Source organism: Pagrus pagrus, assembly GCF_965226575.1.
Source record: "Pagrus pagrus genome assembly, chromosome: 10".
Lineage (NCBI taxonomy): Eukaryota > Metazoa > Chordata > Actinopteri > Spariformes > Sparidae > Pagrus > Pagrus pagrus.
In genome coordinates, this window is record NC_140194.1 from 945043 (window position 1) to 1005990 (window position 60948).

General features: G+C 43.1%; 5 protein-coding genes across 11 annotated transcripts in view; 3 read left to right on the forward strand and 2 right to left on the reverse strand.

The window, feature by feature from the left end:
• The window catches only part of LOC311263509 (small ribosomal subunit protein eS17), a 5541-nt gene extending 619 nt beyond the window's left edge, over nucleotides 1–4922 (forward strand). Inside the window, exons 2-5 of the mRNA XM_084363617.1 lie at nucleotides 344–495; nucleotides 1244–1349; nucleotides 2512–2577; nucleotides 4629–4922. Of these exons, the coding sequence (XP_084219743.1) occupies nucleotides 344–495; nucleotides 1244–1349; nucleotides 2512–2577; nucleotides 4629–4706 (402 nt within the window). The 3' untranslated portion in view covers nucleotides 4707–4922. The remainder of the gene's footprint in view (nucleotides 1–343; nucleotides 496–1243; nucleotides 1350–2511; nucleotides 2578–4628) is intronic.
• A 1327-nt stretch (nucleotides 4923–6249) lies between these two features.
• Nucleotides 6250–9121, reverse strand: cart2 (cocaine- and amphetamine-regulated transcript 2). Its single transcript, XM_084363619.1, has 3 exons — nucleotides 8916–9121; nucleotides 7544–7627; nucleotides 6250–6523 (listed from the first exon to the last, which is right to left on the reverse strand). Exons 1-3 carry the CDS (start codon nucleotides 9036–9038, stop codon nucleotides 6416–6418), a joined length of 315 nt encoding a protein of 104 aa, XP_084219745.1. The 5' UTR covers nucleotides 9039–9121; the 3' UTR covers nucleotides 6250–6415.
• Nucleotides 9122–19366: 10245 nt separating this feature from the next.
• On the reverse strand, nucleotides 19367–21025 carry cUnh15orf40 (chromosome Un C15orf40 homolog; the record flags this gene model as incomplete). Of its 2 annotated transcripts, none has more annotated exons than XM_084363613.1 (4): nucleotides 19367–19569; nucleotides 19772–19899; nucleotides 19991–20120; nucleotides 20822–21025. In XM_084363613.1, 4 exons carry the CDS (start codon nucleotides 21023–21025, stop codon nucleotides 19480–19482), a joined length of 552 nt encoding a protein of 183 aa, XP_084219739.1. In that variant the 3' UTR covers nucleotides 19367–19479. The 2 variants fall into 2 exon arrangements, with proteins under 2 accessions (XP_084219739.1, XP_084219738.1); XM_084363612.1 differs by having other exon boundaries at nucleotides 19371–19569; nucleotides 19991–20123.
• Nucleotides 21026–22082: 1057 nt separating this feature from the next.
• On the forward strand, nucleotides 22083–34738 carry glsl (glutaminase like). Its single transcript, XM_084363585.1, has 21 exons — nucleotides 22083–22286; nucleotides 23397–23497; nucleotides 24549–24598; nucleotides 24861–24969; nucleotides 25447–25579; nucleotides 25653–25719; nucleotides 26218–26330; nucleotides 26631–26760; nucleotides 27021–27082; nucleotides 27439–27602; nucleotides 28097–28155; nucleotides 29075–29119; nucleotides 29196–29254; nucleotides 29511–29577; nucleotides 29652–29702; nucleotides 30594–30770; nucleotides 31494–31625; nucleotides 31886–31978; nucleotides 32060–32121; nucleotides 32575–32715; nucleotides 33898–34738. The coding sequence occupies exons 1-21, from the start codon at nucleotides 22240–22242 to the stop codon at nucleotides 33974–33976; spliced, it is 1941 nt and encodes a 646-aa protein (XP_084219711.1). The 5' UTR covers nucleotides 22083–22239; the 3' UTR covers nucleotides 33977–34738.
• A 2093-nt stretch (nucleotides 34739–36831) lies between these two features.
• prr5l (proline rich 5 like) lies at nucleotides 36832–60172 on the forward strand. Of its 6 annotated transcripts, none has more exons than XM_084363598.1 (9): nucleotides 36832–37348; nucleotides 45833–45966; nucleotides 48673–48753; nucleotides 49117–49165; nucleotides 52928–52985; nucleotides 54846–54937; nucleotides 56058–56195; nucleotides 57042–57159; nucleotides 59049–60172. In XM_084363598.1, the coding sequence occupies exons 2-9, from the start codon at nucleotides 45845–45847 to the stop codon at nucleotides 59408–59410; spliced, it is 1020 nt and encodes a 339-aa protein (XP_084219724.1). In that variant the 5' UTR covers nucleotides 36832–37348; nucleotides 45833–45844; the 3' UTR covers nucleotides 59411–60172. The 6 variants fall into 6 exon arrangements, with proteins under 6 accessions (XP_084219724.1, XP_084219725.1, XP_084219728.1 ...); XM_084363599.1 differs by having other exon boundaries at nucleotides 45836–45966; XM_084363602.1 differs by lacking the exon at nucleotides 36832–37348 and adding an exon at nucleotides 43607–43722.
• Nucleotides 60173–60948: the final 776 nt, after the last annotated feature.

Consider the following 60948-nt stretch of genomic DNA (forward strand, 5'->3'; position numbering starts at 1 on the left):
ATTATCTTTAACCACAATCCAGTAGGTTTAGTTCAGATTCAGTGGTCTCTTTACCTCAATTTATACATTTAATGTGAGCATTGTTCGATTAGATCATGTTTCACCTGTCACAGATCAATATCAGCTGATCTGGCAGCCCATATGTTGACCAAGCTCCATATCGAATTAACCAAATTGGCTAAATAATAAAAACTAGTGTGAAATATGTACGCTGGTTTCATGTCCTGTTGAAAATATTGTAGCTCAGTGTCTATTACTGAAATCATTCACATTATAATCTTTGCCACCCGTGGTGACAAACCTAGCTCTCCTGAGTAACGTGTGATGTTTGGACTGCCTGCAGGGACGAGTCAGGACCAAGACGGTGAAGAAGGCCGCCAGGGTCATCATCGAGAAATACTACACCCGGTTGGGCAGCGACTTCCACACCAACAAGAGGGTGTGCGAGGAGATCGCCATCATCCCCAGCAAGAAGCTCCGCAACAAGATCGCTGGGTGAGTTTATCGCTGCGGAGGAGAGTTTCCCCTCCACCCTGTATCGAAAGTGATCATGGCGTCCTTGTAGCCAGGTCATTGATACTACAGGAAGATGAAGCTGTGAGCCTTTCCCGTGTCTGAAGGACTCTTTATTTCTCTCAGACCCTGGCGCTCCCAGACACTGGACTAACATTTATAGCTAATGTTAACTGTGTTACCTGCAGCTCTGTGTTTAAGTGCAGCCAATATAATCCATGTTGCACGTCTGTACATTTGCAGCTACAATCATAGCTGCTTCTGTAGCCCAGGATTACCTAACAGACACATTCAATCCAGGGAGTGACACACCTGCAGTTTCAAGTACACTTACACAATAACATTGAACCAATAGCCACAATATCACCAGACTCCATTAACAAATTGTCTGATTTTAAGAGTTGAGTGAGAAGAAACATAAACTTTGTGAAACGCTCTCTGACAAATCCTTCTTTATTTGGGCCTTCTTGTAAATTAAGTAAATGTTCTACATGAACTTCTTTCTGTCTTTTGTGTAAAAAAAAAATAAAAAAATCATTGTTTGTCCCCGTGATGTCTATTTGCATATAGAGCAGAAGTGAGATCTGATCATAAGTGGACACCAGGACAGACTTTAATAGCAGCTCTGATCAGGACCTTTGTGACGGTCCGCACTCTTCAGAGTTGAGCTGTGGACATGTGTGTTTATCTGTTTGTTGCTGACTGCTGTGTTCACTAACTGTTGCTGCAGGTATGTGACACATCTGATGAAGAGGATCCAGAGGGGTCCAGTCAGAGGTATCTCCATCAAACTGCAGGAGGAGGAGAGAGAGAGGAGGGACAACTACGTACCAGAGGTCAGTGAATGCACCAACATACTGTGTACTGCCTGTTGTCCTTCATCCACACAGATCTTAAAGTGGATGCAGACCTGGTGGTGGTTGTTGTCTGTTTGGAGGTTTCATCAGTAAACAGAAGTGATGTGATGAAGAGATGCTCGTTATTCTGTTGAGCGGGCAGAATAGTCTAATATGTAACCAAATCCTGTGAATCTCTGTGTAAAGAGTGAAATATGTGATGTGTCACTGGGAGTTAAAGACCAGATTAATTTTACTATTGGGATATGTTTAAAGAAAAGTCTCTATTCATGACATCATACAGACTTAAATATTCACATCAGTGTGATTGATCGACTTGTGTGTCCTGTATCGAAAGTGATCATGGCGTCCTTGTAGCCAGGTCATTGATAGTACAGGAAAAATAACCTGCGAGCCTTTCCCGTGTTCAAAGGATCCTCTGTTCCTCTTGAACCCTGGCGCTCTCAGACAGCCTTCATGTTTAATGCTAAGCTAATCTCAGAAAAATGCCAGTTTTTCTTTGGGTCTGTTTCTAATGTTGGTGACTGTTCAGTGGAGACGCTACAGGTGAAAACGAGCTCTGGTCTATTTTGCTTCCATGACGTCTTTAAGACGAGATTAAGATTCTGAAGGTTTTTACAGAGAAAATATGGATGTTTATTTTTTTCATGGCTGTTAGTATTTTCTGATCTGATGAGATATTCAGACTCCAACATGTCGACAGCACGAAACAAGAAGTTTGAACGTGACTAAATGTTCAGAGGTCTCATCTGTAAATGTATGCTAACGAGAGCATATTTGTTTATATGATGTATAATCTGCATATTTAAACATTAATTATCAGAAAACTTGCAGTACAATTTATTTGATAATTAGTATGGAACGTGTGCTGCGTTAACCTCCCAGCTCACCTGTCTAACTTCTGTTTCTAATGAGGGATTCATTTTCTTGTGAGAACAGATGAGATTAAAACCTTCTCAGTTTACTGACTCCAGTCGTAGATTATAATAGTCAGCAGAAGTGGTTTTATCTGTTGACGAGCACAAACGTGTGTTCGGCCACGCTGAGGTCAGAGGTCGTCATGTTTATGGAAGGAGAGGAGGTGTGAACGAGGTGCTGATGTGGCTGCCTGTCTAACTCCTCACTGTGTGTACCTGTCCAGGTGTCTGCTCTGGACCAGGAGCTGATTGAAGTTGATCCCGACACCAAGGAGATGCTGAAGCTGCTGGTAAGCCTCAAACCGGATCTGTGGTTCTGTTGTTTTTCTCTCCACGTGTTCTCGAGTCGCCCTGATGTAAAAAAAACACTTCAAGACGTCACCGCTAGCTTAGCATTAGCCTGCAGCTGCACTTCCAGCGTCAGACATGTTGGTTTACTTTTTTTCAGAGATCCTTTGTTTGTGAAGAGGTTTCACTCTAGACAGATTATAGAAACTGAACATTTTTACATACCAAATTTTTGTCTTACCGTTGAATCACTGAAGGCTGGTGTTTTTATATTTGGTGAATACTCTTCAAACTTGTGTAACCCTGACCTGCAGAAAGACGCCAGGATGAAGTTTGGCTGTTGTAAATGACCCCCGTCTTTGTAAGGAAGAGTTTCAGGACATAAAACTAATGATCTGATCTTTATGATCCACGTGTTTTAATCTGAAATCAGACAAACGTGAACCTTAAAATTAAAAATACCTCTACTTAATGACAGCAACATGCACTAATTCAAGTACAATGCCGAAGTAAATAGAGTACTTTTACTTCAATACTTAAAATGCATCTTGCAGATGATACTCTGGACTCAGTAATATGTAGATTGCAGGACTTGTATCAGTAGTTCTAGATTATAACTGCTACTTTTACTACTGTAAAACACCTGAGTACTTCTTCAACCTCTGATTAGTCCCGTTACAGGTTAACACCACATCGTTTCAGGAGCAAAGTGCAGTAAAAAGAGGTGTAAATGAAAGTGAAGGATTCAGAGAACATGCAGACTCTGAGGTGAAGTCGGGACTCGAAGCCTCTGATGTGGCGACACTTTGATCAGAACGACGAGCAGCTCAGACCGAAGCGCCGCTGATCTTACTAATGATGTCACGGCAGCGGGTCGAGTGTTAAAGAAAACCGAGGCTCTTTTGAGCCATAAAATCTCAAAATCACTGGAGGCGGAACATTTTCCTGCAGGTCCGAGTTCTGTGAGTTACTGTGACGCGTCAGAGCATCAAACAGGCGTCTAATGAGGCGCTTTAAGGCGCCGGCTACTGTCGGACTGTGAGAAGAAGATTAAAGGGTCAGTGTCAGTCCGAGAAACTAGTTTCCATCAAGTTAATCAGCAGAAAGTGTTTTTATTGGAACATCAGCACTTCTGAGGAGTCATCAGAACAGGTTCTGTAACGACTGTTGGTTCTGTTCAGCTCTTTTACATCTCAACTTTTAAATGTTGTAGGTAACGTAAAGCCACATTGGCACTTCCAACGATGTAACGTTTCCAGTTAAAGCGGCTGCAGTCAGTGTGTTGGGACCTGCTGCATCAGGTTATTTAAATGTGTGAGACACTTTAAAGGATCTGACTGAGAACGATTCACCATAATGTCAAACAGCTTTAACAGAACCAGCAGCTTCCCTTCAGAACCTCTGGCTGCTATATTTAAATGAACATCTGCTAATCAAACCAGACTTCGAGCCTTAATGTGCTCAGGAACAATCAGGCTTTCTGAACGGGCGACACGTCGGCACCAAGACGGCAGATTTCTCACGCATCCTGGAAACAGTTGACCAGTTTTCCAGTTGTAGAAAACGCAGGGAAAATGAGAGGAAGTCACTGACGAGCTTGTTTTGTCCTGGAGAATTATCTCCTTCATAAAAACTTAGAATATATTAATTTTAAGGCTTCTACACCGAGGATCAACACATTTACAGTGTGACGTCGGGTTTTATACACATTGATATATAACATGTTCACGTTCCCGTTCAGTCGTATCATCCTTACATGATCTCCAGAGAACAGTGGGAACCCTGAGGTGCTGCGTTGCTCTTTAAGGTGTTATCAGATGTGGCCGGCGTCGGCCTGTTTTTGTCTCCACCCTGTATCGAAAGTGATCATGGCGTCCTTGTAGCCAGGTCATTGATACTACAGGAAGATGAAGCTGAGAGCTTTTCCCGTGTTTGAAGGATCACCTGTTCCTCTCAGACCCTGTCGCTCTCAGACAGCCTTTCTCTCTAAACCCAGTTGTTTTCACACTCACGTCTGCTGTCGTGTGCTCAGACCTCTTCTTCTGTCCCACAGGACTTCGGCAGTCTGTCCAACCTGCAGGTCACCCAACCCACCGTCGGCATGAACTTCAAGCAGCCCCGAGGAGTCTAGATGTCTGTAATTATCTTCCTAATAAAACCCTTTGGGACAAAACCCTCTGCTGTGCAGGACTGTTGATTTGATGTTTAAAATGTTTGAACTATCAAAACTCTGCTGGTGTTAAATGATCTTTACCTTTCTTCACACTGGATTGAGATAAAGAAGGGGAGCGTGTCTAATGAGAATAAATGAAAATAAATGGTTCTGCCAGTTATTGGACCCAAACAAGCTGATAGTTTTTGATTCTGGTGTTTTATTGGAGCTTTTCTCTGTAGACGTCTGTCAGGAGACGTCAGCTGACGGGTTTTTAGTTGTAGACGTCATGTTGAGCGTTTTCTACCGGAGACATGTTCAGTTCGTCCACAGGAACAAACGCTTCTCGCTCCAGAAAGAAAAGTAGTTTCAGGCGACTTCTTTAGACTCGCTCACATCTGTTTAACAATTTCAGGCTCTGACGCTTTAAAGAGGCGATTTTATAAGATGTGGCCAAAACATTCAATAGATGAACAAAGATGAGCAGAGAAGAAACGGCAGTGTTGACGTTCAGCCCCGTAGCTTCAGCTGCTGATGTAAAAGCAGTCGGTTCAACGAGTCTAACAAGTCAACAAATATTTTGACTCCTATTTTCCTTCTAAACAGAAAAACCAACCGTCTGAACTCAAGTTTCTCTTTGACTGAACTCAGACGAGCTTCATCTCCTCGTTAACTTGTCGTCAAACACACTTCATTCAAACTGAACCACAGTCACCAGAACAGTGTTGGTTTGTCTCCAGTCACCTCTGGTTCGGTCCAAATAAATCCTCAGTTCACGGTAACGTGAAAATATGTGAAGTCAGATGAAGTCTCGTAGTCCACAGAACATTTCTGGAGCTTCTGTAGAGGGAACAGATGATCTGAGTTTTCATCCAGGCTGCAGACGGGTGAATCCCTGGTGTCAGTGAAGCTTCTGTCCTGAAGGTGGCGCTCGAACATCAGATCACCACAGCTGCTGCTCCAGCTGGTGGAGGTGATGCTGAGCTGTTACTGACGTCAGAGTATCAGTCAGGTTCAGTAAAAGTAAAGATCGTGTGATTTTATCATGTTAACTTAGATCCAGTAGTTTAAAACTGACTGACTGACAACATTTAATATGAATAAATGAAATAAATGTCTCGATAAGAAGGTAGAGCATTAATGCATCAAACATTACTAAAAGTAAATGTAGACATTAATTTGTTATAAGCAACATTGATTTATCTGTTAGTTTGTGTCTTTATTATTAACCTTTGTGTTAATTCCCTGATTTTCTTCATTTGTTTATTGAATTATTTAAAGTAAATTATTCATTTACATGTTTGTTATTTTACAAACTCCAAAAAAAAAAATACAGAAATGAAAACAACGTAAATGAATGTAAACATTTGGAAAGTGGATAATAAAAGGTAAATGAATACAGAAGCAAATAAAAATATAAATTAAATTATGACTTAATTTACTTGTAATACATTTGTATACTTTGAGCCGTTGATGGTTTTATTGTCAGTTTGCAGCAGTTAAACAAAGACGAGTCGGTGGAAAAGCGACATGAAAACAACTTTAATGCAACAACTGGACAAACACTTCATGAAGGATTCACAACGTCTAAACTACTTTACATCCGTTTACGTTTGTATTTATTTATATATTTATATATGTGGAAAATATACATGTTAAAATAGACTCTCGCTGTGAAATCTGTTGGCTCATAAGCACTTCAGCAGGAAGAAGTTGCAGAAAGCTCCTCGAGGGCAGTCGCACATCTTCCCGATCCGAGATCCTTTCCTGACGGCACAGTGCTCCCCCAGGTCACACTGACAACAGGAAGTACACAAGGAAGTACACACAGGAAGTACTGCGGTTACACACACACACAACTGACTCAGATATAATGCAGTGCTGCGTGTATACTGTGTACTGTGAATACTCTGTGTACTCGTGTGTTGACAGTAATATGAAGATGTGTTGTGGAAAGTTTTGTACTGCAGTTCTGAGGAACTTTTTACTGCAGTACTTTTATCTGACAGCTGTAGTTACATGTAACTTTACATTTATAAATGATCACGCAGGTTTGTTAAGTACTTTTGATACTAAAGTACACATTAATACTTGTTAAACACTGAATTCAGGACTGATGAGGTACATTTATGATCTACTGTTTAATCTTTACAGTAAGATCTGAATACTCATTAATATAATCAGTGGTGGAATGTAACTAAGTACATTTACTCAAGTAGTGTACTTCAGTAACGTTTTGAAAACTTAATTTTTTATTTTAAATTAACTCTAGTATGAAAAGTATAAGTAAGTATATATACACTGTACTGGTACTTGAGTATTTCCATTCTGTCACTTTGTAGAGGCAGATATTGTTCTTATTGTACTCGACTACATTCAGTTGATACCTTTAGTTACTTTGCAGATTCAGATTAAAGATATTTAACAGTCAACAAAAACATTATTGTGATTTAAACAAAACTTAATTGGTCCCTCAGTCAAAGTCACCAGTGATGAAATGTAACTGAGTACATTTATTCAACTACTGTACCATATTCTGTTACTTTATACTCCACTACATTTAGGAGGCAGATATTGTACTTTTTACTCAACTGCTGTTATTAGGTAACTTTAGTTACTAGTTACTTTACAGATTACTTGCTACATCAGAGCCAAAGCAGCTCATCATTAAACTGTCCATCCTCCTAATTACAGGAAAACAACGCTTACAAATAACTCCTGATCTCCAGGCTGATAAAGTATAAATATACGGTCTATGTATTAATATATGTGTGTGTGTGTGTGTGTGTGTGTGTGTGTGTGTGTGTGAGACTCACTGAGGGGACCTGTCCGTACTTCTTCTCCCACGGATTAATCCTCTTGGTCTGCAGCTTCTCCAGCACTTCATGCAGAGCGCCGAGCTGCACACACACACACACACACACACACACACACACACACTCAGATATTAATGAACATGCAAATCTCTGCATCAAATACACACACTATAACAGTAGTGGAAAGTAACGGGACATTTACTCGAGTACAACAATCAAGTACAAGTTTTGAAGTATCTTTTTTTTGCTCGATTACATTTTAGAGGGAAACAAACAGCTACTAATGAAGCACTACACAATATTACAATATATAAAAGAAACACAGTATAATAATAATAATAATAATAATTATTATTATTATTATTATTTATTATTATAATAATAATTATTATTATTGAATTTCCGGGAGAACATTCACAAGCTGCCCGGCGCTGCGCTACTTAAAGTAATTAAAATGAGCTCCATAGTTACCAGCTGCAACATGAAAGTGATGAACACATTAATGCATTACAATAATAATAATAATAATAATAATAACAATAAACACCAACACTGTCGCATAAAATGCAGCAATTTAATATTTGTGTTCTTTCACTTCAGTAATTGTTGAATGCAGGACTTTGATATGTAACTGAGTATTTCTACACTGTAGTAAAGTTACTGTTATTGAAGTTACACTGATACTGATACTAACGACCATCAACAGTTTGTTTCTCAATAAGGTACATTTATAGTACAAGTACAGATGAAACTACAAATACTGTTAATGATGATTATAATGAATACACATTATTACACTAACGTTAAGTCACTTCAGCTCAGTTTAATGATTGTGTCTGACGCTAGAGACGCTGAGCAGGAAGTTGACTGATGACAGTAACACACAGCTCAACATTATTGATCTGATCAGCTCCAGTTCTCTGCACTTTAATGATCATTGATGCACCCTCAGGTTCATCTGCTGATATTTCCTCCTGATTGATTCATGTTTTCACCATAAAATGTCTTTTATGCACAGATACATTTATAATATATTGCACGCGTCATGTACACACGAGGACAGTGACTGTATGTTGTTTGTTCTGATCGTTTTTATTATATTTTTATTCAAATTGTTTTCTATTCTTTCTCTGTCTCTTTATCATTGTCTCTAGTTTCTGAGACTCTCGTGCTGCTTCTTTAATAACGCTGATGAACTGATCACTGGCGGCAGCTTTGATGATTTATATGAAACGGATCCATAGTTTCTACCTGACTGATGTTTCAGGATCAGAGAGAAAACACTGAACAGCACCGCGACATTTATATAAAGTATTCATTGACTCAGTCACTGTCCCGTCACTGGAGTAATCAGAGTACAGCGCACACTCACCAGCCTGTTGGAGTTGGAGTAGTGGTAGTCCTGGACGTCCCTCTCGTCCCTCTCGGCTTCCGTCCTCCCCGCCGGGCACAGCGCGGACAGCAGCGCCGCGCACAGCACAGCTCGCGCCCACATGTTGCCAGAAACCGGAGAGCGAAGTTCCGCGAGCTGCTCACCTCTGTCCTCCAGGTGTCTGTCCTCCAGGTGTCTGTCACGCGCTGCCGCTGCGCGCGGCGGGATGTTTGGGGGGACCGCCCCGCCCCCCCAGACTCCGGGCGACGTCACGGGTGTGACGTAAACAGGCTCCTCATGATCTCAGACTGCTGGATGACTGGAGATAAGATGTTCCTGTGTTGATCCACAGCAGCGCAGAGGACAAGACAACAATAATAAACAATAATAAAAACTATCAGAATGAAAAATAAACATATAAACTGTGACTGTCCTCGTGTGTAGTGATGTGTGCAATATGTCATACATGTGACTGCAGGGCTGAGATATTACATAACAAATAACAACAATGTGCAAACGTGCATTTATTATTATTATCAAATTATAATAATCACTCTTAATATATGTTTACATTTAAAGCTTATTTCAAAATCAAGTTACAAAATAAGAAGACAGTTTGCATGTTCAGCTGTCAGGAGCCAAACTGACGTCAGACAGGAAACAACCGTGTGTTCAGCGTCGTCATGTGAAACTAAAGGAACGGTCTCTCAGTGCCGCTCGCCACAGAAGGTCAAAGGTCAAACCAGGACTTTTCTTTTCATTTCACTTTATCGTTTAATTCAGACGTAAATTTAGCACTTTTTTTCTCCACAACAACTATTAGAGAACTTTATTATCAGTTATTGTTTCGCCTACATTAAGATTTTTGCACACAAAACAAAGGAAGAGTTTATAAATGAATCTGCAACTATTCTGATGAAGTCGTGTTTACTGTCTGTTGCAGCTTCACAGACGTCTTTTTCTTCCTGTATTTGGTTTGAATGTGTTTGTGATGTCGAGGTTGTGACTGAACAAACATCATCGTCACCACATTTCTCACTATTTTCACCGAACAGTCAAACAATCAGTGGATTCATGGAGACGATGATAATCAGACAAACCCAGAATGAAAAGATTCGTTAGTGTCTGATTCAAAATGATCAACACGAGCTCAACAACAGTAACATCCTGTGTTTACATCGATGACTGAGTCACGACCGTCTGACGACAGATAGACGAGAACAACAGAGACACTTTACTGCACCGAGTACTTTTACTGTGGTATTTGTACTTTAACTGAAGTACTGAATACTTCCTCCAGCCCTGAATATAAACATGTTTACATATATTGAACTGATGGATGAAACTGTGCAGACGAGTCTGACGGAGACTGCGTATCTCCTGTTTCTCTCGACATTGATCCAGAGGGGAAACAAGCAGATTGCTTATGGATGAAGTGATTTACTTTGATAAATGTCTTCCTGCCTGAAAACAACCTGAATGTTTCAGAGACAAACTGTCAGAATGAATCTGCGTGAAGCCGCGGCTGCTGGAGGAGCGACGGCCGGTTTCCCAATTTCCTTTTCATATTTAACTTTAAAGAACTGGAGGGAAACAGCACGTGGGAATGTGTTTCCCTCCCTGCAGTGCTGCTATTTATATTTCATATTAGTGCGGAGGGATGAAGGCATTAATGTCCCCAAACCTCTTATAACTCAACTTAAACCCTTCTGACACACACAGACGAGCTGCATCTTCAAATCCTCCATCCCTCCGCTGTAAACAAACACACTGCGTGCAGCCTTGTTGTTCAGGTTGTAGAGGACGAACAGGTCATATTATAACTCTACATGCTGAGTGTTTACTGAACCAGACAGACGTCAGGAGAAACTCACAAGTTTACTTGTGACAGTACGTTTCATTCGGTCGCTGTAACTCCCAGGAGAGAGTCAGAGAGGAAGTCAGAGGACGAGACCAAACGTAACGTAGGAAAACTTTAAAACACCTCCTCTGTGAATACTTTGCTGTGGTCAGGCTGATAAACAGGAGTGAAGATAAATCCACTTTTTGATCCCAACAGTTAAAAAGTAATCTCAGAGCTCTCCTCCCGTCAGTGAACAGTCCGGATCAGAGCAGAATCTGATGTGACTTCAGGTGTTTATTCCTCCAGGAGGTCCGGATCTGCACCGACGCTCTCAGTGCTTCAAAAGACTTTATATCATCAGGAGGAGACGATGACTGAGCCTGACTTTATATCATCAGGAGGAGACGATGGCTGAGCCTGACTTTATATCATCAGGAGGAGACGATGACTGAGCCTGACTTTATATCGTCAGGAGGAGACGATGACTGAGCCTGACTTTATATCGTCAGGAGGAGACGATGACTGAGCCTGACTTTATATCGTCAGGAGGAGACGATGGCTGAGCCTGACTTTATATCATCAGGAGGAGACGATGACTGAGCCTGACTTTATATCGTCGGGAGGAGACGATGACTGAGCCTGACTTTATATCATCAGGAGGAGACGATGGCTGAGCCTGACTTTATATCATCAGGAGGAGACGATGGCTGAGCCTGACTTTATATCATCAGGAGGAGACGATGGCTGAGCCTGACTTCATATCATCAGGAGACGATGGCTGGGTTTTAATGTTTGGGTGAACTGTTCCTTTAGGTTAAGGATAAAGTTCTGCAGTGGTGCGTCAGGAGGTTCAGTCTTTGCTTGAAGATCTTTGCTGTTGGTCTCTTCCTCTGAGCTTTGTTCTGTCCACATGTTTTATAGGAGCTGTGATTTTATCCAGACTCGACAGAAAGATGTGAATCGACAGGAGAGCTGAGCACAGAAGTTTGATATTTGTTGATGAACTGTGCTCATTATCAAATGTTCACTTACTTATACGCTCAAAACTAAAATAGCGAACATAAGACACATCTCTGCTAAACATCAGCATGCTACCATTGTTATTCTGAGCCTGTTAGCATGCTAATGTGAGCATTTAGCTGAAGTACAGCCTCACCAGCTGCTACCGTGGCAGCGGTCTCAGTCTGATTTCAGTTGTGTGTTTAAGGAGCAACATTAACGAACACACTGATGATGTGTTGGCTTCAGAGCTTCTGAACAATCTGAGACTTAAAGGAGCCTGATGCTGTGATGATAATCTGTTTTTGTTGGTCTGGTCTTCTTTTGAGTGTTTTTTAACGATGTGATGATCCCAGACTTTTTCTCTTCTGAGCAGACTGTTGTGGGTAAACATCCGGCCTGCAGCGTCAGAGCTGCAGCTGCTAAATCCTCCTGTTGTCAGCGAGCATTAGTGTGAGAATAAGAGCATTGTGCTGATGTGAAGCAGCGCTGGTCACACAGAGAGAAGATCAGGAAAGTGGTCGCAGCATTAAAGCAGTGTGTGTCGTCAGCTCCCAGAGGGCTCGACTATAAGTAAAAGTGAGGTAAGAGGTTTAAAACCCATCGACTTGGTCTGCTCGGCTCCGGGACACGATTTGCTCTGTGATTGTCTCTTTATGGGTTCAGCGTGAAGAAATGTCCCTGTGAACAAACCATCCCGCCACCCAGAGCATGTGCTGACTCTTTGTTGTGAAAGTGAGACGAAAGCTGCCGAGAGAAGAGACTCAGCATCAGGATGCAGCTCTGCATCTTCTCTTCTTCTTCTTCTTCTTCTTCTTCTTCTTCTTCTTCTTCTTCTTCTTCTTCTTCTTCAACACTGTATCAGGCCAACAGCTACATTTCTCCTTTAAACAATGAGTTACATTAAGCAGCCATGTTTGTTAGAGGACTGCTGTTTGGGCGGTTCGCCTGTGTTAAGAGAAATCTGCATCCTTAGCAGGAAACTGTCTCAAGGCCTGAGAGCCCAAACGGGCCTAAAGGCCCGAGTTAAAGGACTACAAAGGCCCTGGAGCCCTTTTCTTAAAGGAACAGTTCACCCAAAACTGAAAATTAAGTCACAAAACAGAACATTTTTGGAGCTTCACAGTAAATCAGAGTTGCAGCATTGTGCTAAACACCTGAAGCAGCTGGAGACTTGATTAAACGTGTTGCTCCTTTTAGTAAGTTTGCTGGATTATATTGTGAACTGTAGTTATTTTGTCCGGGACAGTCGTGACATGATATTTTCATGTGGTCACAGTCGTCTCTGGTGTCCACATTCAGCTCGGTACCTGAGATGTGACTCAGCAGGTATTTCTCCTCGTCTGTGGTTCGTTCTGGGCGGTGTCAGTTACTCACTTCTACTCAAACTGAGGCTGCAAGAGCTTTTTGTAATAAAATGAAGAGTGACGACTGAGGAGAGCCGCTCACAAACACCTTCAGACACAACACTTCTGAAAGATTTGCACCGTCATCCTTCCATCTTTTCAGTTTCCTTCATCGACATGCAACAAAGCAAGAAGCGTCCTCTTCTCTCATCTGTACGGAGAAAAGATCAGGTGACATCACAATGTTCCTGTTAGTCCTTAAAACCCATGAAAGGATCTTCTGATCCAGATTAAAATGTCCATAACTGAGAGTCCACACTGTAGGTCCAGGTGCAGAAGGAAGCAGGACCATCCTCCAACAAAATATAAACATAGGAGAGAAATCATTTATGGGTCTAGTTATATTTCCATGTTTTGATCCTGGGGGTGATGAGATCCTTCAGGTGTCCTTCCAGGTGGATTCCCTCCAGACACCTGAACTCGAGGTAACATTTGATCTTACAGGGTCATAATTTCTGAGGATGTTTCAGGACTTCATTTGGCTCTAATTAAAACAAAAACAGAATTTGTTTGTTTAAGGGCCTTAAAATATTATTATTATCAGCAGACTATGTATGAAACGTGATACTTCATCGTATCGTGATGTTTCTGTCCAAAAACACAAAACAGACTTTGAGATTTTGATCAGTGATCATCAGTAATGTGGAAATAAAGACTAAGAGGGTAAAGACGAGAATCAGAACCGCTAGAACAGACTGGTTCAGAAAATCACTTCACTGTAATGAGCCTTTAAACCAGGAAACACTCGGGACACATCAACTATTGATTCATGTCTGATTATTGATCAGACACGTGACTCTCTTTCTCTAACTTTGCTTTAATCAATAACTGATCTCTTCTTTCTAAACCCTCCAGAGGAAATGATCGTCTCCTCCTGATGATATAAAGTCAGGCTCAGCCATCGTCTCCTCCTGATGATATAAAGTCAGGCTCAGTCATCGTCTCCTCCTGATGATATAAAGTCAGGCTCAGCCATCGTCTCCTCCTGATGATATAAAGTCAGGCTCAGCCATCGTCTCCTCCTGATGATATAAAGTCAGGCTCAGTCATCGTCTCCTCATGATGATATAAAGTCAGGCTCAGTCATCGTCTCCTCATGATGATATAAAGTCAGGCTCAGTCATCGTCTCCTCCTGATGATATAAAGTCAGGCTCAGCCATCGTCTCCTCCTGATGATATAAAGTCAGGCTCAGTCATCGTCTCCTCCTGATGATATAAAGTCAGGCTCAGCCATCGTCTCCTCCTGATGATATAAAGTCAGGCTCAGTCATCGTCTCCTCCTGATGATATAAAGTCAGGCTCAGCCATCGTCTCCTCCTGATGATATAAAGTCAGGCTCAGCCATCGTCTCCTCCTGATGATATAAAGTCAGGCTCAGCCATCGTCTCCTCCTGATGATATAAAGTCAGGCTCAGCCATCATCTCCTCCTGATGATATAAAGTCAGGCTCAGCCATCATCTCCTCCTGATGATATAAATTCAGGCTCAGCCATCATCTCCTCCTGATGATATAAATTCAGGCTCAGCCATCATCTCCTCCTGATGATATAGTTATAGTTAACGAGGCGATGAAGCTCGTCTGAGTTCAGGCGGTGGACGGTTGTATTTTTCTGTTTCCTGTCTTCACATTCAGTGAGTTCATGTTGTCGACTTGTTGGACTCAGCAGTGAACTGGCTGCTTTGACGTCTCCAGCTGAAGCTACAGGCTGTCAGACTGTCACCTCTAAAACTAAAATCATGGACATATGTTACAGATTCACCTTTAAAACAACAACTCTGTCGTTTGCAGTCGTCTTGTGAGTTCTTGTGTTGGAGGTTCGAGGGATCTTCTACATGTGTGTCTCAGGTGTCCACTGTCTCATCATCTGTCCATGCATACACGACTCTTGGCCTCATTTGTTGGAGTTTGCTTATTTGAATCACTTCAGCCGTTTTATTTCATTTTAATTTGTTTTGGGCGGACACTTCTGGCAGGCTGAAATCTTCACAAGCTGACCAGAAAAAAGATCTCCGAGCACCCAACATGGAGGAGAAGAGGATTTATGTTTCAGAATCCCTTAAATTTATGAGGGAAAGTGGAGGCTTAACACGTCGTCTGAACATCTGTCAGCCTGACAGCAGCTTCACTGGGACTCAGCAGCAGACGTAAAGCTGCTGATCCAGGCTCACCAGTCGAGACGCACCATGAAAAATGACTTCAGTCAGCAGCAGAAACCAACATCCAGACATGTGATTTGGTCAAACTTGAAAACGAGCTGCCTTCAGCTCACTCCGAGGTGATTCTTACATAATGTTCTCAGTCACAGTGAAATTAAACTCAACAGTCTTTGACAAGCACAAACTTTGGGAACATGAAATAAAACAGTTTGAGGACGCGGCGTCGTGAAGGCTGTGATGTTTGATAGGGAGTCATTATCTATCCAGGCTTTGATGTCGGCTCAGATGCTGATGATCCAGTGGAGCTCTCCATCTCTTTGAAGCTTTCTGGTTCTAACTCCAAGACACCGGGCTCATTACCGCTCCGCTAATTCACGCAAGTCGTCTGATTCTGTGGCTGATGACTGATGCTAATGAGGTTTTTCATCCTCGGTCTTCTCCAGAGACTTCACACGTGCTGATGAACGCCGTCCACAATCACGACTGTGAAAACGTTGGTGGGTCACACGGGGCCCTCGGGACCTGCGGGCCCCTGAGTGGACCGTTACTGACCGAAGAGTACCAAAACAAGAGACACGAGTTTAAAACCGCCTCCTAACCTCACAGACCCGATCGTCCAGCATGTTTGACAGAGTTCAACGTTGAGGATGTTGTGTTTGTGGAGCTGAAACAGTTATTTTAATAAATGTTCAGAGGACGAACAGAAAATGAATCGACATCAGTTTCAGTTTCTGATTTAGTTTCTCCAGTGAGATCATTTACTGTCATTTCAAACAGAAAGTCTCCAGTTGAATCAGAATTTGTGGAACATAAAATCAATCAACATATTTATTGATGATGAAAGTAGTTGTTGGTGGAACCAGATTTTCTACCTTCGTTATGAGTCTAAAGCTAATGATCGATTCAGTCAGTGCTGGCAGAAAAGATGTTTTCATCATGATATCTTTGTGTTTTCTAATGATGATAAAATAACTTATCACACTCACTGATCAGCATCATGTTAAAATGTGTAACATTTGTCTGAACAAGATATTTTCATGTTTTAACAAATAAACTATTGATCTTGTTTATATCACAAACTGTTTCTGATTATAACAGGACAACTTAGATCGTTTTCCTGTAATAACAAACATCAGTTTATAATATTTCACATTAAAACATGATAATTTCATGTTATAGAAAAAAATAATCTGAAACTGCCACAAGAGGGAGACAAAATCTCTCTACTGCAGCTTTAACACTGAGCGCTAACAGCAATGCTAAACATGCTAGCTATAATACAACATTATGGTGATTTTACCGTTTTATGTATGTGTCAGCGTTACAGAGAGCTTAAAGGACGAGGGGAGAGGAGCAGCTGGTGTCACCACTTCTTCAATGCAGTAATTATAATTATTAACATGTTTATTATTATCAGTTTACACGGCTGCTGTTGGGTAATTACATTTATTGTAACTTAATAAAATTCAATTTGAATCTGCAAATAAAATATTAACCTCAGCTGTGAATTAATTGTAGTGAAGTAAAGAGTAAAATACTTCCCTCTGAAAGTTATTGTAGAAGTATATAAAAAAAAATACTTGAGTAAAATACTTAGTTACATTAAACTACTGGAGCTGAGCCTTTGACCTTTCCTCAAATATTTTCCATCCATAAGTATGTTCAGCTTTTCATCATCACCTCCTCCGACCTGTTCTTCACTCAGAGCAGCAGAGTTCATCTGTACAGACGTTCAGTGGCACAGCGCCACCTGCTGCTCTGTTTATATACACAACAGAAATATTCACTTCATATTTCCTGTAAAGCTTCCAGGACTGTTTGTTCCTCGTGAGCTCATTAAAACTTCTTTCCTCTCTGAATCCTGGAGAAGTGAACACAGAAACATTCAGGTTTAATCATCCAGGTTCATAATCTGTTTATTTTTATAAACATGTCAGAAAAAACTCTTTGACTGGAGTCGTTTCATGTTGACGTCACATCCAGACGCTCCTCAAGCTCCAGGGACGGAGACGCCTCAGACTCACTGGTGGTTGGTTGGTGGATCAGTCCGTTTCCATGGTGACGGGTTTTCAGGGGTTCAGTAACTGGTTCTGTACTGGTCACACTGAGGCGCTATCAGTGTGTCAGTGTGTGTGTGGGAGATGTAAAAACAACTTGTGGTTTCATTAACTTCCAACATGCAGCCACATGTTCTTAGTGAAGAACTGACTGGACTTTTCAGTTTGCATGTTTTCTGGTCTCCTTTGGCCCAGAAGAGCCAAACGGGACAGCAGCCTCCTCCACCCTCTGTCCTCCTGTAGGCCTGCAGCCTCCTCCACCCTCTGTCCTCCTGTAGGCCTGCAGCCTCCTCCACCCTCTGTCCTCCTGTAGGCCTGCACCCTCCTCCACCCTCCTCCACCCTCTGTCCTCCTGTAGGCTGCAGCCTCCTCCATCCTCCTCCACCCTCTGTCCTCCTGTAGGCTGCAGCCTCCTCCATCCTCCTCCACCCTCTGTCCTCCTGTAGGCCTGCAGCCTCCTCCACCCTCTGTCCTCCTGTAGGCCTGCACCCTCCTCCACCCTCCTCCACCCTCTGTCCTCCTGTAGGCTGCAGCCTCCTCCATCCTCCTCCACCCTCTGTCCTCCTGTAGGCTGCAGCCTCCTCCATCCTCCTCCACCCTCTGTCCTCCTGTAGGCCTGCACCCTCCTCCACCCTCTGTCCTCCTGTAGGCCTGCAGCCTCCTCCACCCTCTGTCCTCCTGGAGGCTCCAGCCTCCTCCACCCTCTGTCCTCCTGTAGGCCTGCAGCCTCCTCCACCCTCCTCCACCCTCTGTCCTCCTGTAGGCCTGCAGCCTCCTCCACCCTCTGTCCTTCTGTAGGCCTGCAGCCTCCTCCACCCTCTGTCCTCCTGTAGACCTGCAGCCTCCTCCACCCTCCTCCACCCTCTGTCCTCCTGTAGGCCTGCAGCCTCCTCCACCCTCTGTCCTTCTGTAGGCCTGCAGCCTCCTCCAGCCTCTGTCCTCCTGTAGGCCTGCAGCCTCCTCCACCCTCTGTCCTCCTGTCAGCCTGCAGCCTCCTCCACCCTCCTCCAGCCTCTGTCCTCCTGTAGGCCTGCAGCCTCCTCCACCCTCTGTCCTCCTGTCAGCCTGCAGCCTCCTCCACCCTCCTCCACCCTCTGTCCTCCTGTAGGCCTGCAGCCTCCTCCATCCTCTGTCCTCCTGTAGGCCTGCAGCCTCCTCCACCCTCTGTCCTCCTGTAGGCCTGCAGCCTCCTCCACCCTCCTCCACCCTCTGTCCTCCTGTAGGCCTGCAGCCTCCTCCATCCTCTGTCCTCCTGTAGGCCTGCAGCCTCCTCCACCCTCTGTCCTCCTGTAGGCCTGCAGCCTCCTCCACCCTCCTCCACCCTCTGTCCTCCTGTAGACCTGCAGCCTCCTCCACCCTCCTCCACCCTCTGTCCTCCTGTAGGCTGCAGCCTCCTCCACCCTCTGTCCTTCTGTAGTCCTGCAGCCTCCTCCACCCTCCTCCACCCTCTGTCCTCCTGTAGACCTGCAGCATGCTCCAGCCTCCGTCCGCCTCCTGCATCCCTCCTGTCAGCCTGCAGCCTCCTCCACCCTCCTCCAGCCTCTGTCCTCCTGTAGGCCTGCAGCCTCCTCCACCCTCTGTCCTCCTGTCAGCCTGCAGCCTCCTCCACCCTCCTCCACCCTCTGTCCTCCTGTAGGCCTGCAGCCTCCTCCATCCTCTGTCCTCCTGTAGGCCTGCAGCCTCCTCCACCCTCTGTCCTCCTGTAGGCCTGCAGCCTCCTCCACCCTCCTCCACCCTCTGTCCTCCTGTAGACCTGCAGCCTCCTCCACCCTCCTCCACCCTCTGTCCTCCTGTAGGCCTGCAGCCTCCTCCACCCTCTGTCCTCCTGTAGGCCTGCAGCCTCCTCCACCCTCCTCCACCCTCTGTCCTCCTGTAGACCTGCAGCCTCCTCCACCCTCCTCCACCCTCTGTCCTCCTGTAGGCTGCAGCCTCCTCCACCCTCCTCCACCCTCTGTCCTCCTGTAGACCTGCAGCCTCCTCCACCCTCCTCCACCCTCTGTCCTTCTGTAGTCCTGCAGCCTCCTCCACCCTCCTCCACCCTCTGTCCTCCTGTAGACCTGCAGCATGCTCCAGCCTCCGTCCGCCTCCTGCATCCCTCCTGTCAGCCTGCAGCCTGTCTGAGCCTCCTCATCACCTCCTCTGGACTGAGAGAGGAGTCCACTCTGATGAGTTTGTCTCTGGACCTGGAGCCCTGCAAGAGACACCAGGTAAAATAAGGCAGGAAGAAATGCTGACGAGGAGGAAAGATGAAAGAGAAGAATAGAGTGTAGGACGAATGGAGGATAGGAAGCTCCAGAGATGTTGTCTGTCTCCTGCCTTCATTTGTTTAAGAGAATGGTTCTGGTTGAACTGTTCCTTTAAAATGAAGGTGAATTTTTATTATTTTGAGGAACCTTGTCCAGAGATATGTGACTTTTCTTCAGCTCCAGAACTTCAGCCAGGTAGCGAATGAGCTCAGCGTTGGCCTCTCCGTCTGCTGGAGGAGCTGCGATGGAGACTCCCACCGCCTCTGCAGAGACTTCTGTGACGTAGAAGCAGAAAACATGTTAAAGTTGTAAAAGTTCAGGTGGACACAACATCAGTCCTGTTCTCATGAGCAGTGTGAGGGTGACCTGTGATGCTGCTGTGTTTGGAGCCGGGCTTTGCGTGCACCGTTATGGTAACAGCACCAGTTTTGTCTCGAGCCACCGGACAGGAAGCTTCAGCCTCGGCTGCTCCGCCGCCAGCCGACGGTCCTTTCACCTGCTGTAACAGAGCGGAGGGTTCGTTATAGTTATAGTTAGTTATAGATTAACAGATGAACAGCAGCTTCATGTTCGTCTGGAGCTGTTCCTGTTGTAACTTCACACTCACACATACAGAACCAGCGGCACCGGGACCTCTTACACCACTGACACAGTAATGAATAACCTCTGGTCTGTTTGGGACAATTTGCTGCTGTCTGTTTAATCAACTTGTACTTTGTCTCAGTAAAAAGTATTTAAAATTAGATTTAATTCATATTCACGTCACACTGAAGTTAAAGGACGGCTGGTTCTGGACAGCAGGAGTCAACTCATCTTGAGTTAAAGTAAAAAACTACTAAAAACTAAACAGAGTTCTTTATTCAATGTTCAGTCTTGTTAAATAAAAGCGTATGAACTCTTTCTGACAAAATGTCTTCTTAAGTTCAGAAATATAATATTCTGCTGGAATCAGAAGTGATCTGAACCTGCCATTAACAAGAGATAACTATCAAACACGTGTAGTGGAGCACACAGTCCAGTATGAGCTGTTTAATGTAGCATTAATTCATTACATGGAAACAGAAGTATCCTACCACAGTACTGAATTACAGTACTCGAGTAAATGTACTCAGTTAAATCGTGTGTCAGCTGCAGGAGCAGCTGGAGATGAGGTGAGAAGTGAACTTGATGTGATCTGATGTGATCAAAGTTACTGACTCTCTGTTTTTTAGGCATCTGTGTGTCTCTGGAGGAGCTTCCTGAGCGGTGAGCACCGGGCGGAGGAGGCGGTCTGCACCGGGAGAGGACGTTCAGCCGGCGGCTGTCACGTGAGCGGGTGAACGTCACAACTGCAGCCGCCTGAGAGCGTTGAGACAACCGCATAAAAGTACCAGATAGAGATGAACCAGCCCGGAGGAACATCCGCCTGCTAGCTGTTAGCCTGCTAGCTGTTAGCCTCAACAGAGAAGAAAAATGCTAACAACGTAAACACCCCGACTTCCGCTTTTCAAAATAATCACTTCCGATTCAAAATAAAAGCCTTAATGACAAAAAACGTAGTTTTCAGACATCAGTGAAGTTAGTTTTATGTTGGATATTCGACAGACAGGAAGCCGCTCCAACATTTCAAGTGCACCCGTATTACAGACTTTACAGTAAACACACGGAGAAGACGGCTACAGCGTGTACCAACTTCCTGTTTTCAAAATAAAAATGTGGGATATAAAAATGAATAAAAATTTATGAAAAATATTTAAAGATGTAAAATGTAAAAACAAGAGGTGTATCTCATGCAGCCAGTGTAGTTACATGATCCCAACATGATATTGAGTCGATTGATCACATGACCTGGAAGCTATTGAGCTAACATGCTAACATTTACATATAAAAATTCATAAAAAATCATAAAAATTCATAAAAAATATTAAGAGATCTAACATGTAAAAACAAGAGGTGTATCTCATGCAGCCAGTGTAGTTACATGATCACACGCTGATTTTGAGTCAATTGATCACATGACCTGGAAGCTATTGAGCTAGCATGCTAATATTTACATATAAAAATTCATAAAAAAATAATAAAAAATATTTAAAGATGTAAAATGTAAAAACAAGAGGCGTATCTCATGCAGCCAGTGTAGTTTCATGATCCCAACATGTTTTTGAGTCAATTGATCACATGACCTGGAAGCTATTGAGCTAAAATGCTAATAATTTGTGTGAACTGAACCTTTAATTCTCTGTCACCAACACATTGACACGACTCTTGTTCTGGTGCCATGAACCCTTTTTTTTAGGGTATAAGCAACAATCTAAAATGTGCCTTTGTGTCTGTCTCACAGTTTTTCGTGGTTTCGCAGGTTTTCTGTCTTTTGGCATCAAAGCACAAACTGAGTGTGTTCCTGTTGTTTTCTAGCTGTCGTTGAAGTGTGTGTGGCAGCTGTGTGGACCACGGTGGTTAGCTGGGAGTGTCTGCAGGCGCTGACGGGCTTCCCCTCCTCTCTGAACCGTCCTATTCATTAAAGAAAGTTTACAGCCTGGAGACGCACTGAGGGAGCCAGCTGCTGCACTAACCGCCTTGTCTTACATGGAAACTCGTCTCAGGGAGTAACTGGACCAACACACCTGAAGGCTTCGATGGAGAACAGCCAGAACCAGGAGGCCGAGGACAGCCCTTACCTGTGGTGAGAGATTTACCCAAACTTTACTGTGTGTGTTGTTTTCCTCCGTCTGCTGCTCCGTCCCTCAACTACGCTCAGACTCCTTCCATGTAGTGAAGGTGCCATGAAGCTGGAAACTCTCCAGGTTACATTCCTGCTGTGTTGGTGAGGGACAGGCTGAGACGTGGCAGAGCTTTCAGACGATATGAGCAGAGACAGCAGGAGAAGACAGCAGGAGAGGACAGCGGGGACAGCAGCTGTCTCACAGAGACTGACTCAGTACAGACCTGACTGGTCCCAGTTCAGCTTACTGGCTGCCAGACGTCATACTCGAGTAAAAGTAAAGATATTCTGCTGAAATATCACTTTGTTAGGAGTAAATTAAAGTAAAAGATACATTCAGTATATTTACATGTATGTATATACAGTACACTGTGGGTCGAGTTATTACCAGAATCAGTGTTTTTTAATCTAATAATATTAAAGTCAAAGTACTCGCTGGAACCGTGAGCAGGAAAAATGACTTTAACGACCATCAAAATAATCATTAGTCGAGTAATTGTATAAACTGTTGGATAGTTTGAGTAACAACAAAACAAAACATATTTTAACTCTTCAAGTGTTTTGTGTGTAAAAATCTTCATTTGTAAAGTAACTAGTAACTAAAGCTGTCAGATGATGTAGTGGAGTAAAAAGTACAATGTTTCCCTCTGTTTTTCTTTCATGCAAAAATGAAAATTCTCACTAATCAGGAATCATCGCGACATCGTGGACTCAAGGATGAACTGAGAGGTCAAAGGTCACTGTGACCTCATAAAACACATGTTTGGCTGTTACTCAACAATTTATATGATTTTCACACAAATGTTTATCAGGATAAAATTATGAAGTGATGACAGTTTATATCCAAAAGGTCAAAGGTCAACTTGACCGGTGCGTGGAGCCATACGACTGTGATGCAGCAGTTCTAGTTTATATGAAGTCGTGCAGCTTTGATTAACACTTTTGTTGTTAACAGTTGTTGATGATGTTCTGGGTTGTGGTTGTTTTTTCACTGGATAAAAAGGGAACAGTTGTGTATGAAATGATTTTTCATATTTACAGAGTTAATCTCATTTTCTAACTTCTCTGCAGCTTCCAGAGGACGCCGTCTCTCAGACGCAAGTGGAGGAAACGTTACGGCGGCCTGGACGGAAACAAGCTGCTGGAGCCCAATAAAGATCCAGACATGAAAGGTCTGTGTGTGTGTGTGTGTGTGTGTGTGTGTGTGTGAGTGTGTGTGAAACACCCTGTGATTAGTGGTTGTGGGCGGAGTCTGCTGGTATCTAAATTAAGTTGCTGCTCACAGGCTGAAGAGTCGGTGACTCCACCTCTGCGTCTATTTTCTGGAACAGACTCTGAGGCTGTGATCAACAAACCCACCACACGACGACTGCTCAGCTATTTCAGCTATTTCTATTTTTATTTCCATATATTTATCATATAATGTGGATATACTCAACACGCAGCCTGCTGCCTGCTGTAAGATGCTGGTGTTTGTGTCTCCAGAGCAAGAAAATCTTTATACCAAAACTTTATGAACAGAAATATGTTGTCATTTTGCATTAATAAGAAGGAAAGTGTTGAAAATATAGATGGAAGGTATCTCTGTTAAGTGGAAACTTTACAGAGGAGATAAATGTCAAAATGTTTTCCATCAACCAGTTTTGAGTCTTTCTTCAGACAACTGGAAACATCCAAAATAAACATCCAGGTGTTTCTTTTGGTTCTGGACAGTTGTGACATTGAATCAACACTGTGAAACGTGAAATATCAGAAAACGTATAATACAGTAATCAACCGGGAGGTTTCATGTTGATATCTGTCATTTTTAAATTCATTTATTTTACCAGCAATCAGATAAAAAACAGTGATTGTGATCATCAGTACACAGAATATACATACATGTATACTTTTACTTATACTTGTACTTTTAATATCAGACAGTGATGGAATGTAACTAAGTACATTTACAACCAAGTAATGTATTCAATACAATTTTGAGGTACTTTGTATATACTTATACCTTTAGTTACTAGTTTATTTACTAGTTACTTTACAGATCACATGCTGCATCAGAGCCAAATTAAATAAAAACATGAAAATAATAATAAAAAAATTATTTATTTTATCAGCAGTGGGAGAAAGCAGAAGTCGTAAACGATCGTACATGTAAATATAAGTATAATTTACTCTCTCCTTCTCTCTTCTTCTCTCTTCCTTCACTTCCTTCTCTCTTCTCGACAGATGATGGAGGGACGACAGATGTGACCCAGCAGAGGAGTGGAGCGAGCCAGGTGGACCTGCCTCAACACGTCACACATTATAACATTCTTCCAGTCAGACGCTGTTGAAGAGCTCAGAGTCGTTCTGTCTTCAGTCCGAACAGACTCTGATTCACTTTACAAACATCTGACAGGTGTAGCTGAGTACTTTTACTCAACTACTGTACTTGAGTACAATTGTGAGGTACCTTACTTCCTGCCCCACTGCCCCATTAAACACCTGTATAATACAGGTGTGTATAAGATCTCTGTCTGATTTTATGTTGTTTTAAAGGACTCAGCCCCCCGCCCAGCTCCCAGGAGCCTGATCCAGAACCAGGTTCAGACTGCAGTCCAGAGTCCGGTCCAGAAGCCCATCAGCCTCGTTAGTCCTGGACCTGCAGGTCAGACCGCCAACTTCAGCTCTCTGTGTTGTTCTCTGCAGCAGTCGGCTGGTTCTGACCCTGCTGACCCTGCTGACCCTGCAGTCCTGCAGACGGACGATATAAATGTCGTTGTTTGGAGTTTATGTCAACAAATCTCCCAAATTAAAGACAAATGTTGTAGGTCCACGTTCGCTAGAACGACATGTGAGTGTTAAAATAACTTTATGATGTGACGTCCACTCTGCGATGACCTCGTCCGTCTATGGCTCGATGATGACATCACACTGTTTCCTCCTCTGCTCCCGAGAAAAATGTTGTTTTCATTTGTGAACAGCTGACTGTCGTTTCTCAGGTTCATCACTAACATCTGACACATTCTTATATTAGAAGGATATTTTAAGTTAGTTCAAGTTTGACTCAACTCACCTGACTGAGGACCAGTACGATACAAAAATCAGAATAATAAAGAACCATCTTTAATGATTTGATGTGCAGTGGTCCCAGTGACGGCCAGTAACGGCTGCCTGAAGCCTCCTCTGCCTCAGGCCGTGGTCCAGCCGGAGGACAGAGGCCTGCCGCCCTCCCAGCCCTGGTTCCCCCCCCAGCAGAGCCCGTCCAGACGCAGGGCGTAAGTCTTCATCACTCTCAGCACCATCGCCTGAACGCCCCTCCCTCCTGACGAAACTCCTCTGTTGTTTCAGAGCTGCTGACGTGCTGTTTGACAGCTTCGCTTCAGATGGAAGAATCAACGTCAACCAGTTCTTTGAGGTATTTTCACTCATACGCAAAAATTCAGAAGAGGGAGAAACATAAACTCACTTACACGTCTTCATAAAGGAGCAGTTCACCCAAAACTTAAAGTGTGTGACGGGGGGAAGGTTGGATGGGTCAGACACTGGACTTTCCTTCTGGAGACCGAGGTTCACGTCCTGTTTGTGACCAAGAGTCAAGAATGATTAGATAAGATAGACTTTGTTGATCCCTCAGAGAGTCGTAAGAAGAGAGAAAACTCTGAACTATAGATAGAAACACACACATAAGTAAGTTAACGTACATGAATGACATAACTTAGGTTATATAAATGATGTAATGACTGGATTTTCAGTTTTGGGTGAACTGTTCCTTTAAGTCTTTCTAATAATTAGTAAATAAAATTAAATTGATCCATCAAGTTCTTCACATCAGGTTGTCTCCAGACTTTAGACAGAAAGAGTCACAAGCTGCAGGTGTGGAGGGTCTGAGAGACTGAGTCAGGTTGTCTTTCAGGCCATCTGGAGCTCCGGGCTGCACCGGTCCGACCCTCGGCTCAGAGAGTGTTTCTTCCACCTGAGGAAACTCCAGGACGCCGAGGGATCAGTGGACAGAAACACCTTCCACAGGTCCTTCTTTCTTTTCGGACTGGATTCTTTGTTACTTATTCAGCAGAACCTTCACATGACAGCCGGTTCTTTTCTCCTGCACTCGTCTCTGGTGTTTTCCATTCAGAAAATAAGAATCTACATTAGATGTTTTGCAGACGACTCACTGATTTATCTCCAGATAGTCTGACAATCAGAATCCCTTCTTCTGTGTCAAGTTCAGGATGCTGTTACAGGTCTCGATCTGGTTCTGTTGTGTTTAGTGATGTAACCATGTTTTGTTCATGGATGTTATCCTGATTTTTTTGTTTTTGTTTTTAGGTGCGTCACAGGATTCGTCTCGCTCATTCTGAAAGCTCTGCAGGGACGATTTGTCATCCCAGATTTTTCCACCTTCACTGAAGAAGCTCAGAAATTGTTTTCAAGGTGTCGTCAGCTGTCGTCTGTACAGGTGAGTTCTGCTCTGACACCTGATTCTCCCACCTGCTCCCTAAACCCTCTGTAACTTAATGTACAGTAACAGTCCAAAACTCAGACTGGACGACGTTGGACCAGGAGGTCTTTGGTAGAAAGTCTAAAGAATCTGGACAATGAAACTGTTGAAAATGTTTTATTTTCTTCGTGCAAATGAAACAACTGGAGCAGATTTTTGATGCTACAGTTGGTGATGAACTCAAAGGACCTTTTCATTGTTTGTATTTGTTGAATCAGGAGAAGGAGAGCATGGACAGCACCAAGTGGGGCGTCTCAATCTGCACTGTGGATGGACAGAGGTATCCTCATCATGCAGCTCAGCTGAACCTGAACATCTTTATAGATCTCATTTCTTTATATACTGCTGATCAGGAATCATCTCATCAGGGCCATTACTAAAGTAGATAAGTCTCCATTACTGCATCCTCTGACATCACACTCAGGGTGGGAAGCTAACATACCATATATAACTGTGTTACAGGTTACATGTTGTATAAACAACACAACACTCCTGATTCACTGGTCATCACTTCCTGTCATTCCTTCACAGTAAAAGCCTTTTGTTATTGTCCAGCTATGTGAGTAAAATGAATATACAGTAAACAGAATTAATCTCCCTTGTCTGTCTGTCTGTCTGTGTCTCTCTGTCTATCAGGTTGTCTCTCGGGGACTGGGCCGGTTCTCTGGTTCTGGGTGAGGTGTCATGGCCGCTGGTGTATGGCGTTGTGGTGGACCTGCTGGGTTCTGAGCTCGTCCACAGATACGTTGGTGTGGAGGGCTACTCTGCATACGACTCTCCGTTCACACTCACTAAAACAGGTCGAGACATCTCTAGACCCACGTTCAGTCAGATATCTGAAGTTTGAGAGTAAGAACTTCAACTTATCTCCTAAAAAAGGAGGAGATAATGACTCTACTTATATTTTTGGATCGGTCAATCGATAGATGGTTTTACTGATTTTTAAATTTTATTTTTGCTTTGTTGCCTGTTGGTCTGACTCAATGAAAAGTTTGAATTCATTCACTGCAGCCTTCATTGTTACATTGAAAGATTGGATAAGAAACAATGTGGACTCCTCGAGCATTCTTACTTTTACTGAAGTTAAAGTCTGAGTACTTCCTTCTTTGAGTCTTTAGGAATGATGGTATTCAGAAAAACAGTAAAGTTTTAGCTTTGCATTATATAACAGGCAAGAACTGGAGTAACATCCTACTGCATGTGTGTGGCTCAGACCCTTTGACCCTTGACCTTTGACCTTTGACCCTGTACCACAGAGGACAATAACACTTTGATTTTACATTTCTGTGTGCAGGAATCCCTCACAGCCCGCTCACTGAGACCGGAGCCATCGTTACTACGTCTTTACTACAGGTAACTCATCCATCCATCCATCCATCATCCATCATCCATCCATCATCCATCCATCATCCATCATCCATCCATCATCCATCCATCATCCATCCATCCATCCATCCATTCATCCATCATCCATCATACATCCATTCATCCATTATCCATCATACATCCATCCATCATCCATCATACATCCATCCATCATCCATCATACATCCATTCATCCATCCATCCATCCATCCATCCATCATCCATCATCCATCCATCCATCCATCATCCATCCATCATCCATCCATCATCCATCATCCATCCATCCACCCATCCATCCATCATCCATCCATCATCCATCCATCATCCATCATCCATCATCCATCCATCATCCATCCATCCATTCATCCATCCATCCATCCATCATTCATCCATCCATCCATCATCCATCCATCATCCATCCATCCATCCATTCATCCATTATCCACCATACATCCATCCATCCATCATCCATCATCCATCCATTCATCCATCCATCCATCCATCATCCATCATCCATCATCCATCCATCATCCATCCATCATCCATCCATCCATCCATTCATCCATTATCCATCATACATCCATCCATCATCCATCATGCATCCATCCATCCATCATCCATCATCATCCATCCATCCATTCATCCATCCATCCATCCATCCATCATCCATACATCCATCCATCCATCCATCATCCATCATCATCCATCCATCCATCATCCATCCATCCATCCATCCATCCATCATCCATCCATCATCCATCATCCATCCATCATCCATCATCATCCATCCATCCATCCATCCATCCATCCATCATCCATCCATCATCCATCCATCCATCATCCATCCATCCATCATCCATCCATCATCCATCCATCATCCCTTAAAGCTGCTGTGTTGTGTCTCCAGCTGGCGGGGAGGCTCAGTGCAGAGGAGGAGGAGAAGTTTGACTCGGTAAGTGACTCAGACACAAACTGTGAACGTTCTCGTAGGAACCATCACGCTGACTGTTCCCGTGTTTGTTCTGCAGGTTCTGAACGTCATCCGGAGGCTCTGCAACAAGGAGCACGTCAGCTTAAACTGCAGCAGGTTCTCTGAATTTATTTACTGAACCATTTATTTATTTATTTGTTATTTTTTAAAATATGTATTTAAGTTCTGACTTCTTTATTCTGAGAAAAAAGTCAGAACTTAAGTTCATTTTCACGTCGGGCCTAATCCTCTTCTGAAGGAGAACAATGTGCAGGTTAAATCAAACAGAAGATGCTTCACCTCCTCTTGATTCTCCATGTTTCAGCGTGTGAGGCAGTAAAGTGAGTTTTGTTGTTGTCGTGTTGATCTTTAGTTTTCAGAGCAGCAGGAAGGCCAGCGTCAGACTCCACGCTCTGTCCTTCTACCTGCAGGAGAAGAAGGTAAAGATCATAAACATTAAAGATGATCGGCGTCTCCTCTTCTCGCTGTTTCTAACTCATCTCCTCATCTTCAGTGTTTTCCAGAGAAGGCCGACATTACTGCTGCGCTGGATCTAATGCTGCAGGTACACATTCACCTCCTGTCAGTTTGTCCAACGTTCACATTTGCTCATAAAAATGTTCTGAACTAGTTTGGTATCGTGTGTTTGTGGTTCTGCAGCGACTTTAACAGCATGTAACTCTACCTGTTGGCCACCAGGTGTCACACTGACACTGTGACTGACTGCTGTGAGTTTATCTTCACTGCAGAGGAAGAAGAAGAATCTCTTTTAGTGAAAAACATGAGAATGAAAACACATTAAAGAGAGTTATTGTTATTTAAGAAGCCTCGGTGAACACAGTTCATGTTTCTGTGAGGACGTCGAGTGTTTAATGAAAACTTCACCTGGTGCTCGAATAATTAACACAAAACAAAGTGATGAACAGTCAGACGCCACGAAATCAACATCCATCCGTGCGTGATGGGCACGTGATGACTGAGTGATTTCATCTTACATTTAAAATCAAGTGTGGTATAAAAAAAACATTTCACGAAGGATTCACATTAAACTCACATTAAAGGGATAATCTGTCAGACTTTAGTCCAGACAACATTTTCATCACCTCCTTTGCAGAATATAAACACACTTTTATTTTTAGCTTTTTAAAACGCACCAGAGTTTAATGTCTGGATCCAAACAGCCACAAGAACTTTACAAAATGTTACTAATGAACCAAGAAACATTCGATCAAAACAGAAGTAAAGAAGAACCTGACTCAGCGTTCACCACATGAAGAAGCTTCAAGTTTCACTACAGACAACAAAATAACTCTTTTATCAGCATTTAGCTTTAATGTGCTGCGAGGACTGTGAACATTTGTGCTCTTCCTGTTCGCTCTGCACGCTTTCTGTGAATATTTCACGGTTAAAGTATCAGTGAGAATGTTTTAACATTTCAACATCTGTATTTTCAAAGTGTTCCTCAACAGAGATCACCTGCGAGTCGGGAGCAGCCATGGCCGCCTCGTTAGCTAACGGGGGCCTCTGCCCTCTGTCAGGTGACCAGGTGCTGTCGCCGGCGGCAACGCGGAGTATGCTGTCCATGATGCAGGTGGCGGGGATGAAGGATTACTCCACGACCTTCCACTACAAGGTCCGGTCTCTATCCTGCTGTAGTTATTCCCTGAACGAGTGAGCGTATATATATAATTAAAAAATTCACTTGACTTGACCCGGCCAGTCAATACGTGTCCATCATCACATTTTATTAATGATGTCACTGTGTAACATGTGTGCTGATTGGACCTGTAGCTCGAACTGAACCAGAAAAGAATCTTTGTGATGTATCTACAGTTTTTGCTGTGAAAACATATGACCGACCTTAAATCGCCCACTTTTAGAATGGAGTTTGGTTTGTCCCATTGAAAGGCCAGCAGGAGCAGAGGTCAACATCAATAAGTCACATTAACTGAGCCGACCTGCCTTCTAATGATGAAGCTTATAGTCAGGATGAAGTAACGCAGGAAGTGGAGCTGGACCCGACCTGTCGCCGCTCAGCTCAGAGTTTTGTACTAAACACAACAGAGACAGCGGCTCGAGTCTCACGTCTGACTTTGAGTTGTTGATTTCAACCTCATGGAGCCTCTGAAGTCAGAGGAGTCTTTATTTTATTGGATGTAGTTGTAGTTGGGTTTTGTAGTTCCTTACTCACTATAAGCAAAGAAAACAGGACATTTTTGATGGTTAATATTTAGTTGATGTCTTCCTCCTATTTCTTTTGCTCACATCCAGTCAGTCAATCCAAGCTTCAGTGTGTGACTGCAGATATTACGGATCTTTACTCGTACCATCGGATCTAAAGTTGTTATTGTTGCAGACGTCTGTGCCGGCCGTGTCCAGCAGCCAGGGCTCGCTGCTGGCCGTGGTTCCTGGTGTTCTGGGTCTGATGGCGTTCTCTCCGGAGTCCGACGCCTGTGGAAACCCCTGGAGGGCCGTCCACTTCTGCCAGGTAGCTTCTCATTTTCAATTCTTTTGCTCTGTGATTAAACCGTTCAAGGTATTTTGAAGAAGGAATAAATTGTGAGGAGTGAATAAAACAATGGGAAGTGTGTTAGACTGCAGACTCAACATTAGGACTGATGTAGATGTTAAAGTCGAGAGCGTCTGAAACAGGTGAAAAGTGAGACAATTGATTAGAAATGAGACAAATATCCTGAGACGTGTTTGTCCAGTGTTACGGTGGAGTAAAGTGCAGATGTTTGTTCACAGGAGCTGATTTCAACATTTCAGCTGCACAGTTTTGACATCAGGACTCCGTTCAGGCAGATTCTGGCCTACAGACAGTGGAAGGCTGAATCTGAGGTTGGTTCTGCGTCTCTGTTCTGATCCCAGACCAGTTTATCTCACAGATGAGGTGTTTAAAGAGCCTCCTCTCCTCTGCAGGGGTACCAGATCATGAACGTCCTGCTGGCAGCGTTTAAAGGAGACGTCCAGGCCCTGAGGAGGTGCGGTCAGATTTTAATATTACAACATTTCACAACCACTTACAGACAGATGATTATTAAAGTAGAGGAAGAAACAACACACACCGTTTTCACTGTGAGAAAGGATTTATTGGAACGTTGTCGCGCTCCTCGACGCCAACGATGACAATCAGCCCACAAATCTTTTTCTATGTTTTAATATCGGAGCATATCAGACAACATACACACCAATACTGATCTCTGATAGCCAATATCAACCGACAACATCTGTCGGGCTCTAATGATTCATATTTCATTTTCTGATGACATCATCCGTAGGAGACGAAAATTCAGTGAATATCATCAGGACACAGAAAAAGAGCCACGGTGACGTCAGAGCTTTTCTCAGTGACGTCTGCAAAATCTTAAAATGCTCAGTGAGTCTAAAGATTTCTGCCCGTCAGACATGATCTCTTCTTCTCTGGTTGTCTGCAGGTACTTCCTGTCTGGAGTGGATGTGAACGCTGTCGACTACGACGGCCGGTCGGCTCTGCACGTGGCGGCCGCCGAAGGTCACACAGAGGTCATCCGCTTCCTGTTGGAGAACGCCGGAGCGAATGGCGCCCTGCAGGACAGGTGAGACCGACCTGCTGAACACAGTCTGTGACCAGCAGCCGCAGCAGGCGGCAGCTTTAAAATAAACCTGAAACACGTTTGTTGGTGCAGCGAGGACGTTTCTGCAACGTCCAATAAAATCACCTTGTGTCAGTCATTTTCCTGAATCTCAGAGTTTCTGTGTTTTTGAACAAGAAAGATGATGGCAGGTACAAAAAACAGAAAAGATCTTGAAATGAGAAAATACTTTGTACTCTGTGGTCACGTCTTAAAGCAGCTTCATGTCTCCTGTTTACCTTCATGTCACAGCTGCAGGATCAGTTGATGGTACTTATAACAGAGTGAAGGTCGACTCTGTCACACAACATTAAATCAATAAAATAACTTTAAAATGAAACAGAAATGCAGTTAAAAAGACAAACAAACAACCAATAAGGGGGAACTACAATATCGAACACATGTCGACTCTGCATGTGAACTGCAGCTCTTTACGTGTGATTTGGGGGGTTTTTTCACACGAAGGTAAAATTTCCACATCTTCTTACGTCCTTCACTGCTTTTATCATCTTTTATCATCTTTTATCATCTTTTTACTGCTCTTAATATTTTTTATCTGTTTCCTCTCATGTGACGTCGTCTTCTTACTGATTTATTCTTTTATTCATCATGTTTTTACAGTTTCTGCTCTCTTGTGTTTCGACCTCAGACTCATTTGTTCGACTGTTTATTCTGTCACATCTTCCTGAGTTTCCTGTTGTTGCTTGATTGTCAAAACACATTGTAAACTCTGTTTTTAAAATGTGCTTTGTGCATAAAGTTTATTATCATTATTACTTCTTCACATGAATTCCTCATTTTCATGTGTGAGTTACAATTTTAACACATGAGACAAAAATATCTTGAGTGAATTTTGCCTCCTCACTTTAATTATCGCATATTTAATTATTTCACATGTGAACTAAACTTTTAACGTGACGATAAAATAATGTCACATGTGAAATGAACATTTGAACAATCTGCTTTTTGAATGCTGAATGAAAACGTTCACCTGCAGACGTCTGCAGTCAGTGAAGCTGTGGAGGATCCACACCTCCTCAGGTGTCTCCGTCGTCTCCATCGTCCAGTGTTGGTTCAGTGCGGTGACGCCTGTGTGAGGCGCCTGTTGGAGCGACTGCGTGTGATGTAGTTCTGTCTTTGCACCAGGTGGGGGAGCTCTCCTCTGCAGGAGGCCAGGAGGAGGAACAGGGAGGCTGCAGTCCGGCTGCTGCAGGGAGCCGTCTGAGCCCAAACACAGTCTGACCTTCGACCTTTAACCGAGCTCTCCAGGTGTGGATCAGGTGGAAGAAGTGTTCCAGGTTTTGTTCAGCAAAGATGAATAAATCCAGTAAACCGTCTCCAGAGTTATCTGGATAACTGCAGGCTCTCTGTTGGAGGCGTGTTGAGTGAAAACTGCTTCATGTAATGAATAACTTACATCATTTAGCGTAAACAGCTGAACTCCACACATGTATTAACTGGAGATCTGTGAGGAGTTTGACTTCTCTTTGTCTCTGGACTGAGAGCCGCTCCTGCAGCCCGGTTCGGTCCAGTTGGTCTGACGAGTGAATAATTAATATTCTGCTCACATCAGCTTCTTTTCTGTCGATGACAAAACGCTGCACTGGAATCTGCTGCTGTGGTTTTCAATAAAGCAGCTTTCTGTTCCTGAGAAGTCGTTTCCTTCTGTAAACGTACGTGTTTCCATCAGTTACACCCCGAAATATAAACTTAGATGATGTAACAGCTGATAAGTGTCTCTGCTTTCCCAAGAGGACGACGTGAACCAGCTGAGCTGATGACCTGAAGATCGTCACCTTCTCGATAAATAAGATGTTTATGTTTAATGTAAAGATCTGGAGCAGCCGTGCCTTTGAAGTTTAATGTGTGCAGAATAAATGAGTATTTTCTGCAGGCGATAAAGAGGAAAGCTTCAAATGTACGTAAGAGTCCAGTAAAACACAAATTACTCCTTTAAACCGTCTGAAACTGTTTCAGATTCTTTGCTTCTTTATCTCAAACGACAAAAAACAACTTTTATATTGTATACATTGAGACATTGTGTATATATATATATATACAATGTACGTGTTGATTTGAAGTATTTAAATTACCTGAAACTTTACATCTAATCTAAGTTTTTCTGTCATGTTGGGTCAGTGTGAATAAATTAAAGGTGCATTACGAAATACTTTTAGTAAAAGATTATCACCAGTTTGTTGTGTCGTCTGCTGTTGCAGAAATATCTAATGAAGTTAGCATGCTAACCAGCTAGCCGCGGGCCTGAACACCTCTCTCCTGTTGGTCTAAAGCTCCTGAGCTAGCAGTGTAACACCGAACTCCACCAGTAGTCCCGCTAGCTGCATGGCTAACTGAGCTAAAAAGCTCTATATAATAACGTCAGCAGCAGTTAGCAGTGACTCTGGTGATGTGCTGCCCCCTGTTTGTTTGGAGCATAAATTCAACAGGTGGCCAATTCTTACATACTGCACCTTTAAAGAACTTCCACATAAACATAATGTGTTTTCTAGTTTATTGTTCACGTATTAAACGTAAAAGTAATCAGTTGTTCTGTCTCCCGTCTAAATAATCGTATATCCTGTAAAGAGCGGCTCGTCTTTACATCCACAGGCGTGTTCATGTGTTTACTAGAACAGTAACAAGGTAAAATGATCGACTTATCTGGTATTTAGTCTTCTTGATTAACACTAGATGACAACATCTTATAAAATGAAGCGTGAATCAGATTTATTGTCACTTCTGGCTCAGTGTTGTAAACAGACGTGATAATTATCTGCTGACATTGAGAGATTTGTTTGTTTGGTTGGTTTTAAAACATTTCTCTGCAGCCTGCTGAAGGTATTTGTACTACAACATGTTTGTAATATTAAAACACTGCAGGAACATTTTAACTTTAACTGTTTCTCTATAAATCAAATAAACGTGACTTTGTCTTCTCTGAAGCTTCTGACTCGTTTTCTTCATGAACCTGAAACTTTTCGCTCTTGTTGTTCTGAACTTCTTCAGCTGTGGCCGCTCATGAATATTCATGAGATGAAGTTTTCTGGACCAATCATCGGCTCAGAAGCAGGACGCTGCGTCAAGCTCCAATCAGAGCCATACAGGAAGTGAGCTGCTTCACCTTCACAATAAGAGTATTACGTATAACGTCAGCTTTAAACAGTTGAATTAATTTAGTTCAGGAGTTTGTTTCCCTGCAGGCTGTTTTCATGCTGATGACATGTCAAACATTTATTATAGAGCTGATGAACCGTGAGAGAAATAATCTGCTGAACGTTTTTTAAGCAGAATTGCCAGAACTTTGCTTCTCGTGTGATGTAACTGAAATATCTTTGGGTCATCTGAAGACATTTCTGTAGATTTGGTGAAACTGTGATGGACTTTTTTTGACAATCAATCAAAAAATAACCAGCAGATTCATTGAGAATGAAAACAACCATCAGTTGCAGCCTTATTAAAGGTCACATTGTGAAACAGTCGGTGGTGATTAAAGAACAGATAAATATAATCAGACGCACACACACAAAATAACAACAGACGTTTTCCAGAGAGAAACATCGATTCATGAGCTCAAACTGACTTTAAGAAAAAAGTTCCCTGCTGAACATGAACATCTGACAGCAGTTTGTTCCCACTGCAGCTAAAATAAGCTCAGCTGCTCTGTAATTGTTGTTTACTGTACAAAAGACTGAACTGACTCAACGTCAGCACTGTTTGAACTAAAAGCAGCAGCAGGAGGCGTCCAGCAGGTCCTGAACAAAGAGAGAGGGAGAAGTTAGTTAGTTCCCTGTGACAGAAACCGACCGTCAACTGAAACACAAGTATCATGTATGTTTTCCACATGAAGGAAACAGGAAGGAGCCGGACTTCAGCTCTCCATGTGGGGTTGAATCACACAGATGATGTTTGTCAGTCTGTCATCAGACTAATGAAGCATCAGACTGTGACGTCATTATAAAGACATCACAGCCGACGGCGTCGTTAGTGACGTCGTCTCCTCACTGAAGAGCTGCTCCTGTATATTAGCAGCTCACAGAACTGAACCAGAACCAGAACTGCAGCTGTCAATATGAGCAGATTTATTGTGACGTTCATCTTGCTTACGAGCTTTTCTGACCCAGTTGGCTCCATGTTGGTGTTGGTTCTGGTGCTGATGAGACGATGTAGTTCACTGAGCGCTTTAACACAAAACTACATGAGGTTTGACTTTAACACAACAAGCTGACACTGACACACTTCTTCCCAATTTTCAATGTTAAATAAAGAGAAGGGAAGAAAACCTTTACTTTGAAGGCTTCCCCCGGAAGTGGTCGCAGTTAGCTTGTGCAGCTTGTTAGCCGCAGCCTCCAGCCTGTTGAGCAGCGGCGCTCGGTCTCAGTCCGGCTCGGAACAGTGAAGGAGGTGAGCTCGGTCCGTCTCTGGAGGAAGTTGTGGGTCTGTCCGCTCGGTACCGACACGACGGGTCACGGTTTGTTGTCTGAGGCGGGAAGAGAAGCGATGTGTTCGGACTGAGAGCTGAAGATGATGAAGAGGAGCTGCAGACTGATCGACTGCTGCCAGGACGACTTCTTCATCAGCAGAGCAGCAGGACAGAGAGGTGACACACACACACACACACACACACGCACACTGACCACGAGGCTGTCAGAATGACTTCCTCTGTTATTTACCTGCACAAACACACTAACAGACACTAAAGTTATGAATATCACTTTTATACCTTCAGGTCCATATTTCATGTGTTTTGGTGCTTTGACTAAATATTAACAACATGATATCAGAATCCTGCGTTAAAATGTCTTAAAGCCACTCGACCCCTGTTGTGTTGAGTTGTTGTGTTGAGTTGTTGTGTTGAGTTGTTAGTTGAGTTGTTTGTTGAGTTGTTAGTTGAGTTGTTGTGTTGAGTTGTTGTGTTGAGTTGTTAGTTGAGTTGTTGTGTTGAGTTATTGTGTTGAGTTGTTATGTTGAGTTGTTAGTTGAGTTGTTGTGTTGAGTTGTTGTGTTGAGTTGTTATGTTGAGTTGTTAGTTGAGTTGTTGTGTTGAGTTGTTATGTTGAGTTGTTGTGTTGAGTTGTTAGTTGAGTTGTTGTGTTGAGTTGTTGTGTTGAGTTATGTTGAGTTGTTGTGTTGAGTTGTTGTGTTGAGTTGTTATGTTGAGTTGTTGTGTTGAGTTGTTAGTTGAGTTGTTGTGTTGAGTTGTTGTGTTGAGTTATGTTGAGTTGTTGTGTTGAGTTGTTGTGTTGAGTTGTTGTGTTGAGTTGTTATGTTGAGTTGTTGTGTTGAGTTGTTAGTTGAGTTGTTGTGTTGAGTTGTTGTGTTGAGTTATGTTGAGTTGTTGTGTTGAGTTGTTAGTTGAGTTGTTGTGTTGAGTTGTTATGTTGAGTTGTTGTGTTGAGTTGTTAGTTGAGTTGTTGTGTTGAGTTGTTGTGTTGAGTTATGTTGAGTTGTTGTGTTGAGTTGTTGTGTTGAGTTGTTATGTTGAGTTGTTGTGTTGAGTTGTTGTGTTGAGTTGTTGTGTTGAGTTGTTAGTTGAGTTGTTGTGTTGAGTTGTTAGTTGAGTTGTTGTGTTGAGTTATTGTGTTGAGTTGTTAGTTGAGTTGTTGTGTTGAGTTGTTGTGTTGGGGTTGTTATGTTGAGTTGTTAGTTGAGTTGTTGTGTTGAGTTGTTGTGTTGAGTTGTTGTGTTGAGTTATTGTGTTGAGTTGTTAGTTGAGTTGTTGTGTTGAGTTGTTGTGTTGAGTTGTTGTGTTGAGTTGTTAGTTGAGTTGTTGTGTTGAGTTGTTATGTTGAGTTGTTAGTTGAGTTGTTATGTTGAGTTGTTGTGTTGAGTTATGTTGAGTTGTTGTGTTGAGTTGTTGTGTTGAGTTGTTATGTTGAGTTGTTAGTTGAGTTGTTATGTTGAGTTGTTGTGTTGAGTTATGTTGAGTTGTTGTGTTGAGTTGTTGTGTTGAGTTGTTATGTTGAGTTGTTATGTTGAGTTGTTGTGTTGAGTTGTTGTGTTGAGTTGTTATGTTGAGTTGTTAGTTGAGTTGTTAGTTGAGTTGTTGTGTGGAGTTGTTGCATCATCTTACTGACTTTTTAATCCCAGAAGTTACAAAGTAATCTCTGAGCTCTCCTCCCGTCGGTAAACAGCTCCGGATCAGAGTCTGATGAGTCTCCGGGCGTTTGTTCCTCCAGAAGCTCTGGATCAGCGCCGGCTCTCAGAGATACTGTCAACAGCCTGATTTTTGGTCCAGGTTAAAAAGGATTCGTTGTTTTGAGTTGGATGACAGTGAACATGGTGTAAAGGACCTTCAGGGCTTCTTGGAGTCAGACGTTACTGAGAGTTCAGCCGGAGGATTTTACAAGGTCGCGTGACTTTAATAGAAATGTAAACTTCTTCTGAGGAAACCCACGAACAAGAAGCAGCTCTGAATTCTGGGCGACTTAACTGTGTCCAAAACAAAAGACGGTAAACAGTCTCATATCACAACATGATATCGGTATGTTGCCCACACCTCTGTAGTCATGGTAACTGGACTTTCATGTGACGTAATAAAGCCATCAGTGTGTTTTTAAAAAGTTTGTTGAAGTTTTGTCACGAACAAGCAGAATGTTAGTAGCACACATCAGATTAGTTCTGTGTGATCTGTAAAGATTAAATCAGCGACGTGTCCGCTGTCGCTGCCGCGCCACCATTTTGTTTCTAAATCGAACATCGATCTAAACGAGTTAAATCAAAAGCAGTTTCATTTGATTCTTCAAGTGTTTTTTTCTCTCCAACGTGTGCACGTCTGAAAACAAACAGACAGAAACAAGCGCTCAAAGGCAACACAGCTAGCTTAATGTTAGCCTGTTAGCCTGTTAGCCTGCACTTCTACACACTTATCCTGTGTGCACGAATCAGCTGACTGGCACTGGAGGAAATGTTGCAGCCACGTCGACCGGTCGAACAGGCAGAAGTCCAACAGAAGCAGAATTACAGAGACGAGAGGAACCAGAGAGGTGACGGACAGCCGGGAGTTAAAGGACAAACACACACTTTAAATGCTACGATCATCACTGTAATCTCCGATGTACAAATATAACCACTTCCTGTAATGATGTGAATATCTTCAGTTCGGGGAAAACGTAGGAAGTCATTTACAGAAGTAGGTGTAGGTTGAAGGAGTGGCAGGTTTGGGGTTTTTCTGAAGATAATGGACTCTGACAGCTGTTGATGTTGAGAGATACAGATACTGTGTGATGGGTTTCAGGGGAATTTCCCTTTACAACCAGTTTACATGAAGGTTTCACTGCAGACTGAGTCAGAAGCAGAAACACAAGATTCATAATGATGTAAAATAAACTTCTTCACTAAAACAGTTTTATATTATTCAGTGTGATGTGACGTAATGAAGCGATCAGTGCGTTTTTAAAAAGTTATTTAGTTTTTATTACGTCACATGTTGAAGTTTTGTCATGAACAAGCAGAGTGTTACTGCAGCGACTTCAGAGAAGCTCTGTAATTAGAAAAATTCAGAAAGTGACGCATCAGCTGCTGCGTCAGACCGACAATAACCAACGTTTGATCTGTGAGGTGTTGTGAACTGTGACGCTCAGTCAGCCGAGTCGGCTGAATGGATCTATATGAAGTCATGTCGAGTTTAAACAGGAACAGTTTTAATAACATTAACTGATGTATCACAGATTTGAATGTGCAGATGATGATTACAAGTCAGTTATAAGTTTTGATCTGTTATTTACTGACCTAAAGTTACAGAATTGATCCCAGTTCAGGATCCATGTTAACCCCACACACACCCAACACACAACCCGCTGACATCCGGCTTTTGTCTTTAGTGTGAACGTGTGAATGTGTTTAATCAACATTTGGGTCGGATGAGTCTGCAGTGGTCTCGTGTGGACCATGATATGATTTACACTGAAGTTAAGGAAGTGAAAACTGCACGTGGATACTTTTGTTTCTGTTCGAGGAGCGCTCGGACATCGTTCAGTCGGTGCCGAGTTTGAAAGTGAAACAGAAGATTGGAGATAAATTAGAAAATGTATATTATTGTCTCTTTATCGATATTTGTGAAATCATAGCTGGTGAATAGAGCCGATAATACGAAGCATAAATGTTTAACTTAATGCTCAACAAGCGCAGCGTCTACATTCGTGTACAGAATTTGGCGGTATGCACCTTTTAAAGTTGGCTCATGAATAAACCCAGAGAAGAAGAAGAGCAGAGCTCGCTGTGGTCGAACTCATCACAGACCAACATGTCGTCGCTGGTGAGGACGTTTTCTGTTGGTTTTTGTTTTGTTTATTCACATGACTTCATGTCAACTTTTACTTTACAGGTCATAAACTTCTTTTTAACAAACATAATTATCTGTTTATCAAAAATTCATATCGTGCGTCCCGACTACAGATGAATAAAAAGTGACCATGGTACCTGTACCTGTCTGTGGCCTCGGTACTGAGCAGGTGTGTCTCTAAACAGAGATGAGAAAGAAAGGAGATGTCTCACTCCTTGCAAAATGATGTGTCTGATTCAGAATATTATTGATTAAGACTTTTAACATCTTCTGGATGTAGTCTGATGATCTGCTGCTTTCTACTGTTACTGCTGAAAAAACCAAAAACACATTCGTCTACTGGCAACAAGAAAGTCACGATTCTGATTCTGAATCAAAACTGGATGTAAATTAATCTCCAGTTTCAGTCATGTAAGTCATAAGCAGTGTTAGTGACGGCCCAGCATCGCTCCCCGAGGAGAATAACATTTAAAGCACACCTGTAAAGACAACAAAGCTAGCTTAGCATTAGCCTGCAGCGTCACTTCCAGACTCTTCTCCTGTGCTGTCAGGACATTTAACCAAAGATCTGTTGACTTTTACTGATCATGTAGCAGCGGCAGAGCTGTGAGTGCTGATGATAAATGTTCAATCTGAATGACGACACATCGAGTCGAGGGTTTGGAGAATCATGTCAACATTACATGCACTAACTTTGCTGTCAGAGTGGTCTCTCTCTCTCTCTGCGTCCTCGTCTGTGTCTGTCTCAGTCCATAATTGCATTAGTCTCTCTGAGTACTTTCTCATGACAGGGGGCTTCTGTTTTAGGATTAGCACACATGCTAACACACACTAACACACAACTAAGCACATGGGAGTGCAGCACAGCGCTCGTCCGCCTCTCCATCACTGCAGATCAGTGTGTTTCTGATCATTTCAGGGGGAAGTTGTGTTTGTCTGTTTGTGTTCGTATTTAATGTTGTAAAGCAAACGCTGTGACTGCGTGGAGCCGGTGAACGTCTCGGTTCGGTTTGTCTGGAGACCGACAGCAGCAGGATTACAGCAGCTTAACGTTACCTCAGAGACCTTCATGCTTCTGGAGCCTTTAAAGGAAACACTCGACATGTTGAGAAATACACTTAATGAGAGTTAAATGAGAAGATTTCACTCTCATGTCTGGACATTAAAACTAAGCCAACAGTCGGTTAGCTTAGCTTACAGACTGGAAACGGAGGGAAACAGCTAGCCTGGCTCTGTCCAAAGGCAACACATACCACCCGTCAGCAGCTCTCTGATTGTATCTCCTTTAATTAATATCTACAAACACCAGAATTTGTAGTTTTGTTTTTTTACAGGTGAACCAACATGTTCATCAGTGAGCTTTAGAGCTGCTGGTGGTTTTGTTCCCTTTGGACGGAGCCAGGCTAGCTGTTTCCCCCTGTTTCCAGTCTTTATGCTAAGCTAAGCTAACCAGCTGCTGCTCATATTTAGCACACAGACACGAGAGTGGAATCAATCTGAACATCCAGAAGAAGATTCAATCCAAACTTGTTGTGTGTTTGAAGTTTGGCAGAAATGTCGGTGTGATGATGTCATGCGTCTCACATGAGATCCACGTGTGAGATGATGCTCACGGTGAAGCAGACACAAACCGAACTGGTCACAAAATATCTGCTGGACTGAAGTCAACATGAATGGATGTGACAGTGGAGGAGGATCTGACGGAGGGCGCGGTGAGGGTGGTGGCGATGGGGGGTGGTGACCTTTTTTTTGATGGCTGGTTTTGGTGTGTACCAGATGGGTCGTCATGGTGACAGTTACATACATGATGACGCCCGACGCCCACTTTTGCAGAGCAGAAGGTGAGATAGTCGTTTTCTTCCCTGAGTGAATCATCTTCGCGAACGTAGACGCTCTTTGTGTCGCTGCAACGAGATGCTGAGAGACGTTCGGCCAAGTAATCAACAGTGTGTGTGTGTGTGTGTGTGTGTGTGTGTGTGTGTGTGTTGATACCACCAAATCCTGTGAATGCTACATGTGGTGAACTGTGCACACACGGTCCTGTTCCCACACACAACCTGTAGTCCCTGGCATGGTCTCAACACACACACACACACACACACACACACACACACACACACACACACAAACACACACACAGACTGCTCTGGTTGTTCCTTCACAGACAAACTTCACTTTCTTCTGTTTTCTTTCCTGTCCGTCACATTTAAGACGTCAGAAGTGTAAGATATGAACTCTTGATGATCAGATGGGCTCAGGCCTCCACAGTCCTGATGTCTCCACACTCTTTATTATTAATCTGCTTCTCTCATTCCTGATCCCGCTGCTGCAGACACGGACGAGTGAGTTTCTCCTCGTTGTTCCTCGTCTCCACTTGCCAGCTGAGAGAGAAATCTGTATTTATTGACCTCCTCTGGTTTTGGCAGGACGCAGCCGAATACACAATAGTGTGTTTGTGTTGACTGTCAGCACGAGGCCTCCCATTGGCTGTGATCAGAGGAGACGGCACAGCGAGAGCCTGTGGGACACACACTGGGCTGTGAGATCCCATCAGCCACCTGGGCGTCCTGGACGGAGACGCGGCCAGGAACGGGAGCGGCTCCGAGGTCGACCTCTTCGCGGCTTTGAGATGAGAGCGAGGAGAAATCAAAGCTTCAGATCAGATCGAGACTCGTAGCTGTGAGACGAAAGTGAGACGCTCTGACCTCGTTAAATCTGCAGCGACACAACTGGTGCTCGCTTGTTTGAATTGTTTTTGGAGGGTTGGTGGTTAAAAATCTAATATATAAGAAGGATTGTTGATTTTACTGTTGAGTTGTGTGGTCAACTGTTTCCAACGATGTCAAACCAGAGAAATCCACGAGTTTACTCAAAGTAACGGTGCGTTTGATTTGGTCGCCTGTCGCTGTAACTTCCAGGAGAGAGAGGAGAACGAGGATCTTCATCAGCAGTGGTGGGTGTTTACAGATGTTCACCGCCAGAGAAGTTGATTTTTTATTTGCATTACTTAGACAGCCAGATTACAAGCATGCACTGAGTGTGTGTGTGTGTGTGTGTGTGTGTGTGTGGACTGAGGTGAACCTCAGACTGAACGAGTTCAGGTTGAGTATTTTTTATGACAGAGTCTAAACTGTCATTAAAAACTCCCACAAAACGACTTTTTTGCAGCCGTTGAGCCTGACACTGATGTAGAGGTGAGAGCAGACACGTGACATTAAAAAGATGTGAACACTGATTTTGACTTCCTGTGTTTGACTCTGGTACATGTTGACTCCTCTCTCTGCTCGGTCAGAACCAGCGAGGCGTCTCCTCCTCTGCTGCTGTCAAACTGTTTGTTTCTGTGGATGCTTGAGATTTCTTTGATCTACGAGTCTGTGGCCGACCTCCAGTGAAGGTGTGGTGTTTCCCTCATAATAAAACTCGTTTCCTCCTCTCTGAAGGATTTAACGTTGGTACAAAATGGTAAAAACAAGTTTGACGGCGAGAGATCAGACTGAAAGCAAAACCTAACTCGTCTAAAGGACGATATTTCCTTTCGCTTCAACATACAATTAGTGTTGAGTCATTCGCTTTCCTGCCATTAAAACGTCTCTGTCACTCTGTAATCATGACCAACTCCAGCTTTTTACTCAACAAGGTTTTATTTCCTTTTTTTCTGCAGTGCACACATGCACGTACACTCCCTCAGTCACACAAACACACCATGTAAGCAACAGTCACTGTAATCTTCCCACACTGACTAAATTACATTTGTGGCTGTGTCGGTTTCAGAGAGAAAAAAAGAGATAAATATATCACAGACAATAAACCGACTCCGATTCAAAGAAACTCAAACGTACATGTACAAAAATACATCGGGGACGTGTGGTGACAGCAGAGCGTGAAAGCTGTCACCCTTCACAGAACCAGAACTGAGAGCGCAGCCTGGCTGTCTGTGGTTTCTGGAAAGCGAGGCAGAGTGAGACCTCTGTGCTGTAAACAAACAGGCAGATCTCGGGTCAGTGCCGTTCTACAGGAAGCTGCGGTCCGAAGAAAGCCGGCGGTTCTGTGTTTCTAAATGAATCAGACGCTGCTGACAGCAGGAAGTAAAACCTGCACAGCGCTGCTGACAGGAGACCTCCACCTGTCTGTGAACAGCTCAGCATCACGTCTCATCCAATGAACCTCTTCTCTCCAGCTTCTAGTGTAAAACAGTATCTCCAGAACTGTTGGATGGATTTCTAAAGAGCCATAAACATGAAGTCATGGGTCGAACATTTTATTTCCTCAGTGATAACGAGTTAAATTTTGTTATCTTGAGATAACGAGATAAATTCATCCGTCAGCACAACAAAACAAAAGCTTGTTCCCTCTCATTCTTCACTGCTTCATGTTGAGCGTGCAAACACGGCGTCTCGACAAGTGTAGCAGCTGATTTAATCTGAAAACGCCAGATGAAGCTCGTCATCCATGAACAGAATAAAACACAGAGCAGAGTGTGTGTGACGGTCCAGTCGTCGTCTCATGATTAAAGAAGCTCCGTTTGATCTTTGAGTCATAAACTCGACCTGTGATCACACATCCGGACACAAAACAGCTTTTCTTACCAAAAGCACTTTTTAACTAGCTCGTTATCTCATGATAATGACACAAACAATTACATTTTTTAACATTCAAACTCAAAATTTAAATATTTACAGTATTAATGAGGTAATAACACAAACTCTATTATTACTCTATATTTAAAGGTTCGTGACAGTAAAGTCATTTTCTGATGCTGCTGACGCTTTTTCATTTAACGTGTGTGTCCTTTCTCCTCAGCAGCCAGGGTGCATGATGGGATCTTTCCGGCGTCCAAGGCCCCGGTTTATGAGTTCTCCGGTTCTGTCAGACCTGGCCCGGTTCCACGCCAGCTCACCTGCGCTACAGATCTCCAACACCAGAGTGTGGAACAGGTGAGAGAGACAGAACGCTGTGCGACTGGATCAGTGTTTGAACCCGAACCCACCTCACAGAACGACCAGTTAGTTTCATGCAGACTGTCTGACTCCATAATCCCACAAAGTCCAGATATTATCCTCGTGTTTAGGACACAACGAGTGTGTGTGTGTGTGTGTGTGTGTGTGTGTGTGTGTGTTCAGTATCCATCAGTATCCATCCTGTCCTCACTGATCTGACGTCTGGGAAAAGCTTGTTTCAACTTTGACATTCAGATTAAATGTTTGCTGTGAGCGGGACGATGACCTCGGTTTCCCTAAAGGTCGCATGTCACATCTTTTCCTGCTTTTTCTAAAAGGAGCACTGAAACTAACTTTAAAAGTGAATCTTCAACACAGGGAAATCTTAAGTTTACTGTCAATCCTGTTAAAGTTTAAAAGGTTAATACAATTTACAAAGTTCTTCACAAACGACTGAGAAGTTCGTCATCATGTGTCTTTGTTGGACAGATTTCCACTAAACTTGGATGGAGGATGGGTCTCAGTCCAGAACAGACCCCAGTAACTTCTGGTGTGGATCTGGATAAAGGGACTGATCCGGGATTGTTTTCTTATTTGGGACGTTTTCACACATTTTCACCAATTTCTCAGGAAATAGATGGAAAAAAAAAAAAAAAATCAGGTTATTTAGGTGGCTGGTATCTACGAGCAGAGGTATGCGCTCTACGCAGTGCCATTCTAGTTAATAATCAGTTTTCTTTTGAATCTTTTCTTTCTTATCATTGCAGCTTTAGTATGAATCTGTTTTATATAATTCACAATAAAATAATGAAACTAATTAAAAAAGATTTAAAAGATAAAAAATCGTTAAACTGCACGAGGACAGCAAACTGCTAAACTAAATATGGAGGCGAACAGCAGCTCAGCGGATGTGTTGGTCGACTTTAATGATGATTATGATGGTGTGTGTGTGTGTGTGTGTGTTATGGGTCCAAACATCAGCTTAAACCAGAGGAAAAGGTGCTGTCTCGTGTTGTTCCAGAGAGAAGAACCGGTTCTGTTGAAGGTCAGCAGTCTGAGGCCGTCATCAGGTCGGATCAGATGATCCAATCAGACGGTTTCCTGTTGGGTCGAAGTTACAGAAAGTGTGAGACTTTAATTACAATGATTTGGAGACGGGTCACAGCCGTGAGTCCATCATTGATCTTCTGCCTCCTATCTGGGGCGGGATTCAAGACGTCCCTCTCCACACAAACATCTAGCTCCAGATTAGATATATAATCCCTCCGGTGTGTTCTGGGTCTGCCCGTGGTCTCCTCCCAGAACCTCCACAGGAAGTCCAGGAGGATCCTGATCAGATGCTGAACCACCTCTGAACAGGGAGGAGCATCAGCTCTACGCCGAGCGTCCTGCAGGTGTCTGAGCTCCTCCCTCTGTCTCCAGGAGGGCTGCAACCAACGAGTGTACGCAGGAGAAAACATTTCATTTCATGATGATCCAGATAATCATCAACATACTCTAAAGCGCTAAAACATCCTGGGCTCACTTTAACCTTGACTCGCTGGCTGTTCGCTCAGGAGCGCTGAGATGAAGCGCTCGTGCGCTGAGAGAAGAAACGCTGCTCGTGCATCTCGTCTCGCCGCTGTGTGCTCCACACTGATCCTTTGTGGTTTACTGTCTTTGTTTTTTATTTGACATCGGGACATCAGAGCGAGGAGGATGTGCGTGATGACATCATCCATTGGAGACAAAAATACGGTGAATATCATCGCCACAGTGACGTCACCAGAGCCTTTCTGAAGAGTTGAGGGATTTTCAACTCGTTGCAAAGAAAAGGGTGGAGCGCTCTGGAAAAAGACGCTGGGCGCTGCGCCTTCTCTCTGGGCGGCCAGCGACACTCACTCCTCATTGAACAAACTGAAATTGAAAGAAAGACACTGGTGTTCAGACAATAATGCTATGTGGACACAGAGCCTAAGGTCACATGCGATCCTCCTCCAGCGTCTCTGTGTTGCTCCTGACCCTCGGCCTGTGCAGCTCGCTCTGTGTGTTGAGGTGTTTTCGGCTCAGGCGGCAGAAACTTGCAGCTCCTCTGAGTCTTCGGCCCGTTTCCTGCTCTCCCCAGCGTCGGGCAGGATGTTTAGTAGGAAGTGGAGGTGGCAGCCGGGCCACGTCCTGTCAACCAGCTGAGTCACATATGACGGTCGTCACACACTGAGCCGACACACACACTGAGCCGACACACACTGACTGAGCCGACACACACTGAGCCGACACACACTGACTGAGCCGACACACACTGAGCCGACACACACTGAGCCGACACACACTGACTGAGCCGACACACACTGAGCCGACACACACTGAGCCGACACACACACTGAGCCGACACACACTGACTGAGCCGACACACACTGAGCCGACACACACTGACTGAGCCGACACACACTGAGCCGACACACACTGAGCTGACACACTCCACAACTGTCACACATTTGTGTTTAAAACTTTTCTACACAAGCAGTGGTGGGACATTTCTCAAGTATTGTACTTTAAATTTAAGATACTTCACTTGAGTCTTTTGACTCCACAAATCAAACTGCTTTGTTCACTGACACATTTGTTATCATGTACTCCAGATCAGCTCCCTGCAGGACACGTAACTTAAATGATCCACAACTTCATGACCTCTGAGCTGACCTGCATTTGTTTGTGTGTCCTCAGCGTCCAATCAGCTGTCATCAAGGTGTTCCAGGGTGGAGCGCTGCAGACCAACGAGCTGTACACACTTAACGAGAGCATCAGGTAACGAAGACGTCTTCTTCTCTCTTCAGTCAAACCCAGTCATCGTCTCCTCCTGATGATATAAAGTCAGGCTCAGTCATCGTCTCCTCCTGATGATATAAAGTCAGGCTCAGCCATCGTCTCCTCCTGATGATATAAAGTCAGTCATAAATATTCCTGTTGTTCCAAGAAGCAGGTTTCCTTTGTTACCAGGATTATTCAGTGATTAAAGAACCGGGCTCAGATCCGTTAACGTGTGTGTATATTCACAACTAAACTGTTTTACTCAGAATATAAGTCAGTGAACTGGAACAGGCCTGAAGAGTTGAAGAGGAGAAACATGGCGGCTGTCGCTCCCTCCTGAACTGCTTCCTGTCTTTGCAGGTGGCTCCTTAAAACAGAGATGGGCTCCTTCATCACAGACTACTTCCAGGTACTTTCAGTCTGCATTTCCTGTTTTTCTCCTGTTTATAAAACCTGACAGTTTAACTGAGTTCATGTCAGCAGCGTCTTCCTCGAGGAGTCTGTTTGTGTTCACCAGTCAGAGGAAACACGACTGCGGTCGCTCCACTTCCTGTAACTGTTTGTTACAGTCATACTTTGATCATCAGTGTGACGAGGCACGGTGTCTCAGGTTGATACAGTATGATAACGATATTTTGGCTCATATAAGTGTATGAAATAATCCTACAACAGACATGTTTTCTAAAATCATCAGAAAGTTTAACAGGAATAAATGATACACAGTAAACCTTACTGGAGATATATAATCATAAAGACATAGATATATATATTTAACAATGGTATATTATGCCTTCATCATGACATAACGAATAAAATGCAGCTTTGATCCATTAACCTCTTTATCTGGCACCATATACCCGCCAACATATGAAGGAGGAATGACGCGGCCTGATCTGAGGGCAGAACATCTTCTCGGACCGACCCAAAGTTTTCATCACAACTCGACTCAATCAGCAGAATCACACGTTACTAAACTCCATGTTTCATCATTCTGAAGTCAGTGATCATAAATATTTAAACTTAATTACAAATTAGAAATAAAACAAGAATATTTATTTGTTGGAAACGACCTCTTGTGTCCCACCTTCAGTAACATCACTGCTGTAACATCACTGCAGTAACATCACTGCTGTAACGATCTGTGCATGTGTTTCATCACATCCACAGGTGGGACGTTGGTTAAATGGTGAAACAGTACAGTCCATGATGGCATGAGACCGCTGTCCTCTGGACACTAAAGGTTTTATTATCCAGAAAGAGAAGAATAAAAACCACATCAGGCTCGTCCCCTGTCCCCTGTTGCCTGTCCTATCTCCTCTGGTCCTCTGTCCTCTGTCCTCTGTCCATGTCGACACATGTAAGAAACAGCAGCTCAGTGTCGGTCTGAAACTGGATCCAGACACAGCGGACGGTGAAGCGTCACTGAGGTGTGAGGCTCCTCCAGTCTGGACTGATGGTGTGATGTGAAGCTCACAGCCGGCTGCAAACTGTGAAGATGTTTATCTGTCTGGCAGGAGAAGCTGGACAAGCATCAACTTGTTCAGCTCCCAGCTGCTGGATTGAAATTGATTTGAACACTGCATACTGCAGATGTTCAGCTGCACGGCACCTCAGCGCTCATGTGACACGACGTGAGTGTGATTATGATCACAGACGGTTGTGAGCCGGGTGTTCGGACCGCTGGACCGCAGTCAAATACTGAGACAAAACTGTCCCCTGAACATGTCCACAGCTCGAGGCAGCTGGATTGAATCCCTCTTGTCAGACTTCACGCTTGTGTCTGAACAAAGTGGTTGAACCAATCACTGAAGGCTTTTCTCCATGACAACATGTTTTGACTCTTCTCTGGACTAACTTCAGGAAGACTTTGGTATACCAGCTGGTGGGAGCACTCTGATTGGTTGAAGTTAGCCCATGATAGACGGTGACTTTAACTATCTAAAGCAGTGGACCTTTGCCAGGTCAGCTGATCGAATGAGGCAAAGAGGTCATCAATGAACAGTCCTGCGTTGTGACGCCTTGCATGGATAACAGGGTGGTTAGAGGCTGAAGCCCAAAATGCTTCCTGAGGTCACAGAGTGAAGCAGCAGCAGCAGCTCTTAGTCGAACTAAGCTGATTGCTGCCTCCTCCGCCCTGAAGCTGCAGTCGGCGAACAGCTGAGTGGCTCCTGATCCTCCTCATTAATCGGTCCGGCCTTCAGATAGTGACCTGTAGATCAGCAGATGGTGACGAGGACGATGAGCCGGAAGTGGACAGACGTCCTCTTCCTGTTCAGAGACGACAGCGGGGGAAGACGTCCTGTCACACCTGACTGTAATCTCAACACTGACGCCTGGACTGTCTCACTGCTGACATGTCTTTCCTGTCCACATCCTGAGACAGCTCAGTATCCATCCTGTCCTCACTGATCTGACGTCTGGGAAAAGCTTGTTTCAACTTTGACATTCAGATTAAATGTTTGCTGTGAGCGAGACGATGACCTCGGTTTCCCCAAAGGTCACATGTCACATCTTTTCCTGTTTTTTCTAAAAGGAGCTCTGAAACTAACTTTAAAAGTGAATCTTCAACACAGGGAAATCTTAAGTTTACTGTCAATCCTGTTAAAGTTTAAAAGGTTAATACAATTTACAAAGTTCTTCACAAACGACTGAGAAGTTCGTCATCATGTGTCTGAGACTTCACGGTCACTTCCTGTCCTCAGGAGTGGCTCACACTTCATGTTCCTGCAGTAAACATCTTAGAAACAGCCTTCAGATATTTTGTCCCATTTTTCTGGAATAATAAACTGAAACTTGAGGCTGATATCAGCCGGGCGATTCAACAATGTGTTCGACAAGAATATTTTATAATTTATAATTTATAATTTATAATGCATCTATTTATATTGTCCAGCTGTTGTCTTTATGAATTATATTAAATCTTCTCCCATTTGATTATCATATCTTTGACATTACATAAGCTGCAGCATTTAATGATGATTTTATTAATGATTAATCTGCAGATTATTATTTATCTTCACAATAAATCAATTAATCCTCTAGACTATAAAATGTGAAAATGTTCCTCTCAATATCCCAGAGCACAAAGTGACGCCTTCAGATCGTTTCTGTTGTCCTACAAACAGTCCACAGACTCGTTTAATGTCATAAATGACGAAGAAAAGCAGCAAATCCTCACATTTATGAAGCTGAAATGTTTGACATTTATGTTTGAAAACGACTGAAATGATTAATAATCAATAATCCGTTTTCTTGCTAATCTTTTCAGCTCGAGTATAAATGTGTTTCATACTATGCAGACGACACAAAACTCTACATAACAGGAGCTGTTTACATGGATGATGTTTCTTTAACAGTGTTCAGGAACGTTAATATTAAAAGTAATGCATTATGTTACAAGATTACTGTCATTAAAAAGAAACTTGTTACGTTACTGCGTCATCTACTGAGAAAATGAACATGTTTTAGTATTTTAGGGTTACCAAAAGACAAAGACAATAACCATGTCACTGCCACCTTAAAGAAAAGCAAGAATTACAGGATTTCTGTCCAAACAAGATACAGAAAAACTTTTAAAATAATTCGACCTGTAACTTATTTTTAATCGGTAACTATTTATTTGCTTGCCTTTGCTTTTTGTTTTTGATGCGTCTTTGTTTGTTGGACAGATTTCCACTAAACTTGGATGGAGGATGGGTCTCAGTCCAGAACAGACCCCAGTAACTTCTGGTGTGGATCTGGATAAAGGGACTGATCCGGGATTGTTTTCTTATTTAGGACGTTTTCACACATTTTCACCAATTTCTCAGGAAATAGATGGAAAAAAAATAAATAAATCAGGTTATTTAGGTGGCTGGTATCTACGAGCAGAGGTATGCGCTCTACGCAGTGCCATTCTAGTTAATAATCAGTTTTCTTTTGAATCTTTTCTTTCTTATCATTGCAGCTTTAGTATGAATCTGTTTTATATAATTCACAATAAAATAATGAAACTAATTAAAAAAGATTAAAAAAATAGATTAAAAGATAAAAAATCGTTAAACTGCACGAGGACAGCAAACTGCTAAACTAAATATGGAGGCGAACAGCAGCTCAGCGGATGTGTTGGTCGACTTTAATGATGATTATGATGGTGTGTGTGTGTGTGTGTGTGTGTGTGTGTGTGTTTCAGAACCAGCTGCTGACCCGAGGTCTGTCTGAAGTCCTGGATCAGGTCCTCGTCCACTCTGGTGAGACTGGTTCGTGGTTTCTGACGTCCCGTCTCCTGATAACCAAAAGAACGAGCAAACGTGATCTTAATGGTTCAGAATTCAAATGAAATGTAAAAATAAGACGATAGATTCAAAAGCTTTACGTCTTTGTTTCAGCGCTTAGCATCACTTTAGTTGGGTTTTTTTCTATTTCCTCTTGGTGTGATTGTAGATGATGCAGCACAGTGAGAGTGTTTACGTGCACACCGGTATCCTGAAATGTCTCCTCAGTTAAAACCGTCTGAACTCTAAACAGAAAAAGGAAGAAACAAAGACACAATGTCTAACCCTCACTCCCTGAACAACAAAACAGAAAACCGTTAAAGTTAAATGTACAGGATGGGTTAGCGACTAGCAACACAAGGCTACTCCGACAAACCACACACTGTAAACCGACTCGCTCTACATTACAGACACACAAACTAGAAACAGTCACAAACGGTCGGAGTCGTGCAGAGTCATCACTGGTCGCGGCGATGACTCTCCACGTCTTCTGCTCCCCAGGAAGTTAAGAACGAGCCAAGCCTCCAGATCGGCCAATCCGCTGTGATGTCATCAGGGGCAGCCAGCCAATCCCTACAGGAGCCAGCAGCGGTCAATTAGACAGAGATCCTCGGAGAGAAAAGAGAGCGCCCACTCTCCGAGGACCAGAGTTAACACAAAATTACACACAATAATACACACAATACACACATTTGTAATCAAATACTGCCAAATTGTGTTTTTTAAATCATGTGTTTAGAAAAAAGCCCCACAGATTAGTTTTTACGTTAGAGGAAACTGTGGCCGCACGCGACAACATGTTTGTTTTCAGGTAATTATCGTCCTTTAACTGGTCGCCAGGACTGACAAACAAATAAGTTCATCATTCTTTTGACATGTTTAATATTTAAGAGTCGCTCCTAGTGACGAAATTCAGAGAAAATTCTCAGGATAACGTTTCTTCGTTCCTTAAGTTTTTTTTTTTATCTGCAAAAAAAATGTATCATTTGTGAAAATGAGAAAAAACAGCAGTTGAAATGTTTTTTTTACTTTTTTTCCCCCACAGCGAACAAAGAAAATTAGTTCAGAAATATAATCCTGGTTAAATGTTATTTTTTACAGAGCCCTCTGAGGGTCATGGTGAGAAGTTTTTGGGATCCATCGAAGGGTTAGGGTTTTTCCCTCCGTTCCTTCTGAGCCGCGTCATCATGGATCAGACACAGCGACCTCTTCAGCTTCTCTTCGGGCGCAGCAGATCGCCGGGGGAGAGGCCGAAGAGGGCGATGTGTTCGATCCACAGTAGCACGACTCAGATAAGAGTGGTTCTCGCCGTGACCCTCAGGGGGATCCATCATTTTCACCTGACAAAATTTTCCCCACCTGTTTCACAGATTAGAACAACGAACGATTTATCCTTGAAAACCTTTTATCCACCTGTTAAGTCATGAACACAGGAGAGATTTAGATCACCTGGAAGTTCGTCTCTCTTTCCTCTCAGGCTTCCGTAAAATCTCAATTGACTTTTCTTGTGTCTCACTCAGATAATAATAACGTGTCTTTATGTTTTTGTTTACTTCGGGTTCTGTCTGTAGTCCTGATTGGACACGTGACGACTTTGTGTTGATCAGTTGTTGCTCAGTTTGTTTCTGTGTTGGATCGTGTTTCTGTTTAAAGCTGCTGTGACCCAGAAATCAAAAAGCTTCAGTCTCACCTGATAACACAGTGTTTGTGTTTACAGACTGCAGAACAACACAAACATTAATTTGAGGTTTAACGAGTTAATTTCCTCCGCCGTGCGTCGGGCATATTGGATGTTTGTGCTGTGTTTCCATGGTAACCAGCTGTGGTATCCCACAGGTGAGGAGCAGCTCGTCGTCCTCGCCGACATGTGGGACAGATTCTTCACAGAGATCCTGCCCACCCTGCAGGCCATCTTTTACCCCGTCCAGGTACACACACATTGTGTTCATTCGTTTCTTCATTCACACTCACAGAGACGCATCTGGTCATCAGAAGTGTCAGTACTTGATTACTTTTCATATCATGTGTTTTAAAATAATACGATATCTGCGCTCTATGGTATCAGACGCACTGACGCTTTATTAAAAACAGATCTATAATCAGATTTTCAACTAAAGGCTGCTTAGATATTAACATAATCATGAATTAGCATGCTAGCACTTAGCTCAAAGCACCACAGCCTGACAGAGTCTGTTCACATTTGGTTTTGCCATTTGTTCTGAGTGATCCGATCACGAGTGGACAGCTTTAAGCCCGTCGATTCACACCTGGCAATAAATACGTCTCAGCACGCTTCTGATTGACCTCTTCTGATCTCAATTCCCCACTTTACATGTAAATATACACCAACATCACTACACACGTTTCTTTACTAAAGAAAGAAATAGAAAATGTTTTGCATAAAGCAAGCAAAAATGTTTATAAAGTGTCTCCAACTCAACAACTCACTAAACTGACACATTTGTTAAGGGAGTCTGGGGACAAAGAAGTCGCCTATACTGGTTACTGTTTAGTGTGTTTGTAAAATGTGACATGTTTAGATCAATAAAATGTTTCTTCTTTCATAAATTGAGTGTAAATGGTGAAATCAGTGTAAACAGTGTGTTCAAACAGCTGCTAAATGTTGGCAGGTAAGACTTTAGCACTTTAGACACAGAAGCAGACAGGCTGGTACAGCCATGCTGCCACAAACTGACACTTTTTACAAGGAAACAAACAACTGACTGTTTTCATTTAATGCTGAATTTACAACAAGGAGACAATGATTCAGGATCTGTCGGAGCTGTTTAACACAGTTTATCTAGTTTCTCCTCATGAAACAACTCTTAAAATCACTACATTTGTTAGAGTCTGGTGATGTTGTGGTGACTGGTTCAGTGGTTGGGTCAGTTGAGTAGGTGGTCCTTCTGTGTGGCCACCACCTCTGAGAGCTGTCCAGCTGTGATCAGATCACTCAGTACAGATGTTGATACCAGTGTGTATTTGTGTGTGTGTGTGTGTGTGTGTGTGTGTGTGTGTGTGTGTGTGTGTGTGTGTGTGTGTGTGCAGGGGCAGGAGCTGACGGTGAGGCAGATGGCTCTGTTGGCCTTCAGGGACCTGGTGCTGTTGAAGCTCCACCTGGAGGAAACTCTGGGTACTGCAGCCTCCGTCCCTCCACCTGTCACACAGATGCTGCTGGTGCTGCAGGTAAACACTTCCACTTGTTTGTAAACATGCTTTTGTAGTTTTTGTTTTCATTTCTGTGGGTTATGAAAACACTGTGAGAAGCTGAAGGTGGCAGCATCACTGCAGGTCAAGAAGCAGTAAGACAGGAGATCAAAGTTAAATGTTGTTAATAAAATAATATGAAGATCGAGGTTGAAGCAGGAAATGTGTCTGTAAACTGTGATGGACGTTTGAAACAGAAGCTTCGGATTTAAATTCTCGTTTTCACCGAGTCAAACCGAGTCGAGCCGGGCAGACAGATGTCGTGGAAAAACACCATAAACTCAGAAATCTTTCCTCAAATGGTCACGAAGGTTCTTTAAAACGAGAAAGTTTTAATTTTATCTCTTATTTTCTTTGTTGAAAAACACCAGCCTGCTTCTTTCATTACTTTCTTGTTCTTTCACTTCAGCGTTTCTAATAGTTGGATGCTAAATATTAACAATGTCACATTCAAGTCTACATTTAAGTTCAATTAAAGAATCTTAACTAATTATTTTTATTAAACTCAGCCGTATTCTTCTGCAACAGGTTCCTGAGTGGTCTGTTCCTGATGATTTTTAAGTTTTTCACTGCTGCTTTTTTAAACAATTAAGTACTTAAGATGTGAAATGTCAAAGATGTGTCATTAATTAATTGATTGAAGGTTATTTCATCACTAATTGGTTCAGACCCCTGAGTTTAAGGTCCAATTGTAAGAACTCCAACCTGTCAAATACTGATGCTTTGAGACCTTTTACTCACCTCTCCTCTGTCTAAAGAAACAAGACTCAAAGTACTTTAAAATAAGTGATGAACTGCTCTGTGAACATCCTCTCTCTCTCTCAGGGTATCCATGAGTCTGCTGGTCCCAGTCTGGAGTATTACCAGTTGGAGCGCCTGGTGGAGATCGTCGTGTCTCCGTATCTCAGCAACGTTCTGCACAACAGACAGCAGCTCCTGTTAGGTCGGTGCAGCAGGAGCGTTGTAATCTCTCAGACTGACAGTAAACACGTTCTCTGCCTTAACGCATCATAAAGTAAGCGCTGGTTGCTCAGTGTGTGACGGCTGTAGTGAAATCACACATCTGCGTTTAGATTGGTTCCCTGTTAACGTCACTCTGCTGCCAGGCTGTGGCAGAGGTCGGAGGTCGGAGGTCAGAGGGCGTGGCTCTGTAGTAATAAGCCGTTTAAATCCTCTCAGCAGGGAGGTGAGCTGCTTCATCCGCTGCTGCTGGTTTCACTCCTGCAGCGCCAGGTGAATGAACTCGAACTGAAACTCACCTGCTGAGCTGAGGGTGGCCGCGGGCCTCGGCTATAAACGTAGCGTACGAGCACAGTCTGCACATAAATCTATAAACTACCTCTGACCTGTGACCATGACTTTAAACAAATAAATCAATATCTGTTTAATAAACAGCTTCCCGGAGTGCACACACACACACACACACACACACACACACACACACACACACAGACACACACACTGTGAGAATGCAAAAGGACGAGCGCCATGTTAGGGTAAAAAAACACACAAAGACGTGTTAGACAAACAGCTGATTATAGATAACGAATAAACAGTTAAATCTACATGTGGACGTTGTAAAATGATGTAATTCTCATTAGTCCAATAAGTCTCATTATTGAGTTTTCGTGAATTTATTTTTATACTTATATTGATCGATCAGGATCATTTTGTGAAAATAAATACTACCTCCGGATTGGACGTCTCTTCTTGTTCCTGTTATCAGAATGCTGCAAACTGGCCTGATCGGACATATTTGATTAAAATTAATAATTAAGTTCATAGCATGTCAGAAAAAAGTGAAAAATGCGGATAAAACTTTCCTAAAGTTCGGAGTGATGTCACCACATTTCTCGTTTTCAGTCTAAAACCACAAAATATTCAGTTTACTGTCGAAGACGATGGAGAAAAGCAGCAAATTGTCACAACTGAGAAGCAGGAACTGTGGACTGTTATAAACAGTTGCTGATTAATTAAATCAATCAATTAAATCCATCAATCAGTAATCGTGTTATTGCAGGATCAGGAGTTTACCTGAAGCTGCATCAGGAGAAGACTGAAGTTGAGAAAATGCAACAACTTCATGTCACTAAATTATCTTTGTAATAGATTCCTTTAAATGTTTTTAGTCTATATATAATTTGGGGAATAAAGTATAAGTTTAAACTTATTTGGAAAATACTTGTAAATAAACTTGTAACTTGTAACTTGTAAAACTTGTAAATTAAGTTAATACACCTCCGTATCACCTTTAAAAAAAAAAAACGTATTGAGTGTGGCTAACAGATGCTAACATAAATACAAACTCAAGCCTTTGTGTGTGTGTGTGTGTGTGTGTGTGTGTGTGTGTGTGTGTGTGTGTGTGTGTACAGGGGAATGTGTAATCTTTGAGCAGGTTTCACAAACAAACTCAAACCTCCCGTGAACTCAGCGCGGCTCTGAAGGCTGATCAGATTAGCGTCCTAATCCCTGCTGTGAATGGAAACAGGAAGGTTTTCACTGCAGTTGCCACTCAGCCATCGAACAGTACTGTACTGTTACATAATACGAACATATGAACATTTCACACGGGAGTTAATCCTGAGAAAAACCTGCAGGAACACACACACATCATAAACTCCTTCATTAGAACAAGTAGATAAAAAGTGTTATTAGTATATTTTTGTTGTTGTCATTCTCTTGAATATTACCTAAAGTAAAGGAACAGTACAAAATGAAAACCCAGTCATCATCTCCTCCCTCCATGCTGAGGAAAGTCAGGTGAAGTCTCGTAGTCCACCGAACATTTCTGGAACAGTTTAATAAAAGTTTATTTTCTGTCTCCTCCTCCAGATTCCCGCCATCTGCGGTCGTCAGGGTCGTTGCTAGGTGACCAGTCCCAGCCGGAGATCACCGTCACTCAGCATCATAACTCCTCCGACTCGTCGTCTCTGGCTCCGCTGGTGGAGCAGGAGGGCGAGGCGTACCTGGAGAAGTCTGGCGGTGTGCGGCGCCACACGGTGGCCAACGCACACTCTGATGTCCGGCTGCTGTCAGCGTCGGGCAGGATGCATGCTGGGACGGAGAAGGACAATGGGATGGGAGGGGGAGAGGGAGGCGTGGGGTTCGTGGTGGGAGGCGGGCCGATGAGTCCCAGGCCGTTCTGCAGCCAACCGGACATGATGGAGGCTCCGAGGGGAGGAGTTATCTGCTAGCGCTAATGAGACAATGGACACGTGAGACGATGCTGGACGGGAGAAGAAACAAGAGGACGGGGACAGGAAGTAACAGGGCATCATGGGAATTAGAGCGTGTTAGGAGCAGCCAGACCCTGATGAGATGAAATAATGAGACAGGAAATAAAAAGACAAGATGGGACAAGAAGACGGACTGCAGGAAACAAAACAGGAGACAGGAAACCACAGAAGAAGACAGAAAACAGGACAGGATACAGAAAACAGGAAGTGACAGGACAGGAAACGGGTCAGAGGAAGTGTTTGTACTCATCTGTCCCACAGCTGCCAGCAGGACGAGCAGCTCTGTACTGGGAGGACTGTCTGAACCAGTGACACTGATCCAGGATCAGGCTCTGTGTGTTCAGGGTTGTACTGATCCTGTGAACAGAACCGGACTGCGGGTTCTGAGTCTGCTCAGGTTCACTTGGATACGTTCTCTTTTAGGAATGTAAATAAATAATAAAGATTAAATAAACTAATTGATAAATAACCTTTAAATCCTCACGTGTCTGTCAGTCATGTTGACAGTAGCGATGTGTCGCTGTAGTGTTGCTGAACGCTGCAGTCATCACCAGAACCACCAGAACCACCAGCTCAGCAGCAGTTTCACTACCCAGAAGGACATTTTAGAAAGTTACACTCAGTTCCTCACATAGAATTTTTTTTTTCACTTGTTCCAAACAGAAAAAAGGTTTTTGTTGCCGGTCGTGTACATTAAAAAACACATGTTTTACTCAGCTCCACAAAGACATTTGTTTTTGTCTCAGTTGCCCACACACAGAAAACATTTTATCTTTCTCTCTCATTTTGTTTTTCATTTAGTTCCACAAGGAAAACCTTTTTTTCCTGCTCAGTTCCACACATGAAAGAAAACAATCACACACGCATAGTGAAGTGTAATAATTATTCCATGAACACCTTTCAGTTGTAAAAATATCAGCCAACACAAATCTTAAATCAGTATTTCCCCATTGAGCGCTGTGCCGTCATCACATTCCCTGTTCTGGAGCGCAGCGGGGAGGGCCGGACTCTTTGGTAACGAACTGATCCAGTGATCATAATCGATGGTAGAAATCGAGATTAAATGAAAAAGCATTACAGAATGAACAGCTGCTGTTCATGTTTCACCAAATACCATTTTAGTTTTCATTTAGTTTGTGTGTGAAATCGCTGCAGTGGACACGACTGTGCTGTCAGGTGCACACTGGAGACACACTCTGCCTTCTCCAGTCAGCTCATCAGGATCATCGTCACCACCTGCGAACATGCATTGTATGATTTATTAGAGCCTGTAAATAAAGTCATGTGAAAACAGTGTTTTTTTTTAACATGAAAATGCTCATATTTTTATTGCTCGATTTCTCCATCTGATTGAAAAACGAATTTAACCAGGATAATCTTTCTAAGTTGCGTAATCTTTCTTTCCATCTGTGAAAAGGTGAACAAAAATTTCGCAAGGGAAAAAAAAATTCACGTGTGAATAATTTTGTGTGTGAAACCAGGTGAAAATGTCTGTT

What these genes read in the sequence shown, in the direction of transcription:
- cart2 (XM_084363619.1), bottom strand. Translation starts at nt 9,038, where the DNA reads ATGTGGGCGCGAGCTGTGCTGTGCGCGGCGCTGCTGTCCGCGCTGTGC. An exon ending in ACTCCAACTCCAACAGGCTG is followed by an intron (nt 7,628 to 8,915) that starts GTGAGTGTGCGC and finishes GTGTGTGTGCAG; the next exon opens with CTCGGCGCTCTGCATGAAGT. An exon ending in AGTACGGACAGGTCCCCTCA is followed by an intron (nt 6,524 to 7,543) that starts GTGAGTCTCACA and finishes TCCTGTTGTCAG; the next exon opens with TGTGACCTGGGGGAGCACTG.
- glsl (XM_084363585.1), top strand. Translation starts at nt 22,240, where the DNA reads ATGGAGAACAGCCAGAACCAGGAGGCCGAGGACAGCCCTTACCTGTG. An exon ending in CGTTAGTCCTGGACCTGCAG is followed by an intron (nt 24,970 to 25,446) that starts GTCAGACCGCCA and finishes TTTGATGTGCAG; the next exon opens with TGGTCCCAGTGACGGCCAGT. An exon ending in GACAGAAACACCTTCCACAG is followed by an intron (nt 26,331 to 26,630) that starts GTCCTTCTTTCT and finishes TTTTGTTTTTAG; the next exon opens with GTGCGTCACAGGATTCGTCT.
- prr5l (XM_084363598.1), top strand. Translation starts at nt 45,845, where the DNA reads ATGATGGGATCTTTCCGGCGTCCAAGGCCCCGGTTTATGAGTTCTCCG. An exon ending in AACACCAGAGTGTGGAACAG is followed by an intron (nt 45,967 to 48,672) that starts GTGAGAGAGACA and finishes GTGTGTCCTCAG; the next exon opens with CGTCCAATCAGCTGTCATCA. An exon ending in TCAGGTCCTCGTCCACTCTG is followed by an intron (nt 52,986 to 54,845) that starts GTGAGACTGGTT and finishes GGTATCCCACAG; the next exon opens with GTGAGGAGCAGCTCGTCGTC.